General features: G+C 47.5%; 4 protein-coding genes across 7 annotated transcripts in view; 3 read left to right on the top strand and 1 right to left on the bottom strand.

Annotated features, from left to right (window-relative positions):
• The first annotated feature begins 12299 nt into the window (after positions 1–12299).
• On the top strand, positions 12300–20017 carry FAM210B (family with sequence similarity 210 member B). The gene is made up of 3 exons (XM_049650600.1): positions 12300–12544; positions 18864–19039; positions 19498–20017. Exons 1-3 carry the CDS (start codon positions 12359–12361, stop codon positions 19712–19714), a joined length of 579 nt encoding a protein of 192 aa, XP_049506557.1. The 5' UTR covers positions 12300–12358; the 3' UTR covers positions 19715–20017.
• Positions 20018–23889: 3872 nt separating this feature from the next.
• AURKA (aurora kinase A) lies at positions 23890–44521 on the bottom strand. 3 transcript variants are annotated; one of them, XM_049650597.1, is made up of 9 exons: positions 44306–44521; positions 40215–40261; positions 36919–37198; positions 35323–35377; positions 33849–34040; positions 32565–32703; positions 28004–28152; positions 24660–24834; positions 23890–24527 (listed from the first exon to the last, which is right to left on the bottom strand). In XM_049650597.1, the coding sequence occupies exons 2-9, from the start codon at positions 40254–40256 to the stop codon at positions 24342–24344; spliced, it is 1218 nt and encodes a 405-aa protein (XP_049506554.1). In that variant the 5' UTR covers positions 40257–40261; positions 44306–44521; the 3' UTR covers positions 23890–24341. The 3 variants fall into 3 exon arrangements, with proteins under 3 accessions (XP_049506554.1, XP_049506555.1, XP_049506556.1); XM_049650598.1 differs by having other exon boundaries at positions 33849–34037; XM_049650599.1 differs by lacking the exon at positions 44306–44521 and adding an exon at positions 44215–44297.
• A 22-nt stretch (positions 44522–44543) lies between these two features.
• Positions 44544–56055, top strand: CSTF1 (cleavage stimulation factor subunit 1). 2 transcript variants are annotated; one of them, XM_049650596.1, is made up of 6 exons: positions 44544–44693; positions 48070–48270; positions 50230–50507; positions 50659–50856; positions 51667–52057; positions 55237–56055. In XM_049650596.1, the coding sequence occupies exons 2-6, from the start codon at positions 48102–48104 to the stop codon at positions 55494–55496; spliced, it is 1296 nt and encodes a 431-aa protein (XP_049506553.1). In that variant the 5' UTR covers positions 44544–44693; positions 48070–48101; the 3' UTR covers positions 55497–56055. The 2 variants fall into 2 exon arrangements, with proteins under 2 accessions (XP_049506553.1, XP_049506552.1); XM_049650595.1 differs by lacking the exon at positions 44544–44693 and adding an exon at positions 44772–44868.
• A 6144-nt stretch (positions 56056–62199) lies between these two features.
• CASS4 (Cas scaffold protein family member 4) overlaps positions 62200–69880 on the top strand; it is a 38768-nt gene continuing 31087 nt past the window's right edge. The window contains 1 exon segment of the mRNA XM_049650585.1: positions 62200–63575. Coding sequence (XP_049506542.1) covers positions 63540–63575 — 36 coding nt within the window. The 5' untranslated portion in view covers positions 62200–63539.

Raw genomic sequence — 69880 nt, 5'->3', positions numbered from 1 at the left:
AGCAACTGACTTCAGCTCAGGTCATGATCTCAAGGTTCATGAGTTCAAGCCCCGTGTCGGGCTCTGTGCTGATGGCTCAGAGCCTGAAGCCTGCTTTGGATTCTGTGTCTGTCTCTCTCTCTCTCTCTCTCTCTCTCTCTCTCTCCCTCATTCCCTTCCTTGCTCTCACTCTCTGTCTCTCTCTCTCAAAAATAAGCACTTAAAAAAAATTTTTTTTAAAAGAACTTAGACAACACTTTAAAAAGTTGCTGACAAGCTAAATCTTCACCACTCTCAACACACACACACACACACACACACTGATAAATATGTAACATGATCAAGGTGTTACCTACCACCACTATAGTCATCATACTGCAGTACATGAGCCCATCAAACCAACGCATCACAGACTTATACAATGTTGTATGTCAATTACATCACAATTGTTTTTTAAGCCATCTCCTTACCCCCACTCAGGTGATCCTGATGCGGACAGTCCCTCTCCACACTCAGAGAAAAGATGCTCTATGGAACGGTGTCTCTCCCCCCCCCCTCCCCCATCCATTAGCTGACCTGAACGCGGCTCGTGAAATGGGAGTAAATCAAAAGTATTTGAGCACAAATGAGCCAGGCCTTCTCCAAGTCTGAAGGCAGAGGACAGCAAGCTGAGCTCCATTATGTAAACTACGTACAATCACAATCCTTTCTCAGCCTCATAAAAGATCCACCAGTGAATATAACTCGGAGATAAATTCCCCTGAAAGAATCAGAGGCTACTCCTACCCCTTGGGTTTTTTTTTTTTCTTTCCCAGTTCTGCAAATCGGAGGGAATTACATCTGTCTCATTATATCAGTTGTTTAGGACCAAGACTGTTTTTAATGGCTCTTGAATGTCTCCCAGACAATGCGGGGACAACAACTTGGAAACCTTGGAAATCTTAAGTGTGAAACAAGAGTCTGGTTTCTTCCCGCTTCCTCGCCTGGTTCTGCTCAGGGACGCTGATTCAAAATACTCATTTCCTCAGCCAAGTCAATACCCTTGATTATTTACCACAGAAGTTATTAAAGCAGATTGATGTGCAGAAGCTTAAACTCTGCTGGTGTCCAGGCTCACTGCAGTAGGTAACGAGATCAGGACTTTGTACCTCACTGAAGCATAAAGATTCTATTTTTAAACGAGACCAAGAGATCACCTCAAACAAAGAAACCCATAGATACAAAAGTTGAAACTCCATATCCCAAGAGGAGAGCCCACCCTGATGAGTGCCCTTTTGAGGGGCAGCACAATAAATCATTTTCCACACTAACATTCGGTTAGTATTTATAAATTCACTACAATTTACATGTGCAAGATTGCTGGAAGCAGGAAACCAAGATCTGTTTCTATTCCATAGGCTTTATGGCAGTGTTTGCCAACTGGTGATTCCTGGGGCCCCATCCAGAACTCAGAAATATTTGGTTCAACCTCTAAAGACTTGGGAGGACTGGTCTCCTTGTTTGTTTCTAAGTCATTGCCGACATTTAAAAATCAGATTTTTACATCCTTTTTTTTTTTTTTTCCAAATGTTTATTTATTTTGGGAGAGAGAGCAAGCATGAGCAGGGGAGAGGCAGAGAGAGAGAGAGAGAGAGAGAGAGAGAGGAGAGAGAATCCCAAGAGAATCTGGGCTCCACACAGTCAGCACAGAGCCCGATTCAAGGCTCGATCCCATGAAACATGAGATCACAACGAGAGCCAAAACCAAGATTCGGACACTTAACCAACTGAGGCCACCCAGGCACCCCATGAGATTTTACATTCTTTAAATGCAGACAGCAGGCTTGGGTCAGTCAGCATTTTCTGTGCAGCATTCTGTGCAGGGTCTTGTGACCCTGGGGTTCAGGAATTCGGACCGGGCTCGGCCAGATGGCTCTGCTGGTCTGGGCTGGCTTGGCTGTCTTGCTGGGCTTGTTCAGGTGTTTGCAGTCCTCTGGAGCTCAGATGGGGGCGGGATGGTCTACGACAGCTTCAGCTGGGATGACTCACTCTGTTCTCCCTGGTCTCCTCTTCCAGAAAGGCTAGCCGGGTTTGTTCCCACGGTGACCATTTTTAGGAGCAACAGCAGAGTGTGCAAGACCCTTTGAGCCTCCGGCTCAAAGTGCACACACACACCACCACCCCTGCTGCATTGCACTGGCCAAAGCAAGTCACGGGCCAGCCAGAATCAAGGGGTGGAAAACAGACCTCACCACGGAACGAGATGGGGAGAATCTGCAACCACCTTTGCAATTTGCCACGCAGCTTATCTTAAGGATTCAGGAGACAGGACCACCTGGGGCACACGACGTGCCGGAACCAGAGGCAGCTGCCCCTTTAGATGGGTATGGTGGTTTACACAGGGTCTGTCCCTGTGGGGGAGGTAGGGTTTGCTATTCCTGATCCCAGGATGACCTCCCACCCCATATACCCCAAAGACCCGTCCCCAGCCACGAACACAGCTGCTGTGCAGTACCCCAGAGTCACTTTTCGCTCCTCAGAAAACATCCCCTTTCTCTTTATCCTGTTTCTTCCAACACCCCCTCATTGCTGCCAATAAAGATCCCATTTTCTGCTGGGAGACTCAGTAGGGGGAGGGGGGGACATGGAAAGTGGGAAGGAGGATAATTACCCAATAGCTGGGAGACTTAGGGAAAAAACGACCTTGGAGCCAGACCACTCGGGGTCCCCTCCTGGCTCTACCTCTCCGTTCACTTTGTCTGTCTGAGACTCAGGTCCTCTTCTGGAAAATCATACCTGCTGCGTTCACATACTTCTCCCTGAAGACATTATGTCAATTGATCTATTCATCTTGCCTAAGTGTGGACCCATGCTGGTGTAACAAAAAATTTAAACACAAAAGGACAACGACCCAAAAAAGCACTCAGAGGAATGAGTGGTAAGGTTATTTCCACGTTCAGCCCTGAATTTAAGACGGGCTTCCTACAAAAGGGAATTCGCGACTCGTCTGCGTTAGGGAATGCTGAACGGGCCAGAGATTCCATTGCCCAGGGAACTGAATTCAGCAGCCGCATCTGCAAAAGGTAAGAAACTCGCCCCAAACCGAAGTCCTGGCAGGGGCCTCGCCTCTCCGCGCTCGGAGCCTCGGGAGGGCCTGCAGCGCCACCTGCTGGGCAAGGACGCTCAGAACAGGGTTAGGCGTGCGCCGGGCCACACTATAGAGGGTGAAAAAACTCGAGGGTCCCTCACTGGGAACCATCTGCACGTACCCCTTGGCTGCAAAACAGCGGGACTCAGGTGCCCTGACGCCCGTCCCGAGGCCGAGCCACCTTCGGGTGCAGACCGCCCTCGTGCACGAGCACGCAGTCAGCCCCGGAGCGTGCCCCAGATGCTGCGGGTTAAGGCTTCAATGAACTCGCATAGCGTGGGAAGAAAGGAAGCCCCCCCCCCCCGACCCCCAACGTCAGGGAGGGCCCTGCAGCCCCAGATATCCTTCCCCTAACCTCCCTAAGCCTTAACTGCCTCGTCTGCAAAATGGAAATGATGAGAATACCCACCCCAGGGGTTGCATTGAGACGTAAACGTGACGATCCATAAAAAGCACCCAGAGCCTGGCAGCTATCAACGTCAGGCCGGAATCTCCTCTACGGAATAGTAATATAATAACAAGAATGAGGAGTAGTGGTCCTCCCATCCTCCGTCCTCCCGGAGTACAAGAGCAAATACCACGGATTTACTATGTGCTAGGCTCTCTTCCAAGAACCTTACCTCCACCGAACCTCAAGCATTCCCATAAAGTCGATAATATTATTATCTCCATTTCACAGAGAAGGAAATAAACTCGGAGAGGTTAAGTAACTTGGCCAAGGCCAGCTAACAAGGCACTAGCAGTACTAAAAGTCAAACGCCAGCAGCCCGCATCTGGAAGCGATAAAAACCGTCATTCCTGGAGACGTATTGGCAGGTCAAATGCCTCCCCACCTGTCACCCTTCTTCTTGGAAATCTATTAACAAAGGGGAAACTAAGCAAATCAAATGGCTTTGCCCCCCACCCACCCAAGACCCCTCCAGGATGCTTTCCGTGCCTGCTGAGTTCCTCGTTGGCGTGGTGGTCCTGGGTACTTGTCACCATCTTACAAAGAGAACATGGTGAGGATGTACCAGGCTAAAGGACTTCAAATCACTTGCTTGTCACTCCCACAAACCAGTCGGTGGCGGTGCCAGGCTAGAGCCCAGTGTTCTAGGACACACTGACCCAGGTCAAAACCGGACGGCGGAACGGTGCCCAAAGCTCGAGGCCAACCGCGGAAGGCTAACGAGCAACACTTCCAAATTGCTAGGAGACAAATGAGCGATTGGTGCGCGCGCGCGCACGCATTTCCGGGTCATCCAAGTACCAACATCACTTTAAAATGTCCCTGCGTGTGGAAGCCTGAGAACTGGCCCAGCGTAGCTGGCTTCCCGGACGAATGGGACTCAGTTCCCACTGATGTCTCTCGCAAACCCTGGAATATAACCTTTCCAAAGGGAGAATCTTGACTTACCCCACCAGGCGGCTCTTCTTTCGTCTTCCCCACTCAGTTGATGGCCCGCCGCCCCTCCGGAGCTGGGGGTGAAGTCCTCAGCCCTGCAGGTGCCAACGCCCGGGTCCCCCTGGCATCCGAAACTGGCCAGCGCACGGAGCGCACGCAGCACAGAGAGACACGGGAGACGGAGGCAGGCCACCCCAGGGGCAGTTTTAAGCAGCCAGGGAACCTGGGGAGGGGCACCTCTCCGCCCCCACCGCCAGAAGCTTGCAGTTTATACAGAGGCCTCAACCGAGCTCAGTCAGCGTCCGGACGGGCTCAACACCACCTGCCGCCCTCCAGGCCGCAACGGTGAAAATGGCTCCCTCCCCAGATCGGTGGGCGGGGCCAACTCCAGGGTCAGGGGCAGGGCCAGGGCTCTCCAATTGCCGGGTCGATCCGGGGTCACGTGCTATCGGCGACCTCGCGACCTCGCCCGACAATCCCGGAGTCCTCTCTGTCCTCGCCCCAGCCCAAGTCTTCCCTCGTGCATCTGGTGTCCTCCCACGTGGCCCCCACGTCACCACCAGAGCCCAAGGTACGTTCTCTCTCCCTCTCCCTCTCTCTCTCTCTCCCCCTTAGGCCTGCAAATCCCCCCCCCGGGGGTTCTCTGCTTCAGTCTCTCCTCCCCCAGCCCATCTGCATACCAGAAACACAGAGGGACCTGATTAACACGCTCGTAGGATTGTGGCGCTCGTGGGCTGAAAGCACTGCATCAAGAATGAAATCGACTGCTCTGGCCCCTGGCAACTTTTTCTGGCCCGGTCATGCCCCTCACTCCTTGTTCCGGCCACTCAGGCTCCTCTGAGTTCCCTGCTCCTCCCCCCCCCACCCCCTTCCCAGCACGCCAAGCTCACCTCTTTGGACAGGCCACCCTGCCACCTCCTGTGCTTGGCAGCCTCTTCCCACTGATCGCGCCCTGTCTGCTTCTTTGCACCCTTCAGATGGCCAATGCCTCTTCCTCAGGGAGGCCTTTCCGACCACCCAATGCCCACAATTCATGACGCTATCCTCGCTTGGCTATTGGTTCACCGTCCATCAACCCCACCCAAAATGGGAGCTCCGGACGAGCAAGGACCGCGCCGAGCCCTCCATCCGGTAACAGGCGCAATACGGGGCAGATCACAGATGCTCAAGAAATATTTGAGGGAGGAGAGAAGGGAGGAGGGGAAGGAGGGAATGAGAAAACAGTTATAACCCAACAAGAGAACAACCATTAGTTATTGATATAATTTATAATAGCTAACAGCCACTCTTCTGAGCTAGACAGTATTCTGAGCACTTTCCATGTGTTAATATGAATCCTCACAATTCTCCCATCATGTACCTGCTATCACTGTCCGCGTCACCTAGATGCAGAAACAGAGGCACAGGGTAAGGACCTGCCTCCTGCTTTACAGGAAGAAGGTGACCGTAGCTTCAGCTTGAACCTCGGCTTCGCTCCAGAACTTGACTCTCACCGCCCCTGGGAAGATCCTAAATGTCCATCAAATAGGAAAAGGGGTAAACCCCCTTCTGGCACAGCCACCACAGAGAATGCAATGCAGCCATTTAAAGAAAGATCAAGTCAGAGCACCTGGGTGGCTCAGTCGGTTAAGCATCTCACTTCAGCTCAGGTCGTGACCTCATGGTTTGTGGGTTCGAGCCCCACGTCGGGCTCTGTGTCAGCCTGGAGCCTGCTTCGGATTCTGTGTCTCCCTCTGTCTGCCCCTCCACCGCTCATGCTGTCTCTGTCTCTCAAAAATGAATAAATGTTAAAAAAAAAAAAAAAAAAAGAACGATTAGGCTGCTCTGTATTTACCCACACGGACAGATGTCCTTGATAGGATAGTGGGTAAAAAAGCAAAGGAAGGACACATTATAATCCCATTTTTGGAAGAAAAAAAAAGACAAAACTAGATGGGACTATTCACGTGTAGAAAGCTTCCTGGAAGGACACAAAGGCCCTAACCCTGTTGGCTCCTGGGAGGACCCTCCCTGGTTCTCTTGCTGCAGGCTCAGGGCACAAGAAACTTTTCCATGACATCTACCAGACCAGCCGATCTAAAATCACCCCGCCCACTACTCCCCAATCCCTTACCTCTCTTCCACTTGGCACTTACTGCTGCCTGACATCAGAGTATACTTACTTAATGCCTGTCTAGATAAGGGTGAGATCAAGTTGGAAAAAAAGGATTTGGAATAACTGGGTGGCTCAGTTAAGCGACTGGCTTCAGCCCAGGTCATTTCACAGTTCATGAGTTCAATCCCAGCATCAGGCTCTCTGCTGTCAGCACAGAGTCCACTTCAGATCCTCTACCCACCACCACCACCCCTTCTGCTCCTTCCCTGCTCACTTTCTCAAAACTAATTCTTAAAAAATGTTAATGAATTTTCCATGGTGCAAAAAGAGACCCCTCCTTTTCTTAGAGCATTTCCTTTAGAAAAGTTGAAAACTCCTTTTCTGCCCCTGCGAGATGCATGCAAAGCTTTTTAAAGGTGAGATCATCTCTTGCCAGTTTTACAACCCAGAAATGTGTTTCTTCAGAGTCTGAGAGCCATCTCTTTGACATGTGGGCCTACTGAAAGATAGCAGTGGAGGGGAGGGGCTCACTTAGCTGACTAGCTCCCTGTTAGAATCTCAGGCTTGTCATAGAGACACGAGAAGTTTTTCTATCGCTTTGGAGAGAGAGAATTAGCAATCACAGTGGCCGTCCCAATTACCGGTGGATTTGAGATGAACTGTGTGTGACACACAGTGCTTTCAAACCCTCTTCCTTGAGAGCGAGTTATCGTTTATCCTGAGAAGACAGGCGTAATGGGCTGCAAATGCTCAGTGGCACAAAAGGGTGAGATTTCTTTCAGTCTTGGGTGAATTGCCTGTGATACGTATCCCATCCTGGCTTAATGTTTATTCAATAATAAAACTGTTTTATTTCTCTTTCCCTTCTGTGAAAAGGTTTTCTGGATTGTCAGGAGCTTTTGTTTTAAATTATAGGTCCCCAACATCTCTTCCCCAGTAGAGCACAAGCTCCGCGGGACATTGTGTCTTCCTAGGTCATGAGTGTGCCCCCAGCACCTGGAATGGTGCCCCGCACTGAGTTCAGGTGTTCAAAACGTGTTTGTTGAAGGAATAAACAAAGTTACCCGCCATCTCACTTGAATTTTATTTCTTACGGTGAGCAAGTATTATTTATTAGGGGCAAAACAAAAAAATCAATCGAGCTTTTAACATCACCACAATTGCCAACAGAACAGGTAGGCGCTGGTTTGCTTTATGGATATTGATTTTGTGTCCTGTTAGACCCCATGCTTTTCAGATGTGAGTCAGTAGTCACAGTGGTCAGTAAAGCCAGTAGTCAGTAAATCGTTACTAGGAACTACTTCAGACGTTCTCATTAGCAACCATTTCAGACATCACACACGAAAAAGAAAGAAATCTTCAGAGATCAGAGTCCCGATTAATCCAGATCCTTCCTAAGCACTAAACAGCGATCTGTTTCTGTCTCCAAAACAAGCGAGGGGAGAGTCTCAGGTGCATCTCAGCACCTCCAGCCTCCAACAAGCTACCCTTTTTCTCAGGGGTGGTTTTATGAGTAGTGTCTCTCCCTGAGTGGCTTCACTGAACTGGACAGCTCAGGTCCCACGCCCCGAGCCCCCCACCTCGAAGCCTTTATTTGTGTCTCCCCCACATCATTCACCCTCTCCTCAGAATGAATGGATGGATGGATGGATGGATGGATGGATGGATGGATGGATGAAGTACACACCATGTGCACTATGACTAGCTTTCTGGAGGGCACTGTATGCTCCAGACCCCATTCCAAGTACCCTGTGTGCATAGTTCCTCGTAATGTTCACAGCAACCCTGTCAGGTGGGTATAGTCATCGTTCCCATTTCACAAAGAACTGAGGTTCAGAGACGTTGAGTGACTTCTTTAGTCACATAGTGCACAGTAAAGCAGGGGCACGCCCCCAGGAAATCTGACCCCAGAGCCCCAAGATCTTGGCCCCAAACGCCGAAGTGTCATCAGTCCCCAGTCTTCTACTTACTAGTGGAAAAAAGAAGAGAGAACCCAACAAGGCAGGAAGTGGGGCGGGAGGGTTCAGAATCTCCTCACCACGCACGTTTTCTGAGCTCCCGCCACAGGCCAGGCAGTAGGCGACGCACTTGAACGCTGGTGTCCAACTCAAGCCTCACACCAGCACTGAGGTGCTTACCGTCATTGTCCACATTTCAGAGACAAGGACCCCAAGGCATCGAGATGGGAATGATTTGCCAGGGTGCCACAGGTAGTAAGTGGCAGACTCAGAATCACACCCAGGTGCGTCTGCCCCCACGGCCCACGTTCTCAGCCCGGATTCTTCCCTAGAGAGATGGAGAAAAGCAGAGAACACGACCCAAAGTGAGTCCAAGTTCAAACAGGGGCAGGGCTCCCACGGGGTGAGCCAGAAGGAGAAAGGGGTCACTCTGAAGTGAGACGCTGCCGCTACCGCTGGTGACCCTTGTCAACACCGGCCTAAGGGGTGCGGGGGGGGAGCCCCACATCCTAGGAATGAAGGAGTCGAGGGCTCTTTCCGTGTGTGTCGCCTCAATGACTAGAACCGGACCTGTACTTCTCCGTCTCCTTCATGCCTGGCACAACACTTAGCAGCACATGGATGCTGAATGCGTAGATGCTGAACAAATGAGCGAATGCACATCTCCCTCCGCACAGGGACAAGAATCAGTAGGTGCTGCCTGACGGAAGCAAAGCCCACACACATCATCAGTACCCCGTAAGGACACGCCAAACACGCCAGTACATGAAGGGATGAGATTATTCCACGGAGAGGGTTACTAATACCATCTGTTGCTGCAAGACATCACACATAATTGGTATTGAAAAAAGGGCTGGGAGACTTGGTCATTAAGTCCACGTTATAAGAGCAAAAAGAAAAAAAAAAGGAAATCGCCTATATATATCCATTATAATCTGTATGAGTCCCCTTGGGCTCCCTTAACAAAATACCACAGACTGGGGACTTGAACACCTGAAGCTTCTGCCTCACAGTGCTGCAGGCTGGAAGTCTGAGATCAGGGTGCCACAGCCTGGTCCGGGGCCGGTGACAGCCATCTTCCTGGCTTGCTGGCCGCCTTCTCGCTGTGGCCTTACATGGCAGCCAGAGAGAGGGTGCAGGGTCTCTTCCACGCCTTATAAGGGCACTGATCCCATCACAAGAGCCCACGCTATGACCTAACCTCACCGTATTTACCTCCTAAATTCCTCATCTCCCAATACTATCGTACCAAAAGTTAGTGCTTCGACATAGGAACTTGTGGGATGAGGGGACACAAACATTCAGTCCATAACATCCATTACTAGGAGACTGGATTAAGTAAATCATGGTGCACCAACACCATAGAATGCTCTGCAGCTTTTAACATGTTCTCATGTACACTTTTCACAGCACCCTTTGAGATGGATGCTATGACTCCCACCTCCTACAAGGAAAGAAGCAAAGACTTATTTGGAGCCCCGGCTCAGGGCTGAGCCAGGTTCTAAGCCAGGCCTGTACCACACCACAGCCATGAGGCTAACCACCAGATCTTGAAACAACAAGGCCTTCCTTTCACACAGCACGGTACCTGGCCCACAGCAAGTGTTCAGAATAATAAATGCTGATTGGAAAGGAACAGACGGGATGCAAGAAGTGATGGATGGGTGGGGGCACTTGGGTTTGCCTTGGGAAAAGGGGCAGAAACAGAAGGAGGTGGGGAATGGCCTGGAGGGATACAGGGAGGTGGCCGGGGCAATGAGTCAAGACTCAAGCTTCCCCTCTGGGCAGAAAACATTTGCGACAGTCACTGAATAACCTAACAAAGAAAGAGAAGGAGAAGAAAAATGCTCTTGTCCACAGGAAGACTCAGGTATGGCCAGAGAATATGCACTGGGAAAAAAACGCAGCAGTTGGTCCCAAACACTGCCCACTTTCCATCCTAACACAGTCCCTCTGCCTGTGTGGGGGCATATGGAGCCCCCACATTCCTATAGACACAAGTCACGGTGAGTAATCACAGGCCCTGGACCCCAGAGCGGATTAATAACGTGTTCCCTTGGAAACTGGGAAAAGGGGCTTCTCTGCTGGAAGGGAGGAATCTTTGTCCTTCAGCACCTCACCCCCTTCCATCTCAACCCTTCACACGCGTGCGCGCGCGCACACACACACACACACACACACACACACAGAGTCAACGTGTACCGCTTCCCACTTGCACACATTCTCACGTTACCCACTCCCTCCCACACGTGCACACAGTCCTGTGGCATCATCTGTGAGTTACCCCCCACCCCCCACCCTCCACCACCTCTTTGCCAACAGAACCTCAACTGTATTCGGGGAGACAACGTGCCTGCAACAAAGCCAGCTCCGCTTGTGGTTGCCAGATCCTCAGGTTCCAGACTCCCTTGCAGCTAAGAGCGATCATGTGACACAGTTCTAGCCAATGGGACAGAAGGGGCTTTTCATGGTGGGTGGAAGCGTGAGGGTTCCGGAAAGAGTTTTCATTCGCTGCCCAACTGAATCTAGGCACATCCATTCCCAGCTCCTTCCAGAACCTTCCGGGCAGAAAGGCTAAGGTTTCCAAGAGTCCTTTGCAGTTGAGTTTCTGGATGTGAATTTGTCTCTGCCAGTTGGTTGCACTCACACGATATTCTGAAGGCGGACACGGGGCAAAGGCGTCGTCCTGCGGCTTGGGCTCTTTGGTGCTGGGAAACAAGTTTGCGGAGACGCGGAGGCCTTCTGCCGCAGAATTCAGGTGTCCGGTCGCCAGGCCGTGGGTATGGGCGGGTATTTGTGGCAGAGACACAACTCCCCCTTTCCAGAGTCCAGTAACCTGTTTTGTGGGAGCTGGAAAGCAGGTGCGGTGGCAGCAGTTTCCTGACCCCCCGGATCACAGCTCTGGCAGTGCGTTCTAGAATTCATTCATTCCACCGGCCAACTCCTGACGCCCACCTTCCCAGTTGTGGCTGAGGGGGCTGCTTCTCTGGCCGGCCGCTCAATAGTGTGTCCAGAGAGTCTCCTGGGGGCTCAGCCTGCTGCCCACTTCTCTAGTTTTTCTGATGAGTTTCCAAGCACTAATTCCCCGTGCTAAACTCTTTTTTGCCGAAATTAGCAAATATTTAGAAACATTTAGAATCCTCTAATTTCAACCAAAAAATTCTAAAGATGTCAAGCCTGAGAAGTGTACGAAGTAAGAGGCCTCAGGGAAGGCTCTATTTCTTTGAGCCTCAGTTTCTTCTTCTGTAGAATGGAGATCAAAGATGATTATTATCACTGTCATCAATTAATAGTTATTAAAAACTGTGGCCGACTGTATTTCTCAAAGATGGTCACAACAATATTTCCCATCCCATAAGCCTTCCTCACGTGACCTCGCCACTTTCCATCACGTCGGAGGAGTCTAACCCCCTTACTCTCGAATCTGGGCTGCCCCCCTGACTCTTGTAACCTACAGAACACGGCAGAAATCCACGCCGCATAAACTCCAAAAGTGGGGAACACGCGCGAATCTCCCGCCCCGCGAACTCAGCCGGGGCCTCCGGGGCCGGCCCCGCCCACTCCGCGTTCGGCTCCCGCCCCTCCCACCCCGCGTGCCGCTCGAGTTCCGGAGGGGCGGGTCTGGTGGGCGGGGCCTGGAGGGATCGGGCGGCTCGGGAGCCGGAGGGGCCGGGTGGGTGGGCGGGGCCTGGAAGGGTTCGCGCGGCTCCGGTCCCGCCCACGTCGCTCTGGGCTCTGGCCCCGGCGGGCCCCGCCCACCGGCGCTCGTTCCCACTCGGGTCCGCTGCGCCCGCCGCAGCGCTTCGCCGCGCGCCATGGCCGGGCTGCTGGCGCTGCTGGGCCCAGCGGGCCGGGTGGGCGCCCGGGTCCGGCCTCGCGCTACCTGGTTCCTGGGTGCCGCTGCCCCCTGCGCGCCGCCGCCCCTGTTGCTGCCGCTGCTCCGGCCCGGGCCCGAAGCCCCGCTGCTGCGTGCGGCCCGTGGGCACAGCCAAGGCCACCAGGTAAGCCTCCCCACCCCCACCCCGCTCCTGGGGCGCCCGGATCCCGGCCGACCTCCGCGCAAGGACAGCTTGGCTCGCCCAGCTGTGCGAGGCCGAGCCCCTCCAGGGTTCCCAAGGCCCCAATCCCTACGAGCCGAGGGAGCGAGGCTCCCAATTGACAGGCGGAGAAACTGAGGCTCAGGGAGGTCTGGTGATCTGCCCAAGGTCACACGGTCTCTGGCAGAGCCCCAGGTTCCCAGAGCGTCGACCCGCACAGTGGTGGTAGCCCAGAGTATTATAGCTGGGGCTTGAACTTGGTATTAAGGCCTTCACTTGGCTGTCAGAGTTGTTCCCTCTGCAAGTGGCTCTGGAACGTCCTCCGCACTGGGCGGGGGAGAACGGCTCCGGGAGGGCTGCCGGGGTGCTGCCGCCCTGAACACCTCCCAGCACTTGCAGCTGCTCCTTTTTATCTAACCAAAAGACCAGGCCTCCCTGCCAGACTTCGGGCAAGACTCGGGCAAGAAACACACTGTTTTTCATCCTGTTTCATTTCAGTTGCCTTCTATGGGTGCTAAGTGAAAACTCTTTCCCTTCGGAGTGGTAATACGGGACTTTCCTTTAAAAAAAAAAAAAGTTACAGTTTTTTTGTTTTTTTTTTTAAGTTCATCTTCTTAAAGAAAAACAGTAGTAAAGTAGTGCGGTCTGGAGACACAGGACCTAACAAGCTGGGACTTGAAGAACCCAGCCTCCTGCAGAGGAGTGCCTCAGGCCTTGCCTGCTTCCGTCCCTTAACCGGGGGATGGGATTCAGCCCCTCCACTCCCCAGCTGTGTGAGCGACCTCACCCCAAGGAAGCTGAAGGCTCTGAGCCTGCTTGCTGACCTTTCAAAGGGCTAAAAGTCGGACCTTCCCCAGAAGAGCTGGGAAGCAGGCCTGAGCACAGTGCCAGTGGAGCTTCCTGAATGATGGTTCCCTGGGGACTCACACCCTGACTCTGCCTCCTGTTCCACCGTCTGGTAGCCAGTAGATCCTGTCTCTAAGTCTTGAGCCCTCTACACATATCTGGCTGCCTCCTAGTGATTCTTTGTGGATCAGCCCACCTGTCCCTTCCTCCAGGAAGCCTTCCCTGACCACCAGTGATACCTTGGGTACCTCCACTGCCCTCCCCCCGCCCCCATCGGTCCTGCACTTACCACCTGGAATGGTCTCCTGACTTGCTTGTGTGTCCCGTCAGCCAGCATTAGCTTTGTCCCCAGCCCAGGCCCAGGCACTGGCAGGTTTGTGTATGTGAGCACGTGCGAACGTGTGTATGTATGTGCATGATGTGTATATACAGTGGTGACGAGTGTGGTCGCAGAGTCCCTGCATTCCTGTCTCTACTCACTAGTTCTGTGGCCTTGATCAGATTCCTTCACTTCTCTATTTCTCAGTTTCTTCGCCCGTGAAACGGGATGTTAATAATTCACATTTCATGGAGCTTGAGTGTGAAACAAGGTAATGTGCGTACCTGGCATCGGGTACGTTCTAAATTAACGTTAGCTATTGTTGTCATTGTCACCGTAAATGTGTAAATCACAGGGCCCCATGAGCTACTGGTAGATGGGCAGGATCCAAGTGGGATCGAACCTAACAGGATGCTAGGACAGAACATACTCATCACTCAAAGTGTCACCTCCCTGAGAAGACACTTCCCCGGGGGGGCCTGAGAGCAGGTGGAGGGGTGCCCCTGTCAACTGCCCCTGGTTACTCACAGGCACCTTGGCTTTGGCCGCTGGGAGTAGGGAGTGCGGCTGGGGTCTCCAAATGTGCCAGGAATTTAAGTACCTGAGAGTCGCACCCGCGTCTGCCTTCAGCAGGGAGTCTCCACTGTAACTGGGAGAATCCTGCCCTTTTCACTTAACCCAATTCCGTGGCCTGCGTGTCACCTAACAGCTGCCTAGCCTGCCTGCACTCACACTACAGGAGGGAAATCTTGGGCAGATGACTGGCTCGCTTTGAGCCCCAGTGTCTTCATTTCTGTCGGTTCTGCTCACGTGCCATCTTTTCAGGGAGCCCCTTCCTGATGACCTTATTTAAACCGGCAGCGTCCCTGCCCACAGTCCGACCCATCTGCCTCCCCTCCTTGGTGTTTCTCCACAGCACTTGGCACATCTGGCTGCCCTGATGCTTTGCTTCTGTTTATTGCCCCTACCCTCCCACTAGACCCTAGGCCCCCTGAGGGTAGAGTTTTGTCTATCTCATTCATTGCTGTCCCCTACATTTGCAGCAGTGCCTCGCGTAGAGCTGTTATCCAGGCGTAAGTGAGGCGCAGAGCCTAGTTATTAAGAGCGGAAGCCTCGGAACCAGACTGGGCAGGTTCAGATTCCAGCTCTGACAGATAATTCCTGCGTGACCTTCTGGAAGTTAACTCAACCTCTCTGGGCTTCCCGGATCCTCTTCCGTTAGGTGAGGATGACAGTAGGGCCTGTGTCACGGGGTCGTTGTGAGCATGATCTGCATCGATATTTCCAGGGTACTTGGAGCCATGCTTGGTACAAAGTAAATACAACGTAGTGGTTGGTATTATCGTTACCTAGCGACCCGGTGAAAACAGGTGTCACTCCAAACAATGTGAGCAACTCTTGAACAAAATCTTTGGCTCATTCCTCAAACCCTCCTGCCCCTTCTCAAATAGCCTTTTGTATTTTAATAACTATTAGGATTGAGGGGAGGAGGGAGTCTCTCTCTCTCTCTCTCTCTCTCTCTCTCTCTCACACACACACACACACTCACACACACACGCAAGGATGTAAAAGCACTTTGGCTAAGCACAGATGCTAGGGGATGTATACTGTTGTATGCACCCTGGGCAGTGCCTAACGCATCATATCACAGGTACCTGAAGCGTTATTTCACAAAGAAATGAATGCCTGAGAAACTCCCACTCTTACAAGTCACCCCCTCCCAAATTCCTTTATTTTATGCTCTTAGTCTCCCTCAGGGTTAGGAAGAAAACCGAATGGCTCACAGTGCTTAAAGATACTTCCCTTTACCACGATGAAAGGAAGAAAACCGTCCAAGATTCAAACTCTAGAAAGTTAGCACTGAACCTTGCTGCTGCCTAACAGGAGATTGTCCATCGTGTCTGAATAGTTTATCCCTCCCGTTGTTTTGCAGTAGATGTTGCTTATTCTGTAGCTGGAAGTTTGGCTGCCTCTGTATTTTTCTTTTTTGGCCAAAAGGCATTTTGCCAAAATAGAGGTTGCAAAGAAAAGAGCCCTCAACAGAGACAGCTCCGCTCAGTTCTGGTGAATGGACTGACAGGGCATGATTAAGTTCGGTCGGGCCAAGTGTCAAGGGTGGAAAATGAAAGGGGCTTTCTCCCTCCTCAGCCTCAGAACGTTGTCTGGCACTTGGTCGGTAGATTGTAGATTACTGTCCTATCAGCGCCTGCCATCTGGCAGCTCCCGTCCCAGGGCTTCCTCAGCAGCTACAAGGCGGGTGGGGCCTTGTTTATCGGAAAGAACTTGAGCTCTGAGCAGCTTTCCTGGCCGGTGGGTGGCAGAGCCAGACAGAAGCTCGGAGGGAAGGGACAATCACACGTGCTGGCCAGCCCGAAGGCACTGACTGGTTTCCCTTCTCCCCACCAAAGCCTTGAAGTCCTGGAAAAGTGTTCCAGAACTTTAGCAATGTTCAGCCTTTAAAGGACAAGAAGGCGAGTCTGACTGCAGAAGTCATGTGGCCTCATGGTGGCCCGTGCAGTGGCCCAGCCAGGCACCCACAGCCAGTTTGCCGCTTCCCCAGAACCTCAGTCTCCCCATCTGTCTAAGTGGGAGCCACAGAGGTGCCTACTCATGGGTTTACTATGAGGGGTTTTATGAAATGACACCTTTAAAGTGCTAAGCCTGGGGCCTGGCTCAGTAGAAGGGGCCTATCCTGAGGACACAGATGGTTTTCCTAAAACCTCTCATAAGTGACGCATTACTGCCCATCAGAATGCACTCTCGGGGTCGGGGGGGGTGGGGGGTGCTGCGGTGCCTGGCTGGCTCGGTCGGCAGAGTGCCACTCTTGATCTCAGGGTTGCCAGTTCGAGCCCCACGTTGGGTGTAGAGGTTACTTAATTAATTAAAAAAAAAAAAAAAATGCACCCTCTGAGACCCATGACCCAGTACTGGATCTCAACCGCCCCTCCCCTTTGGTTAAGTCTTTGTTTTCGTAACTCTGCAAGTGGCCTGCACATTTGATTCCCAGGAATGCGAACATTTAATGAAATTGAGATTAATTCCAAGAGCGAGGCTTATGGGTAGGAGCCCCCAGTGAGCTGCACAGCAGGTGCATCTGAGGACAAGGGAAGACCCTCCTGGAGAACATGCTGAGGGCAGGAAAGAGCAGAGAGAGGTGAAGCAGGATTGGGAAGCAGGGGCTTTACCTGGCAACCCCGGGCAACTGATAACTAATCCCAATGCCCAGGCCTCACCCCAAAGCACAGAATCAGACGCTGCACCCCTGGACAGAGGTACAAACGGACCAGCAGCATCTGGGTCACCTGGGAACTCATACGAAGGCTCCCACCCTGCTTGCTGAGTCAGAGCTTAAGCCCGCAGGGCTGGGACTCCTGCAGCAGGGTAGGAGCGGGCTGGGAGGTCCCCTGCGGCCCAGAGGAACCTTGCAGGGTTTGGAGGTGCTGCTCTGGGTCCCTGTGTTGTTTTATTTTCCCTCAGGGAGTCCTGTTCCTACCTCCTGGGGACTCGGGGTTGTCACCCTCCTCCCTCTGGCCTTTGAAGTGTGGCTCATATGCTGCACACTCTAAAAATACGAGGCAAAAGCCATCCTGCTACAAGCCAAGAACTGGAGCTAACTGACCCAGATACTTTCTCCCAGGAAGAGCTGTGAGACAGGTCATTAGGATTCAAGAAATCCTTTCATAAACAAGGCACTCTCCATGTTGAGAAGGAGCTTTTTACATTTTTTTTTTTTAATGTTTATTTACTTAGAGCATAAGCTGGGGAGGGGCAGAGAGAGAGGGAGACACAGAATCCGAAGCAGGGTCCAGGCTCTGAGCTGTCAGCACAGAGCCTGACGCGGGGCTCGAACCCGTAAACCGTAAGATCATGACCTGAGCAGAAGTCAGACGCTTAACTGACTGAGCCACCGGGAGCCCTGGAGGTTTCTTTTTTTAAAGAAATCCAGTGTTCCTGGGTTGTTTCTCCGAAACAATCCAGGCCCTGTAGGTGCTCAATAAATGTTAATAGACGCGTCCTTTCTATGCAAACCCCAGGCAGGGCATTTATGGCCCAGGAATCATCCCTCCCTCTGTCCAGAGCTCAGGGGTAAACCTCGATTCTGGTGGTAAATACACCATAGCTTCCACTCTATGTGAGCGGTGTGTGCCGCTCAAAGGCACACACCGCCCTTGTTTTGTGGAGTCGAGGATGGGTGTCATGTGCTCCGGCTGTGGACCCAGATTACCTGGCTTCTAGTTTTGGTGACTTGGGGCCAATTCTTTGGCCTCTGGAAACCTGTGTTGCTCCTCTGTGATTTAGGAAGAAAGTCAGGATCTACCTAGAAGGCGGTTGTGAGGACGAAAGTCTACAGCAGGTGGAGAGAAGCATCTGAGCCTTGCCTGGCTCAGAGAAGGTGCTTAATAAAGCATCATCCCCGTCCCCAAGTGTGTGAACCCAAGGTTTTAGTTACTGTTGATGCTCTAACAGCTCACCAGAAATCCAGGGACTTAAAACGACACACATTTATTACCTCACAGGTGTGGAGGCCAGAAGTCCAAAATGGGTCTCAGCTGGGCTAAAGTCAAGGCGTTAGCAGAGCTGGTTCCTTCTGGAGGCTCTGAGGGGGAATCCACTTCCTGACCTCTCCAGTTTCTACAGGCCACATGCACTCACTGGCCTGGGGCCCCTTCCTGCGGCTTCCAAAGCCGCAGGGCCGCCCCTGCGCTTATGACTCTGCTTCTGTCTTCACACCTTCCCTGACCCTCCTGCCTCCCTCTCTTCACTTATAAGGACCCTTGTGATTCCATTGGTCCCACTCGGGAAATCAGTGATGATCTACCCATCTCAAGACCCTTAACGTCGTCACATCTGCAAAATCTTACCTTTTACCACGTAAGGTAACATTCACAGGTTCCGGAGACCAGGACCTGGACATCTTGGGGGCCCATCATTCTGTTGATCATACCCGATACCCAGCCTTTCGGCACTCTTAGTGTTGACATGGGCAGGAGCCTTGGCTGACTGAGGAAGGACAGCAGCTGGTCTCTCACTGGGTAGGAAGGAGAGCGGAACCCTGTGCGACACGAAAGCCGCCGATTCCTGCCCCAGCACATCTCCCCTTCTGTGGTCTGTGCACAGGACCCCGGCAAAATCACTGCGACGACAGGCAGGGACGGCGGCAGCACGGAGGAGAAAAAGCCAAGCAAGTCACAGCAGCTGAGAAAGATTTTTCAAGAGTATGGTGCTGTTGGAGTGTCGCTGCACATTGGAATCTCCTTGATCTCCTTGGGCGTATTTTACACGGTCATTTCAAGGTAAGGTCTCTGACAGTAACAGACTATCATGTAGGATTCTTGGTGAATGAGAACACATTTCCTATGAATTTTTTATACATCTGCAACTTTCAGCACATTTAAATTTTTAATTTTTTTTTAACGTTTGTTTATTTTTGAGAGAGAGAGAGAGAGAGCGACAGAGGTGTGAGCAGGGGAGGGGCAGAGAGAGAGAGAGAGAGAGCGAGACACAGAATCCGAAGCAGGCTCCAGGCTCTTAGCTGTCAGCACAGAGCTTGACGCGGGACTCGAACTCACGGACTGCGAGATCATGACCTGAGCCGAAGTCGGCCGCTTAACCGACTGAGCCACGCAGGCGCCCCAAATTTTTTAAATGCCATAAATCTTAGAGGCAAATTGATTGTCTAATCCCTTGCAGTAATAATCAATCTCTCTCTCTCTCTCTCTCTCTCTGTCTCGTTTTTTGCCTCTTCCCCCAGCGGTGTGGACATGTCTGCAGTCCTGCTTAAACTCGGATTTAAGGAGTCACTGGTGCAGTCAAAAATGGCGGCGGGCACAAGTACCTTCGTGGTGGCCTACGCCATCCACAAGCTGTTTGCACCCGTGAGAATCAGCATTACCTTGGTTTCCGTGCCCTTCATCGTCAGATATTTTCGCAAAGTGGGATTTTTTAAGCCTCCAGCCGCAAAGCCTTGATGAACTCTTCAGTTGTGGGCCTGCAAACCTAGTTCTTTTAGATAGAAATTTGGGGTTAGTCTTAGGATATAGCTTTTTGGGGGTAGGGTGGGGACAGGAAGCTAATTGCTATGTTCTCACGAATAAGTTTTACCTTTCCCAGCAAAACCCAGGGTTTCTGTTAATAACTGTAATCATTTTGCTCCACACATGTTGTAAATGCTGTTTATCACAGGGCTTGTATACCTAATCTAAAATGTCAGCAAAACATCACAAATCGAGCTGTCACCTCCACAAAACATTCCTTCTGGAAGATCGGTGGTGAGGTTCGCTCCACTTCGCAAAGGGCAGTGATTCATTAAGCTGGTTTCAAAAATTCCCCTTTCTCCAATATCTGCTGTCAGGCTGCCTGCGGTTTAATAAGCAATATTCTGCAAAACAGCTGCCGGGGCCACAATTAATGAAGCAGGATTTAAGATTTCCCAGTAGGTCATCAGGATCTAAATTAGCATCAACACTTTGACACTGGTTATACTTGTTTCGGGGGGAAGAAAATCCACAACTATTTCTGGTGTGTTTCCTTGATCCTCAACAACCTTCACATCTGGACAGGGTGGACGCCTACCCCAGGCAGGTTTTCTCTCATTTCATGAAACTAGGCCATTTGTCCCTGTTTAGGTAAAATACAGAAACTTTGTCCAATCCTAATGGCATCACTCGGCTTCGGCCGGGGCTGGTCCACGGGTGAATTCGGACACTGCGCATGCAGAAAGCTCAGACAATCTTCGCTCAATCTAGATCTCCAGCTTCAGACATTCCAGAACTACGGTCACAATGTTTACATTGTGTTGCTATTCCCATTTTTAATTGAGTTGAAATTATGTTCTATAGGAAAAGATTTTGTATCACTGTCTAGAAAGGAAACTTAGTAGCACTTGCTGTAAATGGGAGGCAACTGCGGAAATAATGCAAAATAATACAACCCGGGTGGGGGAGGGGATGTGTAATTACTTTCCGTTGAGCCAGTTTTACCCGATAAAGGGTGTTTGACCTGACCTGAGGTCTTCCCTTTTGCTGTTAAGGACATTAGTTAAGAACAGAAACTCAGGCACACAGGTCCAAATGGAGATTTTTGTCCTTGAAGCAGATAGGAGCAGGCAAACCAGAGAGAATTGCTTTCTGTGGGATCCATGTAATGTACCCTCCAGGCCCTACCCACACAAAGCACTGTCCACACTAGGAACCCAATTCAACAAATTCTGCCCTGCCACCATGGTCGAGGGAGTTCCAGGTTTTGTTTGTTTGCCTGATTACGTGTGTGACAGAGAACTCAAGATACCATAAACTGACCATCCTTTTACCACCTGGCTGCTGACAGTTCCCTGGTTAAGCCTTAGCAACCTATGTCCGTAATTTCAGTTCTCTTCCAAGAAGCTCTGTGGGACAAATCTCCACTTGCGACATCTTTAAAGTGGTTTTTTTTTTCTCCCCTTTTAAAGCAATGAGCCCCTTGCCAAAAGGTTTTACCCATTTAACGTTGGAACTGCCTTTCTGGGATCTAATTCCAAGGACATCTACACGGCTCAGTGAGAGGCCTCATGGAATGTGGGCAATTCCTCCTGTGGCCTGGTCCGTCTACACAGTTGGCTTCGTGCTCCCAACCACCTTCTCTACCGGTCTGCATACCTTTCAGATCCCCAGCAATGCCTATGCAAGAAAAGCTGACAGTCCCTCAGGTTTAAGAGCTGAAATCTGAAACTCTGATTCCATGGAGGAAGTGGAAAGACAGGGCAAGCAATAAAACCAATCATCAAACCAAATAGCCATGGCCTTCTCTCCTAAGTGAGCCCCACCTCCACTCCACTCCACTCCGGCCGGTGGTCCCAACAGAACAGAGACACTGGAGACGATGAAGTCAGAGGGTCAGGGACTATGTGAATTCACCAGCAAGATGTACAGATTGCTCGTACTTAACACTGTTTTTATGGAACTAGGGGAATGAAACATGATCTATTTTAAAAATGTAAGCCATTGCTCAGCCCTAATTTTTTATCTGACAAAAGGAGCCGCTTAAGTTCCGTGAAAACGAATAAACATCTTTGTAGCCTACAGAGAACTTTGCATTCCTCTTCCGGGGGAGCCGGAACCGTTGCCGGTTATGAAGCGGCGCGGCGTGTGACTCGTGTGTTAATGTTGTGCTAACACAATGAGCTATTTTCTTTGCTCGTGTGGGTTTGGGGAAATGGCAGTTTAGCCGGTGTCACTGGTGAAGTTAGTCATGTCGTATGAACGACGCTTGGGTGGATGGTGTGTGAAATATCCCGGGGACGGAGAGGTTGGTTTAGGTCAAGACTGAGGAGCAAAGCCTCCTTTGTCCCTCGGGGATTAACTGGATGGACCACTGAAGCTCTACTATGTTTTGAATTTTTTTTCAATATTTGTTTTTGAGACAGGACGAGTGGGGGAGGGGCAGAGAGAGAGGGAGACACAGAATCAGGCTCCAGGCTCAGCTGTCAGCACCCGACTGAGCCACCCAGGCGCCCCTGCTCAGTTGTGCTTTGAAGCTTCTGTGACTGCATCAGCACAGCGGACAAGTTTCTCTGTGCTGGCCTCTTCCTTACAATTAGACGTCTCTGGCATCTAGTTCCTTATGTCAAAAGTTGGCCATGAAAGCACAGGTCAGGAACTTCAGCCCTTCCACTGTCAAGTTCACCATCTTTGGTTGAGGAGAGGATGTTGGCAGCTAGAAACAAACACGTAGCTTGATGCACTAGGAGCACACAGTACAAGAAATCAAAGGGATACACCTGCATGGCACCTGCTCACGTCTAGGCCAATAGCAAACAAGTGGTGGAAAGAATTACCCACGTAGCCTCGCTGTATTCGTGCACTCACGTTTAACGTTTACATACATGGCAAAACTCCAAAGTAATAAAAATATTAAAAATAACCTGCCAAGTATCCCTTGGGATACTGGCTCCCTTGGGAGACGGATAACAAGGAGAGCAAAGGAAGCTTCCACCAGCTGTGCTGAAGGGGCAGGAGGCTTGAACACAGGTTGTGCTCAAATCCCCACGCGGCTGGGAAGGAGGGATTCCAGCCAAGCAAACATTCCTTCAGAGAATTAAGGGCCACACTTGGAAAACCAGTTTGCAAAGAACTAGTTCACCCCACATGTAGAATTCTTTGCATCTTCTCGAAAACGTGGTCAGAGCCCAGAGGTGGGCAGGTGTGGGCGTAGATGACCAACTCCTTCAGCCCTTGGTCCATCCTGACCTCCTGTAGCTCTAGAGAACCCCCAGAGGTGACCAGGCCATGCCAGGCACACCCACTTCTGTACTACTGACTCATCAGGTGGTCCCCCAGGATGAGGACCCACCAAGGGTTCCGGCTCCCCGAGCTGGGCTGTTGCACGGAATGTTCCTACTGCAGGAACTACCACTTACTGGGCACAGCGGAAAGAGTGGAGGCTGGAGAGAGGGCGCTGGCAGCCCCCACAGCCCAACTCCTGGTGCCCCTGCCCTGCCACCCAGTCACACAGCCATATGCTTGTCCCCGTGGTGCCAGGTTTCCTGCCGCCCCCTCCCGGGGCCACAGGGCTGTCTCACCATTCCTGCCCCCAGCCTTTAAGTCCTCCCCGCCCTTCAAGCCTAGTTCAGATGTCACTTTCCCTGGACGCCTCTCCTACCTAATTACCCATCACAGTTCGCCAGCTCCCTGACTTGCCCCCGCTACTGTCAGGGGCACCCCTACTGCTTTGTCCCCAGTCATCGCAGGGCAGGTGCGTTCACAGGCCAGCCCGGCTCCAGAGCCCTGACAGCACCACTGGGGGGCCCTCCCGCCTTCCCAGCGGGCCCACGCTTAGCCCAGCATTTCCCAAAGGGTAGAATGAACTGGGAAATGCATTATAATTTCAAGGTTAGACACGTGACAACTTTAATCATTTTATATGTGACATACTGTGCTTCACCAAAACTGTATAAATAAAGCATCAAAACCCCGGAAAGATCAGCCCTTTGACATTTAGAAACAGCAGAGACAGGTCTCATCCAGCCAGCCCCAAGACACAGGTGGAGTACACGTTCGAGTTTACAGTCACCGAGGGCTTAAGACTGATCTGGTCCTTAACCACGTCCACTTGGCGCAAGTGTGGGACAGACACCGAACGGTCCTGAAGGGATGCCAGGGAAATGACATAGCAGTCTATACAGAAATCTTTATTTTGACATTTAAAAGAAAGAATCACATGTTCATCCTGACAGCCTTCCCAGAGTCGGCCACCGAGGAAGGCAGATGCACACGTAGGGACCGGATGGTCATTGCACACCTCTTTCACCGATCGAGTCGGGGCGGAGTGGCCACTCTCCCCGCAGTCGGGCCCCGAGCTGCCTTCCACAAGGACACCCTACTTGAGACAGGCCGTGGGGAGGCTGCAGGTGAACTTCGCCTCCGGACTGTGAAGTGGCCACAAGTCCTGTGGCTACTTTCACTCCAGAGTGCACTGTTCGCGGAAGCGGACTGACCGGGGAGGGTGAGGCACCGCCTGCTCGGTGGGCCCTTGTCTGCAGTGCCCTCGGTCATGGGTCACGGCCAGGCCGTCAACAGTGTCGCCAGCTGGGCCTCGTGGATTCCTCCCCCTGCAGGATTCTTAAGATTGTTTGCTGGTTGATTCTTTGCTTTTTTGGCTACCTGATGGTTTTGATGAATTTGCCGTGACCCAAGGGTGTTCAAGTACTTCTTTGAGAGTCGGTCTTTGGCTGGGATTATGTTTCAACAGTCTTGAGATGAGGTCCCTGGCTCCCTCCGGTACAAAGTCAGGGAACGTGAATTCAACCTGGAGTACGACAAGTGACAGTCACAAAACGCGGCTTAAGACAGAACACTATGAATATTCAGCTCAGGGCCAAGGTGAAGGCTGATAAGAATTCGACAAGAAGCAACGGATCAGTTCTCGTTAAGGTCTTACCCGCGATATTCTTTTGTAGGTCTCTTGGTATGTGCTCGCCTCAAATGGAGGCTTCCCAACTAGAAATTCATAGCAGAGCACCCCAAGGCTCCAGAGATCCACCTTCTCGTCGTGCATTCGGCCTTCAATCATCTCTGGAGGCAAGTAGTCCAAGGTGCCACAGAGGGTGGTTCTCCTAAAAATGGAGGCAGGCTCGGGTCGATGCACCTGTTTTTATTACCCTAATTGCTGCTAAACATCATTAACGATTACACTAACATTGACGGAGTGCCCTTCCTAGGCCAGATCCTAGGCTATGAAGCAGAAACTATTTAAATCCCCAGTTTCAGACAAGAAACAGATTGAGGGAGATGTGCAAGATCACGCAGCTAGCAACCAAGCCACGCCCCAAGTTTGTCCCCCTCCAGAACCTCCGTAAATGATGAAAAGTATCACTACTATATCAAAGTAGCTGGAAAAGGAAAGCTCTCTCTAAATACAATTTGGAGTTCCATAGTTGTTTTTATATTATAGAGATGCTAAAAAGCTTAACAGCCCTGTGACATTAGTGACAAAAACACTAAAAAACTGTCCCAGTGTGAAAACACTAGCTTTGGCGTGACAGATCCATGCTGCCTTCTGACACATCAGTGGTACAAGAGAGACACTGACACGTGAGGGTGGCCTAGGAAGTATTCTTGCCAAAAGTACTGGTCAGGTCCTTAGACCTACTTCCAGTTCTCAGCAACCACAGAAGATAAAGGACCAAGGTAAGGGACACCACAATCAAAAAAACCCATTTTAGAGGCGCATGGGTGGGTAAGCGTCTGACTCTTGCCATCAGCTCATGTCATGATCTCACCTTCGTGGGATCCGAGTCCCGTGTCAGACTCCACACTAAGTGTGGAGCCTGCCTGGGGTTCTCTCTCTTCCTCTCTGCCCCTCCCCCCCTTCTCAAAATAAACAAACGTTAAAAAAAAAAAAAAAGAGGGGCATCTGGGTGGCTCAGGTCATGATCTCGCGGTTCCTGAGTTCAAGCCCCACATCAGGCTCTGTGCTGACAGCTCAGAGCCTGGAGTCTGCTTTGGATTCTGTGTCTCCCTCCCTCCCTCCCTCTCTGCCCCTCCCCTGCTCATGTTCTGTCTGTCTCTCTCTCAAAAATAACAAACATTAGGGGTGCCTGGGTGGCTCAGTCGGTTAAGCGTCCGACTTCAGCTCAGGTCACGATCTCACGGACCGTGAGTTCGAGCCCCACGTCGGGCTCTGGGCTGATGGCTCAGAGTCTGGAGCCTGCTTCCGGTTCTGTGTCTCCCTCTCTCTCTGCCCCTCCCCCGTTCATGCTCCATCTCTGTCTCAAAAATAAACGTTAAAAAAAATTTTTTTTTTTAAATAATAATAAACATTAAAAAATTTTTTTAAATAAAAAAATATGGGCACCTGGGTGGCTGGCTCAGTAGGCTAAATATCTGACTTTGACTCAGGTCATGATCTCACGGTTCATGAGTTCAAGCCCCACATCGGGCTCTGTGCTGACAGCTAAGAGCCTGGAGCCTGCTTCAGATTCTGTGTCTCCCTTTCTCTCTGCCCTCTCCCCACTCATACTCTGTCTCTCTCAAAAATAAACATTTAAAAAAATTTAAATTAAAAAGGAAAAAAGGGATAAAAAAGAAAAATCCATTTTAAATTGTGAGGCAACTGCTTTAAATTTAGACAAAAGAAACACAATCAAATATAATGCATGGACAGACCTTAGTTGGATTGTGACTTAAAGAGCAGCTCTAAATTTTGTGGACAACTGCAGAAATGTGAACATGGACTAAATAGCTATTGACAAGGCTGTTAATTTTCTGAGGAGTGATAACGGTCGTGATTATAGGGACAATGTCCTTATTTTTAGGAGATTCATCCCAAAGTGGCCAGAGAACGAAGCATAACGTCTGCAATACAATTTTGAAAATTTACTTATTTTGGTCTATTCACCAAAAAATCGACACGGCCAATATGGCAAAATGTTCGCACTTGTTGTATGTAGGCCCTAGATGGGAGCAATGAAGCCGCCGATTCGGCCCTTCTGTGCGTGTTTCTACCAAAGGCCAGAAATACGCTGGGGGTGGCAAACATCGACTAGGCGCGAACACGCGTAGGTCTTCGTTGCTTCCTATCAGTTATTCTTTGCCAGTGGCTCTCCTAGGGGGTCACGCGGGCCCTATGCTCAGCACGCCCGGCACCCAGAGAGCACACGTGAAACCCTCATCACCACGGAGATGCTGAAAAGGGACCGAGTCAGCAGGTTCCTCCAACGACAGCACTCCCGGGAGCTCTTATGGTTACTCGTGTTGGGGAGGCGGGGCGACATGGCTGGCGTATCCTTTCTGAAAAGGACGTTTATCTTTCCTATCACATGACACCACTGGACAGGTTAAGGTCCAGTTTAGCCCTGCGATTTTATAAAACCTACAATTCTTCATCATCATTTGCCTCACTAGGTGCCAACAGCTCCCACTAGTGACAGACAACCAGCTTTAAAGAAAAAAAAAAAAAAGAGACACTGCAACAGCAGATTCAATGCATTGCTGCGAACAATCACAAGTGATCTGGCAAAAATAAAGCTCCCCACCTCCACCACGTCATCTATTTTAGGTTAAAAGATATAGGTGGTTTAAAAAAATGTATAAAGTATTATGGCTCTGATTTTGTAAGTCCTTTGCCAAAGTTGACAAACTTACCAGTAGATGAGGGTTTTTAATGCCCTACCACCTCACGAGGCTTCAAAATCTCAATTAGACCCAAATTAAATTAAAACAGTACAGAAGATTTTAGTTCTTGTTTGCATAATTAAGATCTCTCTATTAAGAGGGGACAAGAAAGGACTATGCTACTGACAAAAGCACACCACAGAGAATCCAACCACCACCTGGAAAATCCAAACCAATTTGGATAAAATCTGTTTTTTTTTAATTCCCCAAAGCTCTGTGCCCTCAGCTCTAGATCTCTGTGTGCGGCCCTCTGAAACCGGTCTCCTGTCCAGGGAGCAGCGGAGTTTCCACTTCACCACTGCCCCAGGCATCACCACCCAACACATCCTGCGCTTCCTCTGTCCTTCACTTGTCCCGTATGTCCCCTCCATTAGCCTCTGAGGACATGAAGCATCTTTAACCCAGGCCTACGACACAATAACCCCACAACAGTAGGAGAATCAAATATTCTCAAAGACACTTAACGGGCCTAGGTTTCTCCCAAGTATGTGTAACTGTGACCAGCCCCAATTCCACATTTCTATCCTTAAGTATTTGACTATTTCATTCCTGAAAGCCCCGAAGGCTTTTGCTAAACACTAAGTAAGTTCCACCTCTAAGATTACATACCTGGAGGATGGGGCGTGTACCGACCATCCAAAATCTGCAATCTTAAGCTCTCCAGCTGAACCGAGGAGCAGGTTCTCTGGCTTAATGTCTCTATGAATGACTCTCTTTGAGTGACAGTAAGACAGGGCATCTGCCAACTCCGTGATATACTACGGAAACAAAAAGTATGGAGAGTCTGCGTCATACATTTTAAAAATAAAATGTGTTATATAAAGTTTTTATTTATTTTTGACAGGGAGAGAAAGAAAGAGAGAATACCAGCAGGGGAGGGGGAGAAAGAGAGGAAGACACAGAATCGGAAGCAGGCTCCAGGCTCAGAGCTGTCAACACAGAGCCCGACTCAGGGCTCCAACTCGTGAACTGCAAGATCATGACCTGAGCCAAAGTCAGATGCTTAACCGACGAAGGCACCTAGGCGCCCCTATATAACACAATTTTAGACATCTCTTCTGAAAGGAAAGCCAACATCGATTTTAATATGTTTTATAGGTTTTAAGGCTAGAAACAACAGAGGACTCTAAAAAGAAATTTTTTTTCGAACCAAATTCATGTTTAGCATAAAATACGAGTATTCCATACTAAGTTATTTATTTGCTAATATAGCAGATAGGACATTGAAGGACAGGGGGGAAAACTGATGAGCTAGAAATACTAGTAGCAATGAATGATGATAACAACTGAAAAACTGGCACAAATTAGCGAGTCAGACATGTAAACAATTAAAATTTTTTTTTAATTTTCAATGCCATTCCCATTTTTTTTAATTCCCATTTTTAAAACTAAGATCAATTTATAACACAAGCATTTGTTTGAAACTCAAAATTTAAGGGGAAAAAACAATCTTGAAAAAAATTAAAAGCAGGTACATTTGCGTGTTACGTAGTGTTAAACTTGGGGGTATACGTATTCATTAGTCAGCTTAAAAAGCACACACAGCATGTCAGTCCTTTTGTTAGTTTTCTTTTCATCTCAGCCAAAGAGAGCTCTAGCAAGTCCAGAATCTGTTTTAGCATAAAGATAAGAATTGTTATCAGCGTATTGAAAGAATATGTTTAGTTCTGGCTGAAGGTTTTTTTTTCTTTTTAATGTTTATTTATTTTTGAGAAAGAGAGAAAGAGAGAAAGAGAGAGAGAGAGAGAGCGAGAGAGAGCGAGAGCGAGAGCGTGAGCCAGGGAGGGGCAGAGAGAGGGAGACACAGAATCTGAAGCAGGCTCCAAGATGTTAGCAGAGCCTGGTGTGGGGCTCGAACCCATGAACTGTGAGATTATGATCTGAGCCGAAATCGGACGTTTAAACCGACTGAGCCACCCACTCTGGCTGAAGAAAGGTTTTCCAAAGCAACCACTAGACAGAACTGAACACATTATTTTACACCAAAAAGTTCTACTCGACAAATTGCTGTAAAAAGCAAATATCATGGTCAGAAGAAACGTTTTCATTTTTTTCGGGCAAAAGCCAGAGACCAAAATCTAGACAATAATAAACAAAGTGGAGGCAAAGAGAGCTCTTCTACACCAAACTGAGCTACTGACATAAAGATCATATACTAGATTCTTGAGGGCAAGGCATTTTCTCCGCTCAAATCAAGGCCAAGGAGCTAGTTCAACCAGGGCTCTCCAGCAGCCGCCTCCTTCAAACCTCCCACATCACACTGTGAATATGTATAAAGGGCCCCAACATTTCTCTACAATTACTTTTATTTGAATTAATCAGAAAAGGGAAACTGTGCATACATATTCATTCTAACTACTATGGAATCTAGAAAGAACCAAGTTTTTCTTTCAAATAACTACTGCTTACACCAACATAAACTCCATCTGGATTGAACAAAACGTAGTAGTAGAAATATTAACTGCCAATTAAATAAGACAACTAATTTGGTTAGCTAATATTTTGAAAGTAATAAGATGAATCTATTTTTTTTTAATTTTTTTTTAACATTTATTTTTGAGACAGAGAGAGACAGAGCATGAACAGGGGAGGAGCAGAGAGAGAGGGAGACACAGAATCTGAAACAGGCTCCAGGCTCTGAGCTGTCAGCACAGAGCCCGACGCGGGGCTCGAACTCACAAACTGTGAGATCATGACCTGAGCCGAAGTCGGACGCTTAACCGACCAAGCCACCCAGGCGCCCCAAGATGAATCTATTTCTACTTATCCACAAAGCAAACATTTAACATTAAGTTTAAAATAGTATGTCCATTTTCCTGAGACCACACCAAAGGGTCATTCACCACTCGTGCTGTGAATTCACAAGTACAACCACCTGAAAGTAACACCATTTCCATCAATGCCAAAAAGAATGAGTGTAATCAAAGTAACCACCCATCATCTGCTGATTCAACAAAAAAAAAAACTGCCCAAAGACTCTCTACTTCTTCAAACAAGTGATTTCATCCAAAATAAAGAAGCAGCACAATCCATAGGGTAAAAAACCAAAACACCCAAACCAAAAACCCAATTATGTTGGATGTTAAGATTAGATGCAAGTAAGAAAATGAAAAGACAAGCCACCAGCTGGGAGAAAACGTTTGTAAAACACGTGGGATAAAGGACCTGTATCCAAAATATACAAGAACTCTTCCAACTCAAGATGACCAAAAGCCTGATTAAAAATGGGCAAAAAATCTGAACAGGCACTGGAAAGATGACAATACACATGGCAAATAAACACATGAAAAGATACCTGTCATAGATCACTAGAGAACTACAAATTAAAACAATGAGTTACCACATATACCGAGAAGAAGGGCTAACCTCCAAAACACAGTACCAATCGCTGGTGAGGAGGAGGAACTTTGCACACTCACTGGTGGAAATGCAAAGATGGTGCAGCTACTCTGGAAGACGGCTTAACACTTTCTTATAAAGTTACACATAACTCACCACACAAGCTAGTTTTCAAATCTGTTAAAAACGTATGACCCACAAAAACATGCATGCAGATGTTTATAGCAGCTTTATTCATAATCACCAGTAACTAGAAGCAACCAAGATACCCTTCAATCGATGAAGCGAGAAACTGTACTGTAGCCATGCTGCAAAATATCATTCAGCAATAAAAAATGAGCTACCGCACCCTGAAAAGACACAGGTGAATCTTAAATGCATCTAGTTGTTTCCCCACTGGGGTAACTGGTTAATCATTCGGATACCACTGCACATGGACACTGGAACTGAATAATCAAACTGTTGGTGGACAGAATTCAGGTTTTTCAAGGCTGCAATGGGAGGTTACAGATAAACAAGGGGAGGAGGGTAGAATGAATCCTGTGGTAATGGACTCATGTTTTGCTTAATATAGATGCAAATGGATAAAAATACAGATACACGTGTATACATAGATTAGTCCCTGTTCTGTCAGCTGAGATCACCCAGAAGACACGACACCCCACTAGCAATGAGCACATCTTGCACCCAGGTCTTGGTTTCTAATACCATTTTCCCATAAAAGGAACCAGGGCTCCTTGGACAAATGGCTGATTCTAGGACTGAGATAGGAAATCTACAAAATGAGGTGCAGCATCCTACAGGGCCAGATGCAGGGAAGTGCTCAAACATCACACCCACAATGATGGGAGTAGGTCAAAAAAACCAACCAAACAAAAAAACAAACAAACAACAACAACAACAAAACACCTAAAACAGGAGCCATGTGAAAGGGATCCCAAGGGCCAAAGTAGTATTGGACTATACTCAAAGTATAAAATATCCATGAGTCCACATTAGTAAATGACTGAATAAATAAGGGAGAACACACAAATCTCTGATGCAGAAGAATTCGAAACATTTATGTAGATTAGGGTGGGGGTGGCACATAATCCCTGCTCCTTAAGTGTGGGCTGTGCATAGTGACACGCTTTAGAAGAACCCAGTATACAAAGAGAAAAAGAGTAACTTCACAGCAAAGACACCTAATGAACGTGACCTCAGCCAGGGGACCAAGGCCAACACCCGCAGTGATAAGCCAGGTGAATAGTAGGTACCCCACACTAATGTAAGATAAACAGGAGAAAATAAGTCTGCACGATCTTCACATTCCGTAAATCTAAAACTATTGTAAACTTTTTAAAAAGAGGATAACTATAAAGGGGCACCTGGGTGGCTCAGTCGGCTGGCCGTTCAACTTTGGTCATGATCTAATAGTTTGTGGGTTCCAGCCCCGCATCGGGCTTTGTGCTGACAGCTGGGAACCTGGAGCCTGCTTCAGATTGTGTCTCCCTCTCTCTCTGCCCCTCCCCTGCTCAAATTCCGTTTCTCTCTCTCTCTCAAAAATAAACATTAAAAAATAAAAATACAATAAAAAAAAGAGGCAACTATTCACATATACATTTCTCTAGGAAACCGCTGTGGAAACACACCATCCACAATATTCCACCTGGTACTTGATTTTATGTGCATGGATGGTACAACTAAGGCATTCTGATTCTTTCATTCAAACACTTGATCCTATTAAGCAATCTTTCTTTAGATGAAACCCACTGGACTGTAATGAAAGGGCGCATTGCTATGTGGGGTGGAACAGAGGGAACAAGAGTTAGGACAGTAAATGAAAACTCACAGTAGCAGTTCTCTGCTCATCAAACTTGGACAGTTTCTGAAGTTCTCGGTAGACAGCTCCAAGAGGTGCATATTCTAGAATTAGGTAAACTCTGGTGGCGTCGTGGAAATAACCATACAGTCTGAGAATATTCGGATGCCTGCAACAAAGGATGAATACTCTTTAACACCTGCTTTCTGGAGAGGATACAAGAATATGTACTAAGTTCCAATCAAACCCCTCATGTAAAACCAGTGAAAATTAGTTCTGGTCACAGACCCCCTACCGCACCCCTCACCAAACTTGAGAATCTGAAACTACAGACCTGCTCTGAAGAAAAATACACACATCTGCCTATCAGTTTACAAGCAATGCAAGGTATTAATGGACCTCAGGTTTGGTTAAGACTATTTCCTTCCTTCAGGTCATCTTTATTATTAGGGGGGGAAATTCAGCTAAATATTAATTTTCTGCCTATTAGAGAGAAGGAGGGAGAGGCACGGCACTCCCACAGCAGTTTGATTCCCAAGCACTAGGAGACACAACTTAAAAGCAGGGTTCAACAGCAGCAGATGTTTGCTGCTGAGGACTTCGGGCAGCTGAGAACACGGCCCAGGACAGTGGCCCTTCAGCTCCAGCTAGTTGTTGCCAGGGAGGGTTACAGGCCTGATTGGACAGGTTTTTAAGTATTAACAAGTGATTCAAGTCTGAAAAAAATACTAAGAGGAAAAAAAGAAAGGAAAAAGACCCATTGGCCAAAGTCAACCTGCAGGCTGCCAGTTTGCAACCTCTGCTTAGAACTCAGAAATATCGAGGCCCTGGGTTGAGCATCCGACTTCAGCTCAGGTCATGATCTCACGGCTCGTGAGTTCAAGACCCTTGTCGGGTTCTGTGCTAACAGCTCAGAGCCTGGAGCCTGCTTCGAATTCTGCGTCTCCCTCTTTCTCTCTGACCTTCCTTGTGCTCGCTCTCTCTCTCTCTCAAAAATAAACATTTAAAAAAAAAGAAAAAAAAGAACTCAGAAGTATCATTTCCCTTAATATCTCTCTCTCTCTCTCTCTCTCACACACACACACACACACACACACACACACACACACAAATTTGACTCATATAAATTACTTCATTAACACAGCATAAACCTCCAAGTGATTTTTCAGGACCACAGAACTTCTCTAGACAAATCCTTGAAAAATGATGAATTAAACCACTCTTTGCAGTACTGTGGAGCAGGCCTTCCATGGTTTAACTCTTAGTAACTAGGTTCTGTACCACATTCTCTCGAACATCAATCTGGAAACTTACCTAAGGTGGGACTGTATTTCTACTTCTCTTCTCAGCTGATGCTCGACTCCTGCTTTCTCCAGCTGAGCTTTAAATAATACTTTAAGAGCCAGGATAAACTTGCTTTGTTTTTCTCTCGCCAAATAAACATTACCAAACTTTCCTTTACCCAGCGGGCGACCGATTTCAAAATCTTCCAAAGCCCACTGCCTTCTAGGAAAAATTTTGAATATTTTAAAATATGAAGAAAACAAATCTTTTCTAACAATTTATTAACGGGTAGTAGATAGACCTCTAAATAATTTTATATTTAATGTTGTATTCGGTAGGTAACTCGGCAAGAACCAAGCCAATAACTACGCTACGTGAGTCTCCACAGGCATTAAATCCCCCGCTCCCTTATCTGCCAATGACTGTATGAGTCAGACAAAGAACAATCTGGGCTTTTAGAGCTGAAGCATTAACGCAAAGTGTCCCAAGACGGTACTACACTCTGAAGTGCACACTTGTTGCCACCACCGTTAAAGAGCACAGGAAAGGTTAGGTAAGTAAGTGGAGGGAGGAAGCCTTCAGAACGGTCTGTGGGCCTCTAGCAGGCTAACCACAGCCTCCTCCTCCAACCTAGAGATGCCGACTCTCTGGGGTGGACAATCAGTCTGCCAAAGCAGGCGGGATGGATCCTACAAGGCAGTTGGGGCGAGAACTGCTGGGTTTCGATTCTCAGAAAGCCACTATTAGGCAGTCAGGCAAAAAAGCCTGTGGGTTCATTCCTGGCTCCGCCTCCTCCATTATAGACATTACGTTCTACGTTGTAGAGTCTACACAGTTCAGAAGTTGGGAACAAGCTTTTGGAAAATATCCGGGGGAGACGGTATAAAGAACAATTCAATGAATACTGTTGAAATATTCATATAGTCATATACACGTGTGTATACAGTTTTGCAACAGGAGAATAGAAATAGTATAGAAACATACCTAAGCTATATGTAGTGGTTACTTCTGAGGGTAGAGAGGAACTTATTTTACACATTTCTGTAACTGATTCATACAAGTTTGTTCTAAATTTGGAAGGCAGTAAGAAAAGCTTGAGTCACGAGTAAATATCATTAAAATTCCCTTTTTCCAAAGGTTAGAATTTGGAAACATTTATATATCCTAAGTGAAAATATAAAGACCTTTTCTATTTTTAACAAGTTCCCATAATTAAACTTGCAATCAGGGGCACCTGGGTGGCTCAGTCGGCTAAGTGTCTGACTCAGGCTCAGGTCATGATCTCATGGTCTGAGTTCGAGCCCCACGTCAGGCTCTGTGCTGACAGCTCGGAGCCTGGAGCCTATTTCAGATGGCAAGAGTCTCCCTCTCTCTCTGCCCCTCTCCTTCTCACACTGTCTCTCTCTCTCTCAAAAATAAATAAACATAAATAAGTAAATAAATAAATAAAAGTATATTCTAACAGCACAATAGCACAGGACTTTGTAAGTAAAATAAAACTTACTTTTTTGATTCTTCATTTTTCTGTTTTGTTGTCAGTTCCTTTTCAGAATTATTTCCTATATAGAATAAGTCAAAAACCTGCTTTTAGAATAATTATAATTACTTTAGAATAACTCTACAGAATAAATTAAAAACCTATGAGCAGAAACGAATCAAAGAATGGTCACCAAAATATTAATGGTGTGTCCAGAATGGAAGATCTTCTTAGTTTTCTTTATAGAAAAAAGATTACCACACCCTAACCTGACTCCCACCTGGTGAAGCCTTTTCTAGATTTCTAAAGATGAACAGATATACACCTATATAGAGAGAGATACATATACATACAGCTAGGCCCTCCAATAATTTAAAGCTCAAGACTATGCAGATTCTCCCAGAAGCCTCAGTTTCCAAATGAAGACCTTCTAAGGCAGAACTGCCAATCTCTCGACCCATGATAAGCACCCACTCATCACCTTCGCCCCCCCGCCCAAGTGGGCCAGCCGACTCTCCATCAACTACATACAAATTAACAGCGTGCAACAAAACATAAATCAGCCACCTTCCTTCATTAGTTGCCAAGGGGAAATATAAAAATAGAAGACCCCGATTCAGCAAAATGTACCATAAACCAATTGCACAACACGGTGCTAAAGTCATCGTTTCATCAGCCAGAGGCTGGACATTTCCACTTCAAACTCCAAAACGGCAGGGTGTGCTCTGCTCAGACACGTGACGGGAGCCCAGACCGGTTTTCTCCCTTCGCGCTTCACGATCTCAGTTAATGCCGGCAAGATAACCACCATCCCCACATCCAGCTTACTGCCCGGCTCCACCCAGTCTGCATCCGAGGTCAGCCCTTGGATCTGCCTGCACTCCTCCATCCTGCTGTGTCTGTGGGCAAGTTAATGCTTCAGAGGCTCCACTCCCTCGTCTGTGAAACAGAGTTGGTCACCGACCACCTTCACAGAGTGGTTGCGAGAATTGAAGGAGACATCGTGGATGAAGGAAGCACTTCTCCTGAGTGTGGGCACGCCAGGCTGGTAAATAAGGACTATTAACATCCACCTGTCCCTGCCCACTTCAGGTCCCTGCCATCTCTGACCTAACCCCCGGCAGCCTGCCTCCTGTCTGCTGCCCCTGAGTGCAGTTCTGCTTCTCTCCGCTTCATTCCACATAGCCAATCTAGTAAGATTTCTGGAAGGCCAGTCCCTCCTCCGCTGGAAAACCTTTCGGCAATTTCCCCACGCCCAGGGGATGAAGCCCCACTCCTCAACAAGCCAACAGCTTCCACCGTGACCTCACCCAACCGGCCTCAGTCCATCCGAGTTCATCTGCTTCCCCAACTGCCCTCCACACTCCAGACTTTGGAAGTTTTCAGTTCCTCAATCACACCACGAGGGTGGGAATCAGGTTCTCCAACCTGAGCGCAGGGCTGGCCCACAGGAGACCCTACTACCTCAACCTGACATCAGATTTTTCTCCGTATCCTCAATAAAAATGACATCAAAGCTAGGGCTCCAAACAATAAACGCCAAGTCTATCCTCCACCCCCACCCCCCCTTTTTTAAGCAACTGGAAGGAATAACAATCTAATAGTCTCAAAAAGTTGATTTACCAGTGGCCGATGGCAAGGGCTGCTCACTCTTTTGGGCGTTATTCAGCGGCCTAGAGACAGAACGAGGGACACTGGTTGCCTGCAGTTGCTTTTGCTTCAGATTCTGGACCGGTTTATGGCCGGAGACGAGCTTTTGTGTTTGTGAAGGAATTCGCTGGGAGGAATTTGAAGGACACAAGACCCGCTGAGCCTGGCCACTATTTGCACATAACAGATTCTGAGAAGGAAATTGCTGAGTCACTGGAACACGTTTTGGACCATCGCCAAGGGGAATCGTGGTCTAGATGGAGAGGGAAAAAATAAACGTCATGGTCTTCATGAACAAAAGCGGGGTATTTTGAGAATTCCACAGAGTCTCTTTTCTAATATAACAATAACAAAGGTCACTGATAGTACATGGAAGGGGAAAGCAATGTTCATCAGCGCTTCCAAAGGATGTGGTTAGTAGATGGCTGAAAGGAATACCAGAATGATCCTCTTACCCACCCAACGCCCCACTCCCAAAAATCATGCTCCCATAAACAAATGTTCATTAACTAAATTCCCATCTAAAGAGGGAGACATTAAACACTTCCTAAGAATTCTCAATGGCTTGAGAATTATTACCCAGCAAAAAGCTACAATGCAGAAACTTTATACCAAAATCCCAATTCCACTGAAATTTCTTTGGTAATATCATACATATTTTTAGCAAAAAAGACGAAGAATTATGTCAAAATATTCAACAGTGGTTATCTTCTGGTATTTTTTTTTTTTTTTTTGAGAAAGAAAGAGAAATAGAGAGCAAGTGGGGGAGGGACAGAGACAGAGAAGGGGGACAGAGTATCTAAATAACTGAAGTAGGCTCCATGGGGACAGCAGAGAGCCCAATGTGGGACTAGAAATCAAATTGCGAGATGATGATCCGAGCCGACGTTGGACACTTAATCAACTGAGCCACCCAGGCGCCCCTCAGTGAAGATGTTTTAGAAGATCATCTGGGGGTGCCCGGGTGACTCAGTCAGTTAAGTGTTCAACTCCCGGTTTCAGCTCAGGTCACAACGTCCAGCTTAGCAACGCCCACAACACAGTAGGCATTCAGGCAGTGACATTTTAAACAACAGTTTCCTAAAATGATCTTTATCGTAGGACTTGAGAATCAAATACAATGACTCAAGTTAGCCTTTTTCTAATTGATCATTTTAGACTTTCAGTCAGTAAATAAAGGAGAAGTGTCCATTTATTTGAAAATGAAAACTTCTCAAATCTGTCAGAATGGCTAAAATCAAAAAGACCACAGCAAGTGTTGGTGAGCATGTAGAGAAAAAGAAACCCCTGTGCGATGCTGGTGGGAATGCAAACAGGTACAGACACTGTGGAAAAGAGGATGGGAGTTCCTCCAAATGTTAAAAATAGAACCACCCTCCGACCCAGTAATCACACTACTGGGTATTTACCCCAAAAATACAAAAACACTAATTCAAACGGATATATGCACCCCTATATTTATAGCAGCGTTATTTACAAGAGCCAAATTAAAGGGCGCCTGGGTGGCTCAGTTGGTTAAGCATCCGACTTCAGTCATGATCTCGCCGTTCCCAAGTTCAAGTCCTGCACTGGGCTCTGTGCTGACAGCTCAGAGCCTGGAGTCTATTTCAGATATTGGGCTCTGTGCTGACAGCTCAGAGCCTGGAGTCTATTTCAGATTCATTCTCTCTCTCTCTCTCTCTCTCTCTCTCTGTTCCCCTTGCCTGCTCACACTCTCCCTCCCTCTCTCTCAAAAATAAACATTAAAAAACTAAAAACAAAAACAAACCAAGAGCCAAATTATGGAAGCAGCCTAAGTGTCCACTGATAGGGGAATGGGTAAAGAAGATACGGTATAGATATATAAGGGATCATTACTCAGCCATAAAAAATGAAATCTTGCCATCTGCAATGACATGGATGGAGCTAGAGAGTACAATGCTAAGCAAAATTAGTAAGAGAAAGACAAAATACCATATGATTTCACTCATATGTGGAATTTAAGAAACAAACCAGCAAAGGGGAAAAGAGAAAAGAAAAAAGAAAAGAGAAGAAAAAAGAAAAAAGAAAGAAAGAAAGAAAAGAGACAAACTCTTAACTACAGAAAACAAACTGGTGGTTACCAGAGGTGAGGTGGGGGGGGGGGGGCGGTGGTGAAACAGGATGGGGACAAAGGGGACCCTTATCCTTATGAGCACGGGGTAATGTACAGAAGAGCTGAATCCCTGTAACGTACCCCTCAAACTAATAAACCATACTGTGTTAATTACACTGGTATTAAAAGACTTGGGGTGCCTGGGTGGCTCAGTTGGTTGAGCATCCGACTCTTGACTTTAGCTCAGGTCATGACCTCAGGGTCATGGGATTGAGCCCCGAGTTGGACTCTGTGCTGAGCGTGGAGCCTGCTTAGGATTCTCTCTCCCCCTCACTGGTACTCTCTCTATAATACATTTTTAAAAACATTAAATTTAAAACTTAGTAAAAAAAGAAAATTAAAATTTCTAAAAATAAGACACCCCCCCCCACACACACACACACAAATCTTGCTTGATGTGTGTATGTATTTTTACACTGATTTCCTAGAAGGAAAAAACTCTGGGGCTTGCTTATATTAAAAGATCTTTGTATAAAAATTCATTCCCCCAGCCGCTCCACAAATACTATAGGCTGAGGGTCCTCCCTGGGGAAGCCCTTCCTGGATTCCAGCCCATCCCAACCTGAGTGGAGCACCCACCCTCCACGGAATTACTCGGGTCATCTTACGCACACATATTTTGTGAAGGCGCAGTACTGGCTCCCATAACTCCCCAAAAGGGCTAAATTCTTTAGTCAAAGGCCATGTGCTTTGCATCATTGTAATCCCTGCATCTGACACAGAACCTGGCTCAAAGTGGATTCCTAGGAAATATTCACGAAAACACAGCCCGACATTCCTAGGAGCTTACCATGTCCTGCAGCGTGACCAGAACAAGCTGTGGCGAAGCAATTTAATTTCTGGCAAGCAAGCAAATACAGGCAAGTATCGAGCACCTATTGTATACATTATTGTCCTGCACACAATGGAGGAACAGATACTTACAGAGCTAGCTAGAAGACAAAGCAGAACAAAATATCAGGTGCCCATCAACAACATGGTATGAAATGCCGAGAAAGGGGACTAACTCCTCCAGGAATGTAGCAGACGCCTCTAAAGTTACAATCCAAAGTGACGGTGGAAAGAACTCCAGATCTAAAACCAACCTCCACTTGGGTTTTCTAAATGTGACAGAGATTACGATTATTCGATTTACCTTAACAGGCCCTGCAACGCAGTTTTCTTTAGATTTGTCCATGATGCCTGGAAAGAAAAAGAACGACTTTTAATTTACACAAATCCTCATGCTTCAAAGTGTTGTTATGCAAGGTCAGGGATATGGCTCCTGATGAAAAAGCCTCCACAACACAAAAATTTTACATTTTTTTTCTTTGTCCCAATGAAGCTGACAAGGGTGTCTTATTTTCTCAAGTGACAAGAGGGACAGATGTGGGGCCTCCACCCAACTTCACTCCCAGAGTCCTCCTGCTCCATCAATGCAGGAGCCTGCTTCAATACCTGCTGCCTTTTATTATTATTTTTCAACGTTTATTTATTTTTGAGAGAGAGAGAGAGAGAGAGAGAGCGCGCGCGCGTGTGCGCACACACGCGTGGGGGAGGGGCAGAGAGAGAGGGAGACACAGAATTGGAAGCAGGCTCCAGGTTCTGAGCCATCAGCCCAGAGCCCCACGCGGGGCTTGAACCCACGAACCGCGAGATCCTGACCTGAGCCAAAGTCGGATGCTCTACCGACGGAGCCACCCAGACGCCCCTCCCCCGCCACTGCCTTTTACAAACAGGTCCCCCCTTCCCCATAACTGACTCCAGCTACGACAGCATCTCGCCCTCCACACTCACCGCACCCACGTGTCTCTCACCCTCTGGCCCTCCCCCATCAGGATTTCATCCCACAGACTGGCCTGCTCGGGTGGCCAGCTCATGACTGACCTCTACTGTTAGCAAATTCAAAAGTCCATTCCGCGCCCTCAGCTCACTTGCGACCCCAGCGGCATCTGACAAGGTCACTTTTACTCCACTCCCAGCCTCCACTAGCTTGTAGGCTTGTCTCTCCCCCCCCCCCCCCCCCCCCCCCACCAGCTGTCCTGCCACAACATCCTTTGCTCGATCAGCCTCACTTTTGCCAACCTGAGAGTCTGGGCGGACTGGACCCAGAATGAGTCCTTGGACCCCACTTCTCCATCCATACCCGTCCTAGGGCCCCTCATCCAGCACCAGAGCTCTAAACATCTTTAAGATGATCTGAATTTACATCTTCTACCCTAACCTCTCCTCTGACTGCCAGACTCCTACCTACCTACCTGCTCAGTATCCCCCCCACGAAGGTCTGCCAAGCATCTCCACCCCAACACATCCAGACACACCCTCTTCTCTCCTCCCGGCTACTCCTCCCCTCTGCTCTCAGGAGAAGCCTGAGCTCAGGCCCAGAAACACCTTTCCTTTTGCAGCTGTGCTCACTCCCTCATCCAGTCTCCTGGCTCCCACCACCATTCACGGGCTGAGACCTGCAAACCTCCATCTCCAGACCTCTCCCCTGACCCTTGCCACCTGCGAAACATCTCGACCCGGAATCTGTCATCGGAGAGGCATCTCAATTTAAAAAAGTTCCAAACTGAATTCCTGCTCCCTCCCTGTCCCCATCTCCCCAGCCCTATTCTCATAGATGACCCCACCTCAGTTGCTGGCAAACCCATCCTGCCCGTCGCTCGGGTCCCCTCATCTTTTACAGGGTTCTCCCTCAAAGCCCGTGTCTAATCCATCAGCACACCTTGGAGGCTCTACCTTCAAAACCACTGCCCACAACCTTTAATACCACCACCTGGTCAAACCAAGGCTCTCTCCCCCCAATTATTTGCCACGGGCTCCCAATGGTCACCCTGCTTTCACCTTTGCCCCGTGATGGCCCATTCGCAACACTGCGCCCTGTGGTCCCATTAACAAGTCAGCCATGTTGGCCCTTGGTTCAGAAGCCCCTCGCGGTCCCTCAAAATCCTCCTTGCCTACATTCTCCTAGAGTGTGGACCCTGACCACCTTCTTGGCCTTATTTCCTCTTCTCACCTATTGCATGCTGGTCATACGGAACTTCTTTCTTTCCTCAAGGCAGTGCCCGGCCACAGGGCCTTTGTACTTCCTGTTCTCTCTTCACCATTTGGCTCTTCGCTCAAATGGAAGTGTGGCTTGCTCCTTCGTTACAGTCAGGTCTCTGCTCAGACGTCTCCTTTCTGACCATCTCTATTTTTCTGCTTAGCCCTTAACATCTTACAGAACCTCACTGTGCTTGTTTATTTCTGCCTCCCCAGGCGATATCCCACCCCCTGCCAGTATCTCCAAGGAAGACCAAGGCCTTAGTCCCACTGTGTTCACTGCGGCCTCCCCGGAACATGCCTGGCACACAGTCGGTACACCCACCAGTGTCTGCGGAATGACTTAATCCACTAAGGAAGTGAAATCAGCAATGAAAACGGTTCTTCACACTAGGCCCATGCTGTGAGGCAGGTACAACACCCCATCAAGTAAGTAGAACATAAACCCCAAGAAAACGGAAACCTTTCTGTGCTTTTCTTACCCAGATACTCTCTGAATTCCAGAACCCAGCCAGAAAGCACCCCCCCACCCCCACACTTCCACGTCCATTCCACAAGTAGGCAAGTAACTCCACGCTGAAGACGGAACCACGGCCAGGAGTCCTTATATCAAACGGCGGTTAGTAGAAACGACAGAAAGGGAAAAGGAGTTCCGGGGCGCCTGGGTGGCTCAGTCGGTTGAGCGTCCGACTTTGGTTCAGGTCATGATCTCACAGTCCGTGAGTTCGAGCCCCGCGTCGGGCTCTGTGCTGACAGCTCAGAGCCTGGAGCCTGTTTCAGATTCTGTGCCTCCCTCTCTCTGCCCCTGCCCCGCTCATGCTCTGTCTCTCTCTGTCTCAAAAATAAATAAACGTTAAAAAAAAAAAAAAATTAAAAAAAAAAAAAAAAAGAGGAGTTCCAAGCTCGTGCTGTACACACACTCTAACGCTCTCTTCGCTTTCCCTAACAATTACGAGCAGCGGATTGATGAGATCACGCAGGCCTAAGGACATCCATTCGACAGAAGCCAGAGCTTTGCTCCAACGGAACATACTTTGCCTTCCCAGGCAGAGGAATAATCATCAACACAATGGAACAGGAGGGTTCTGCTCCAGGAACGCCGGAGAGAGCCCCCAAGAAGACTGCGTCCCCAGTGGTTCCAGTCTACAGCCAGGTCCCGGAGCCACATAACCCGATGACCTTCACAAGACCCTGCAGTTCAAACCACACATCCTACTATTCCAAACAGGAAACCTGTTGACATTTCACGTCACCGTGCATTTAGAAGACTTCGCCTTCTTCAAACCTGCTAGTGTCTGCACACACTTACTTGGGGGAGTGGAAGTGAACGTGCAGCTGAAAAGTGTTTCGTTCAAAGAACAAGGAAGGTTAATTAAGGAGGAGGAGGAGGACCCGTTAAAAGTCCGCGACAGTATCTCCATCTGGACGGCACTGGTGAGACGTGGAGACCGTCAGGCCGAACCACAGACCTAACAAATCACATCCAGCATTCTGCCATCCCCACATGACTATGTGCGCTCGCTGGTCTACACCACCGGTTCTCCGTGAAACATCAAGAATCAGCTGGGAAGCCTGACCAACTACAGACACCTGAATCCTATGCCGAGCACTTCTGATTCACGAGGTGGGTCTACATTTTCAACAAAGGCTCTCAGAAATCCCGACAAAGGTGGGCCAAGGTCTGTGGTTTCAGCAGCACGCACCAAGGAAGACATCTTCGAGGAAGTTTTCATTTACTTCTCCAGAGTAGCCCCAGGTCAACCAACTACTGTTTTCTATTGAAAGCTATCGCGCCAGTGCGTCGTCTGGCCCCCACCCCCCTCTAGAACGTGAACTTCCCGATGGCAAAAGCCCTATTTTTTCTTACCCAGGTGCTGGCCGATAGGAGAACCCCCTCAGAAGGCACCCCCACCCCAATGCCACTCAACAACCCCATGCACTCCAGGAGTGTAACAAACCCCCAAGCGGCATTTCACAGGGCGCCCCAGTACCCAGGCGCAGACGGGAGGGCGCTGCGAAAGCACCGGGCACAGAGGAGAGGAGCTGGGAGGATGCAGGGGGACAGGAAGAGGAGGACAAGGGAGGACGAAGGTGGAGACCCAGGGACGCCTGACCTCGACTCTTCCTCCGCCGCCCGCTCAAAGGCCACCCGGGCCCGCCGCCCTCGCCCGTCCGCCTCACGGAGCAGTCCCAGGGTCTACAAACCCGTTGGCTCCCGTCTCCGACCCAAAGGCCGCCGACTCCTGCCGAGAGCTCAGCCGTTACGATTCAAAGTCCTTATTTTAAATAGGAGTTAAACCCTCTAATCCGAAAGCTCATTGGCCCGGGCTAGAGAGGCACTGCCTTTTGATTGGTTCACAGCCCCTCACGGCTTGAGGCACGTCCAAGGCGGTGACAGCACGCAGGCGCACTTGCCCCGTAAGGCCCCGGAAGTGGTGGAGCCAACGGCCCGCCAGACTGTGGCCGTTCTAGCGCCTGCGGTGCCCTCCGGGACCCGACATTTGTCAGCGAGACAGCATTTCCTTGGCGTCAGTCAGCGTTGTCGCGCAAGAGATAAAGTCGGAGGAGGTTAACGAACCCCTCGAACGCGCCAGTAAGTAAGATGGCGAGAAGGGCAGGCGAGAGTGGGGCCGATCGATAGCGCAGCGCTCGGCGCCTCGCCCTGTGCGCGTGCGCAGTGAACGTGCGCTCGGAGCGATCGATCGGACAGATTGCGTGCCTCCATTTTTCCGGGAGAGAGCGGGAGACCGAGAGAGCCGGACTAGCGGGTACTGGGGGGCTGGGATGCATGGAGAGCGGCTGGTGCGGTCCGCTGGGGTCTTCACGGGACCCCCGGAAAGACGAGCGCGGCGGGAAGGCCCGATAGTGAGCGGGGTGGCATGCCCCCTGAGTTGCCAGGCTCGGCCTGCACACCCCTTCCTCTTCCTCCAAGGCCTCGCTCCCGCCCCCACTCCATCCTTGGTGCGCTTCTGTGGCGGGACGGTGGCGGAGCCTAGTGAGGGGGCGTCTGTGTTCTCGCCCTGGTCCCCTCTTCCAGTTCCCGGGTGTAAACAGTTTCTAGGTCCTGTTCTTCCTGACCTCGGGCCTCGCCTGCAAACTGGGGATGGTAATTAGGCACCTACTAGCGTAGGGAGCGAACGTTCTGTGAGAGTTGAGAAGCGGGTATCGGCCTTTTCTTTTTGAATCTTTGTACACGCCGTGATGCTCCTGGCATGAGTGCAGAGACGGGATAGAATAGTGGTTAAGTTCTGGGCTCTGGTCTGGGCAGTCCTGGCGGCCACTTGACGAGTTACTCGGCTACCTTTTATTTTCAGTTTCCTAACTTCTTTGTGCCGATTTCATCATCTCTATCGTGCCCTAGTGCTGTCTGCACAAGCATAGATTTATATACATTTGCTTCTACATGTGCTTGAATACTTTGAATGATTTCATTCAATGACCTAATGCTTGTAAAGTGCTTAGCACAGTGTCTCGCAAGTGCTTACAAACGTTAGCTGTTGTTAGTAACACCCATCAGTGCAGCACGGAGAGGACTCAAGCTCTGGGGTCAAATACCCCGAGTAAAGATCCAGACTTTGCTATTTACAAGCTCTTTGATCCCATGTAAGTTAACCTCTCGGGCCCTCATGTTACCTATCTCTAAAATAGGATTAGATGAGTATTCAGTGAGGTAATGCGTATTAGTTGCTTATGTGATGGGTGTCATACACTACCCTGAATGTCTAATTTTAGCTACTTTGTCATTAAGCTTTTAAGGAGCACTAAAGGTCGTCTTGAGGAACCACACAGTCTCTAGAGTCAAACCACCTGCGTTCTAGTCCAGGTTTCTGCAAGCACTAGTCGTGGGACCTTGAACAAGTTATTTTCCCTCCTCAACAATCACAGGGCTTCTCTTACAGGATGGTGTTGAGGATTAAGTGAGATAAAGCATAATGAACGCTCAGTAAATGTTAGCTATTCTCATTATCAGTAGCTCCAGTTATTCTCCGGAGGGAGTTAGAAAACATGGTTTCCCACTTCTTTCCTATAACACACCCCTCCTTCCAGAATCAGTCCTTGTACAGCAGTACCAGGCAGTGCTGGTGTTACTGCTTACTCCTCTCCTTTCTTGTATTCATCCCCCCACCCTCTCTCTCTCTCTCTCTCTGCCTTATACTCTGACTTCCAATTTCTTGTCTGCCTTCGACTTCTGTTCTTTATTGCTGTTCCCAGGCTCCCGTGCCCTTCTGATAGCTGTCCAGACACACATACACATACGAATATTGATTTTTGAAAGTCAAAGTTATCTACTGTCCACCAGTTGCAGGTTTTTGTTTTTTGTTTTTTGTTTTTTTTGCATAAACCAGAAACCATCATCTACAGTTTTCATTTTACTTTATAAGAGAGAGCTTAAAAACTTGGAAACCAATCCAAGTGCACAGTCCTTTAGGTTTTTGCCCTTTTTTTCCTTTTTTTTTTTTTTAAGTTTATTTATTTTGAGAGAGAGTGAGCAGGGAGAGGCAGAGAGAGGGAGGAGAGAGAATCCCAAGCAGGCTCTGCAGTGTCAGCGCAGAGCCTGATGCAGGACTGAAACTCACAAACCCTGAAACCATGCCCTGAGCTGAAATCGAGAGTCAGATGCTTAACTGACTGAGCTACCCAGGCACCCCTTTCCGTTTTTTATACTCGTTTTGGCCATACCCTATTTGCCAATATTTTATTAAACAATTTGTTTTTGAATCTTTCCAAGCATTCAACTTGATTTAGTTTTCATAGCGTGGTGGCTTGTTTGCCCTCATGTTTTTATTTACTATATAATTAAGTTATATAATTTAACAAAGTCGGTTACCTTAAAACATGTTTTAAGAATGAACATAACTCAGGGCATCTGTGTGGCTCAGTCAGTTGAGCGGCCGGCTTCACTCAGGTCGTGATCTCATAGTTCATGGGTTGAAGCCCTGCGTTAGGCTCTGTGCTGACCTTTCTGAGCCTGAAGCCTGCTTTGGATTCTGTGTCTCCCTCTCTCTCTCTGCCCTTCCCCCATTCACTCTCTGTCTCTCTCAAAAATAAATAAACATTAAAAAAAGAAAACTTTAAATTTTTTTTTTAACATTTATTTATTTTTGAGACAGAGAGAGAGCATGAACAGGGGAGGGTCAGAGAAAGAGGGAGACACAGAATCTGAAACAGGCTCCAGGCTCTGAGCCATCAGCACAGAGCCCGATGCGGGGCTTGAACCCACGGACTGCAAGATCATGACCCAAGCCAAAGTCGGCCGCTTAACCGACTGAGCCACCCAGGCGCCCCAAAAAAAGAAAACTTTAAAAAACAAAAAAAGAATGAACATAACTCAGAGTGCCTGGATAGCTCAGTCTTTTAATTGTCCGACTCTTGATCTCAGCTCGAGTCATGATCTCACTGTTGCAAGATTGAGCACTGCATCTTGGGTCCTACTTGGGATTCTCTCTCCCTGCCCCTCCCCTGCTTCTGCTCTCTCAAATAAATAAACTTAAAAAAAAAAAAAAAAAAACATAGCTGACATTAGTAAACATACAGCTTACCTGGTGGAAACAGTAATGTCTAGGCATTCAACAATAGTAGCCATCTTCCCTACTGCAAAAACCAGTCGGTGTTTTCTTAACAGAAGAAACAGAAGATTCTGGGATAGCAGAATAGAATAAAAGTGGCAGGTGGGTAGTATGACAGAGAATAGTTGATGAAAAGAAGTTCTGTAAATAGTTGCTGGTGCGATTTGAGTAATTTCTGTGTGCTACTGTGCTCAATGCTCCGCATGTGCCATCTGTTTTTACCTTTGCTAACGTGCTTGACAGCTGAGGAACCTGACCTCAGAGGAACGAGGTCACTGACTGAAGATGATGTAACCAGCAGGGCCGGGACGGAAGCCCCGCCAGCCTGCCCGGACTGCTGCGTGGCTTCCGTGATTTACCAGTGCCTCTGCCCTTCACCATCCCTGTTTTCTCCCCTTGCAGCTGCCGGGGAGATTGTCTTCGTCTTCTCCGAGATGTACAGAACCAAAGTGGGCTTGAAGGACCGCCAGCAGCTGTACAAGCTGATCATCAGCCAGCTGCTCTACGATGGCTATATTAGCATTGCTAATGGCCTCATCAACGAAATCAAGCCGCAGTCCGTCTGTGCGCCCTCGGAGCAGCTCCTACATCTCATCAAACTAGGTAGCTTGGGGACGCGTGGACTCCTTGACAAGGTTCCAGAGGTCTTCGCGATCAGAATTTTTCCCGATGGTTTTTGTTCAGTCTTAGTGCCTAGTATGTGTCAGGTACAGTGGTAGGTACTGAAAGGGGTCTCTCAAAACCCATAATCATAATCTCTCAAACCCCAGATTATGAAGATTTCAAACCGGCTGTAGCCCCAGGATCTCTATGAGAATTATCTGCAACATTCTGTCATTGTTTTATTGACTGCAGATTTCAACTCACATGTCATCTCAGAGTCCTTTTCACTTTTTTGAAAATAACCCGCTATCTTCCCCAGACCTCCCCAGTTATTCTACAACAACAACCCCATTTCCTTCGTGACAGAATCACTCTCCGAAATGTACTTCATTGTTTCAGGTTGTTTCCCACACGTCTGCACCTTCCCCAAGAAAGGACAGCACGTGCAATAAACATCAGGATCTCTGTCTCGTTCAACAGTACATCCTGGTGCTTGCCTGGGCTGTAGAAAGCACTCTATAAAATATAGAAATCCCAATATGTTTATACCCTTTGACTTAGCGATGCCAGTTTTTATGGGTTTTTTTTTTTTAATTTTTTTTAATGTTTATTTTTGAGAGAAAGAGACAGTGTTTTGAGAGAAAGAGACAGAGTTGGGGGGTGGGGGGCACAGAGAGCAAGGGACACACAGAATCTGAAATAGGTTCCAGGCTCTGAGCTGTCAGCACAGAGCTTGAGGCGGGGCTCGAACTTGTGAACGTTGAGATCATGACCTAGGCCAAAGTCAGACACAACCGACTGAGCCACCCAGGCGCCCCATGGTGTTTTGTTTTGTTTTCTTTTGTTTTGTTTTGTTTTAATTAAAAAAACAATGTTTTCTCATGTTTGTTTTTGAGAGACACAGAGCACAAGCGGGGAAGGGGCAGAGAGAGAGGCTCCAAAGAGTGGAAGAATCCAAAGCAGGCTCCAGGCCCTGAGCTGTCAGCACAGAGCCCGATGTGGGACTCAAACTCACGAGCTGTGAGATCATGACCTGAGCCAAAGTCAGACGCTTAACCAACTGAGCCACCCAGGTGCCCCTAGCAATGCCAGTTTTGAGAATTTGTTCCGAGGAAATAAAACAAAAACAACTGAAATATCCAACAATAAGAAATTCGTTGTGAATGTTCTTGTATCCTCAAATTGGGTCCAACCACACGATGTAGATAAAAATTACACTGGCCAGATTTTTATTCTGTTTGAGTAAATGAACAAGTAAGTTACAACATGTCATATGGTTTGGTTCTATTTTTGTTGCAAGAATTGTAACAACTGTGCATGGAGAAAGGTCCAGAAGAATTCATCCCACCATTTTAACAGTAATTATCTCTGAGTAATCTAATACAAGGTCATTTTTGTGTTCATCTCTATTCCTAATTTTTCTTATAAACATACTCATACTGTTTATACGGTACATGAAGTTATTTTTCAATTTAAAATGCATTTTCTTGAAAAACTTGTTTATTTAAATATCAACAGTCTTTCAACTACATTTCACTAATGTTAGTGCTAACAGCGTATCTGTCTTAATGAGCCCCAGAGCTGCTACTAACAGATCTCAGCACTAAAAATATTAAAATTCAGAACGAGAAAAAATGGGCAGCTTAACTATAGAACTGCTTTTTTTGAGTTTCTGTAGTCGTAGTTACAGTAGAAAATTTTGGAAGCAAAAAAACAGGGGGAGGTGACGTGACCTATTGAGCCTGACCTTCCGCAGTCAATGTTCTATTGCCTACAGTGTTGTCACTGAACATACACCCGGCTTGACATATACATAATTTTGTGAAGGGTTAAGTGTCAGGCCACTCCAAGACAGAGTAAGTTGATCTTGGCCAACATCTTTCCCAGTTTGGATCCAGAATTTTGTCTTGGCTTTTTAAAATGACATTTTTGCACGCACTTAATTTTGGTTCATTTCAGGAATGGAAAACGACGATACTGCAGTTCAGTATGCAATTGGTCGTTCAGATACAGTGGCCCCTGGCACGGGGATTGACCTGGAATTTGATGCCGACGTCCAAACTATGTCCCCAGAGGCTTCAGAGTACGAAACGTGCTATGTCACATCCCACAAAGGCCCCTGCCGCGTAGCCACCTACAGCAGAGACGGGCAGTTAATAGCCACCGGATCTGCCGATGCTTCCATCAAGATACTTGACACGGAAAGAATGTTGGCCAAGAGTGCCATGCCAATAGAGGTAAAAATCCCAGCAACGTACGTACTGTCTGTCTTTCGCTCGCTGCTCGTCGGGAGAGTGAGAGACTAGTTTAGACCAGCTTTAACTTAGCATAATCGGGGGCTTTGAGTCCGATTTTGCCCTTTGAGCATCTCTTTTCTCGTTGGTCTAGGTCATGATGAATGAGACTGCACAACAGAACATGGAAAACCACCCAGTGATCCGAACGCTTTATGACCACGTGGATGAAGTCACATGTCTCGCTTTCCACCCAACAGAACAGATCCTTGCCTCTGGTTCCAGGGATTATACTCTGAAGTTATTTGATTATTCCAAACCATCTGCAAAAAGAGCCTTCAAGTACATTCAGGTTAGGAATGTTTAGAAAGGAGCTATCCAGTTTCTTCTTAAAAGCAAAGAGCACTTATTGTATGACTGTTCCTGTTCTTAAAGTAGCCTCAGGGATCATCTTACAAAATGAAGCAGCTGCAAGGACGCGTGCTGCAGGTGGCACGGGAATCAGTGCGTTGGCCCGTGGTTCCCACGCTGTCACGCACCCACTTTCTCTGGTCACAGTTTATGCAGCAGGGGCTCAGAACCTGTCACTCTTTCAAAGTCGCAGATCCCTGTTTAAAGGTGAAACAGTCACTTCACCGAAGTGTAACTCAACGGGAATCAAAAAATTATTCAGTTGAAACTCTCAGACGTTTACTGGAAAAGCGATACTGCAAAAGTGATATTTTGAGTGTGCAGTAAAGAAATACTAATGTTTTAGTAGTGGCTTCCACCTTTTAGTAATTGAACTGAGTTTTTTACTCAGTATTTGGAGCCGTAGGACAGATTAAAGAAGCTGTCCACACGTACAAGTTGTGTTTATCCTCATTCGTTAACGTGTGAAACTATCCTAGCTTGATGATGCTCCATTCTGAGTTCTCCCGGTGCTCGTTTGCAAATGACGAAGCTCACTTCCACGGTTCTGGGAATATAATCCCACCAGTAGCTGGTTTTTAAAATCTCTGTTCAAATGATACCTTCACGTATTTTACAAAGTTCGTCGTTCCTTCTTCTGCCTTGTAACATCTGATCGTTGTTTTATGTATTCTCTCCGTCAACCAGATATTTTCCACATTTTCTCTGCATTTAATTATTCACCAGCCGCTTAATGTGTCTGTCCTAACAGGAAGCTGAAATGCTACGCTCGATCTCTTTTCATCCTTCCGGAGACTTTATACTCGTTGGGACTCAGCATCCTACTCTTCGGCTTTATGATATCAACACGTTTCAGTGTTTTGTCTCTTGCAATCCTCAAGATCAACACACCGATGCTATATGCTCCGTTAATTACAATCCCAGCGCCAACATGTATGTAACCGGTAGCAAGGACGGCTGCATCAAGCTGTGGGATGGTGTCTCGAATCGATGCATCACAACCTTTGAGAAGGCGCACGATGGTGCTGAAGTTTGTTCTGCCATTTTCTCCAAAAATTCCAAGTACATTCTCTCCAGTGGAAAAGACTCCGTAGCTAAACTTTGGGAGATATCAACAGGACGAACACTGGTCAGATACACAGGTACGTGAAAAGTTGCTATTACCTTTTCTGTAGCATTTTCTGGCTTCCAGAAGAGAGCCACACGATAAATGTATGCGTTGAGCAAGGCAGATGTTACACCTCTTTTAGATAAGAAAGCAAAGCTTAGAGGTTAAGTAGTTTAGCCAAGGCTACAGTTGGTAAGAGCTGGAAATAGAACCTTAGTTTCTGAACTGTGTTCTTCTCAGTACGTCACAGCTTCAACTAGATGTGAGTCTATGCCAGTAAGATTGAGACTCTGGTGGTCCGTTTGTAGACCAGTGGTCTGCCCTTTTCCCTCAGAAACATAAAAGCAGTCCAGAGAAAAGGCGGAGTCAGTGGATCTCAGTGAGTGTACACATTAGGGAAGGAAGGCGGAGAGGGACCATCTAGGCCTGTTCGTAAGAGAGCACAGCTACCCTGACAGTTACTTGGTAATGAATGTTGTCAAAATATTGTCTAATTCTTCTGTTCCTCGGAGCAGCAAAGGCTGTTGTTTGGTAGCAAACCTCCAGGAAAGTTCAACTAGTTTCCTCTGTTGTGAGATGTTTGTGTCCCACACTAAAATCACCATAACCAGAACTTTAAAACTCTACAAGAAAACACCACCAGGACCGCCTGGGTGGCTCAGTCGGTTAAGCATCTGACTTCACCTCGGGTCATGATCTCACGGTTCGTGGATTTGAGATTCGAGCCCCGCGTCGGGCTCTGTGCTGACAGCTCAGAGCCTGGAGCCTGCTTCATATTCTGTGTCTCCCTCTCTCTCTGTCTCTGTCTCTCAAAAATAAACATCAAAAAAATTTTTAAAGAAAGAAAGCCACGCCGTCGTAAGGGCTCAGCTGTTACGGCAGTCGCTTCTCCTTTTAGAGAAGATTGAAGAGGCGGGGACGTCGGAGCCACCAGGGTGCAGCATCATCCACCTCACATCCGTCTCCTGGGGACACTTTGCTTCCTGCCGTCCCTCTCTGGCTCTGACACAGACCGTACGGCTAGCAGGTCTTAGGAAGCGTCAGTTTCGTCCTCGTTCTTGGTCCTTTGTAGAAACGCTTCTGTAGGCAGCTATTTTGGAAACCTTCCGCTAATTATTACTGTTAAAGGGCTGCGTGCTTGTTGCAAAAAGAAGATGCAAAAGTGGTCAAAGTAAAAGTGGGCGGGCCGTCTCCATCTTCAGCAGTAACAGCCGCCGTCCGGGTGTGATGTGTGTGCAGGGCACGCGCCAGATTCTCACAGCATTTCTTACATTTGCTTTGTCCTGTGAACGGCAGAATGTTTTATGCTTCTGTGCGGCTGCCTGGTTTGCTTTGGCAGAGAATTGGGGTTTGATTTTAAAGTGAGATTATACTGAATCGATACGCAAATTCCCTCGTTTTCTAACTCACAGGCTAAGAGCCCATCATGCCAGCATGTTTAGGTCTGTGTTTCCAGTTTTAATGTTTAGTTAGAATTCAGTGGGTTTTTGAAATACTGAAGGAAAAAGAAAAGCTATCGAGCATTAGAAATTTCAGTGTGAGAAATTAATTCAGAAGACTAAATAAAATGCTGAGCTAGGGACACCGTGTAGCACGTGTAACAGACACCTGCCAGACACTGGGCAGTGAGCTCAAGGAGAGAGAGATGACCATCAGTTCTACAGACCTAAGAAATGCACGTCAGAGTATCTTTTTGTACTCCCCAGATGGTAGGAATTTAAAAGGTTGATACTCTCTCGTATTGAACAACATTTGGGGAAGTTACATACTTCGTTGTTAAGGAGTGCTGATTGGAAACCTTCTAAAGGGGGGTTGGTGTCATGAATCATATTTTTCAGCATACGTATATATTTTGGACTCTTAGCAATTCAGCCTAAAAAGATTGCTGGCAGGTATGCCCACGCACACGTAGAAAGATGTCCGTCCCAACATAGTCTCGAAGAGGGCAGTGTTAGAGACAGCAGAAATGTCCACCAGAAAGCGCCGAGGGCACTCTTGTCACGCGTCCTTTTCACAGCGTGCGGCCCTTAAAAACAAACACAGGAACATTTGTGAGCACGTATGCCACTGGATGTGCCCTCACGCCAGTCCTCGCGACATCGTGTGGGTTGGTGCTGTAACTGTCCCCCAGAGAACGGAAGAGAAAGGTAAGGCTTAAAGGTGCTACGTAATGTGTCCGTGTTCACGTCACTAGTAAGTGTTGAGCCCAGATGTGATGCCAGCGCCTCTCTCCTTATCCATTAAGCCGTATTCCATCTTTATAGATCTCTGCTGCATGGCTGTATCAAAATAGCATGTGATGTGAGCTCCGATTACAGAATACAGAGGTATTTACAGAGATATTTAGAAAGGATTCATCGAAATACTGACTCTGGGTGTAGAACTATCAGGCAGTTGTTCTTTTTAGACTTTATATGATATTTTAAACATAAAGTCTGTATTTTCACGGTCATAAAAAAGCCTAGAGCTTCTTTTTGGAGAGCGGGCGTTCAGACATCCCAGCAATTCTGTTCTAGGAATTTAATCCTGAGGAAATAGTATGTTCGGCATAAAGAATTTGTCAGCATAACTTGCAACCAGATGCCTCTAGCAGGAAAAGAATTACTAAATAGTAAGGGTGCTTCCAGATGGTGGTGTATTTTGCGGCCAGTAAAAAACACAGAAAAATGTACCCAATGAAAAGTTGGTTTAAACTATGACAGAAATGACCTATATGACACGGCACCAATTTTCTATTTTTTATTATTTTTTTAACGTTTTATTTCTTTTTGAGAGAGAGCGAACACAAGCGGGGGAGGGACTGAGGGGGAGGAGACACAGGATCCAAAGCGGGCTCTGTGCTGAGAACAGCGAGCCCAGTGTGGTGCTCGAACTCCCGAACCACGAGCGAAGTTGGCCGCTCGACCAACTGAGCCCCCCCCCCCCCCCCGGGCGCCCCTGTATTTTTTTTTCTTAAGACGTCCCTGTGCCTGGAAGTACGTCGGGACGTTGACGGAGTCGGCTGCCTCAGGTGGTAGGTCGGTGGCAATTTATTTCTGCATGCTTCCTTGGAGGCTCCAAAATTATACGATAAATGCGTATTACTTCTGTTTTAAGATGCCGTTTTTACATCGACAGGGTAACGAACAGAAGGACGGCAGTGTGAGGGTCTAAAGTGTAGCCCTGGGGAGCTAGCCCTGCCACTCTGACCCTTAACCTCTCGTGTCCGCGCAGGGGCCGGCCTGAGCGGACGGCAGGTGCACCGGACGCAGGCCGTGTTCAACCACACCGAGGACTACGTGCTGCTGCCGGACGAGCGGACCATCAGTCTGTGCTGCTGGGACTCCCGTACCGCCGAGCGTCGGAACCTGCTCTCCCTGGGCCACAACAACATCGTGCGCTGCATAGTGCACTCGCCCACCAACCCCGGCTTCATGACGTGCAGCGACGACTTCCGAGCCCGGTTCTGGTACCGGCGATCCACCACGGACTAGCCCGCCTTCCTTGCCCCGGGTTCTTTTCTCGAGGACTGTGCCCCTGCCCCCACCGGGTCCCGTCACCAGCTTCGGTAGTAAGTCACCGCGCCATCTGGCGGTTGTGCCGCCACCCCTCCGTCCTTGGATTTGTACGAAAGAATCTTTTTTTACCTTGATGCGGAATCATGGTGGGAAAAGTGGGAAACGCAGATCCGTGCGGTTGCTCTGCATTCACTGATTATCACAGTGTGATTTTCATCGGTTTTGTAAATACAGGACTTGCCACTTCTCTTGAATCTCTTGATCATTTGAGGAAAGGTAGAGTTTTCAAGTGCTTTCTCGATCTCCAGTGGATCTGTCGTGAGGGATTTTCATCCGGTGGTTCTGTCGACTTCTGTGCCTCTTCTACACACACCCTCTTTGTGTCTTTCTTTTCAGGACACATTTTGGCAGGTAGGTAGGCCTGCAGCTCTGAGAATCCAGAGCGTCGTGCCGTGTTAAAACCAGTTGAGAGAATCCATCAGTCCTCTCCTGAAATGATACCATTCTGATAATAAAGCTCAGATCTGCAGCTTTAGTGTTCTACCTTTTTCACGTCAATAAAATTAATGGCCAGTTTTTCCCGAAGATTTCTAGGAAACGTATCTTTCGTCGTACCTCCCGCATTCTCCTTTCATTGCCCGCAATGCTTCTCTTCAGCAAATATTTCTGGTAAGGTTATTACCAGCGGATGGAAAACGTAATTGAAGATAAAGCCAATCTAATCAAAATTCGGTGAGCCCGCTGCTGCTCTCCGACCGTAGCTTATTTCACAGATGATTACCATTGATTGACTTTGTTCTTACATAATTTCAAATCTTATTTTTCAGTTCTCTTCAGCATGAATCATTCACTACTCGTCGCGGATGCACGTGGCAGCTATGTGCTTGGAAGATTTTTGCAATTAAATCTTGATCGAGGTTTTTCTTGAAACTTTCTAATTTAGAAAGTGACGGTATTTGTCTGGATTCAGCTCAAGCTAGGTGAGGGGACCCTAACCTCCCCTCTGCCAGATAGACTTTGGTTTATATTTATCCCCAAGTGCAAATACCTCATGCTCTGGGTAGGAATACCTAGAAATATAATCTAGGGTCAGTTGATAAAAATACTAAATAGATTGATTGTTTCATTTTACAGGAACTTTCAAATCTTCTGAAGTTTATTGCCTAAAAATTCTGTGTTAGTCATCCTCCTTAAGGATCATTTCACCTCTTTGGCCTGTGAAACCTTTTTAAGCATTCTTAATGTGTTAAATCCGTTTTCATTCAGGTTTCCAAAGCTGTATTTTTTGGTCTGTAGTGAGTTTAGATTTATTTCTGTTTTGTGTCCTGATTCTCCAGTATTTGCACGTGACTGTGGGTGCTCCTTTATAGGATGAGAAGAAACCTGCTGAGTAGGAACAGGAATAACCAGTTCCATAAGGAAATTACAGACCAAAAGTCCTCACTTCTTTTTCTGGCTTTTCTTTTGCTTTCAACGTACGAAATTACAGCAGAGGCTGAACATGTTCCGCATTCCTCTGCTCTAGCACACGTGCTAGAATGACCACATGGCATTCCTGATTGAAGCTCCACTGGGTCTTTTTAACTGTTCGTGAATTTAAATAATGATGCCTACTTTTTCCAGTTTCTGGAATAGTCTCAGCCATGGATCTGAAGTTTCAGGACTTCTGTCTACAAGATCAAGATACTTTTCTGTGCTTCCAAAATAGACACATTTTTTCTTCTAAAAATCACATCAATATTTTGAACCGGTAAGAATGCCGGGAATATTACATGGACTCGGCCTCAGCATGTCATTAACTGTCCCACATGACACCTGGTTTTCAAAAACGGTGAATGATAGGAACTTAGAACTTTTATGTTATTTTTTAAAGATATGTGATTTCTAAAATAAACTTTTTGTATATAATGATAATTTAAAGCTAGTCCTTTTTTTTTTTTTGGACCTTGCTTTGGATGTTTACATATTTGAACATGTGTTCTCCAACAGCAATCATGACTTTGGACTGGAAACCTTCATGCTCTTCTTTTAGTGTTTCATTCTAGAAGTACGATTTTTATAGCAGATCTCCTTTAGCTGTGTATCTCTTTTACTCTACAAATTTAAAATCTAAAAACTTTATAATTCCATTTCTTATGATGATTCAAAGAAACCAATCTTTTACCTTAAACTTTGGTTTCCCTTCGGAAGGGCAATGATGGGAATAGCCTCAGCTGTATTAGCGACATGTTAGGTAGTAAGGCAAGTCATTTCAATGTCACAGCTTCCTTTTCTGTGATTAAAGTGCTTAATCAAAATCATCCCCAACATGCACTCAATCAGTGAAGTGATTTTTTTTTTTTTTTTTTTTTTTTTTTTTTTTTTTAAACACAGCAAGATATAAACAGATTTGGGGGAAGACTTCTGTTTCTGAAAATACAGTGGACCAGATACTCTAGAGAGCCCTTTCAATACATACCTGTTTAGAATTTATTTTTAATCTCTAAATAGATGGCTGAGCTAGCAAGAATTTCTCAGGCAGTTCCTGAGAGGCAGAAACAACCAAAACCCACAAATCTAGACCATCAGGACCGATGGGGCATCCAGCTGAACCAAGGGCATTTGTCACTCCCCTAGAGCCTAATGATTCCTGAGCTCTGACCACAAGGTGGGAGCTTTGATCAAGACCTAGAAAGAAAGGTACCCAGAACCCAGAACCCAAAAGGTACCCCCTACTCTCCAAAGGGTGAACTTGCCAAAAGCCCTGCCTCCAGGAAAGAGGACACCTGCCTGCCTGGATGCTGGCTCAGGTTTGTGGGGCAGATCTTAACGAGAATCCCATCTATAGACTATTTGTCCAAGTAAGGTGGGAACGACTCACACTACCTATGTGGCTTGGAGAAAAGCAAGCTGAGAATTTAAAGCAACTCCCATTGACGGTGGCCAAAGACACCTGACAGAAAGAAGCCAGCACAATTTAAGGAAGAACACTTCTTTCCCCCAGGCCTCCGTTCTCTCAGATACAGATCTAAGAATTAGGGGTTCATAATCCAGTATGTGAGGAAACAGCCGCCATGATGAGAAGCAGTAGAAACTAGAGTCGCACTTGGAGACTGGAATTCTCAGACGCACGATACGTGAGTGTGTCCGATATGAAGATCTCAAACGGGACCGAGGACAGAGACTAGGAAGTGACCCGGTGGATTGAAACAACAACAAAACCTTTGGGAAAATGGTCATTTCTATAGCATTCATTCTTCATGCCCTTGGCCTTTTTTGGGCGCTTTTCTCCGCCTTCCAACTCACTTGGCGGGCATTCTAATCTGTGAAGCCTCTTTCCCACTCACCCTTTGGTGAATTTACTCTTCGCATTCTGGCTGCTCACCCCACCATGAGGCCTTATCCTGGGGCACCATTTTCTGCCCTGGGTTTTCCGGTGCTCCCTGTTAGCACCCGGCCTTCCCCCCCAGCGGCATCTCGACACCTGCAACGTTTCCTTTGCGTCCTGTTTCTCAAGGCTTCCTCTGGTTCCTTTTCCCTCTCAACCTAGGGGTCAAAATTTAGGTTTTTGGGGTTTTTTTAATTTTTTTTAATGTTTGTTTATTATTGAGAGAGAGAGAGCATGAACATGGGAGGTGCAGAGAGAGGAAGAGACACAGAATCCGAAGCAGGCTCCAGGCTCTGAGCTGTCAGCACAGAGCCCGACGTGGGGCTCGAACTCACGGACCGCGAGATCATGACCTGAGCCGAAGTCGGACGCCCAACAGACTGAGCCACCCAGGTGCCCCTCAAAATTTAGGTTATTAAACTGAGTCAGCACTGACAATTACTGGAGCTGTAGAATCCCAGCCTTCCCTGTTTTATCTGTACGTTAGGGAATTTAGTTGAATTTGGTGACAATTGATGAAATTCTACTTTGACGAAAAGAGCTGTATTAGAGGTATCTTCATGAGGTTACAACTTACTGGATTATCAGATGATTTTAAAGCCGTGCAGTCTGACATTTCCTGCCAAGCCTTTAATGATCTGGATATTCTTCACCTGGTGTCCAGGTGCGCTTTAAAAAGTAAGGTATTGGGGTGCCTGGGTGGCTCGGTTAAGCATCAGACTCTTGATTTGGGTTCAGGTCATGATCTCGCAGTTCATGGGATCAAGCTCCGTGTCGGGCTCCATGCTGACAGTGCAGAGCCTGCTTGGGATTCTCCCTCTCCGTCTCTCTCTGTCCCTCCCCCACCCTCAAAATAGATAAACATTAAAAAAAAAAAAAAAAAAAGTCAGGTACTGAGTGCCTAGCATTCAAAGACTACCGTCAAGGAGCTTGATAGCTAAAGGTTCATGTGAAAACAGTATAAGGCATACCAAACAACAGTCCATGTACAAAAGCAGTCTTCCTTCCTGCACATTTATTAGGAGCTCTAGGAGTGAAGTGATCAGACGCCCTACGTTTTGAGGAGAAAATTCATCCAAAATACTGTTCTCAGTAGCATTTTTTAAGGGGGAAAAATTACCTCATTAGAGTCTCTCATACTTGGTTCCCTTGAACTCTCTAGTTGTTTCAACCTGCAGTCAGTGGGATATTACGAAAGCCACCCAATTTCCCAGAATAGTGAAATCTTGCAACGTTTGTGCACAGAAGGATGCATTTGCCTTAAGTAAATACGAACGTCTAAGGGCTTTCATTCAGAAAAATGACAGGACAAAACACCAAACTGAGAAGCCAGGCCCTCATTCACAAAATACTACACTAGGTATCCAGGTAGGAGTGAGTCTGTTTCATTTCAGGATCAAATCTATGGCTTTTGTGTCTTCCTTCTTTTTGTTTGTTTGTTTGTTTGTTTGTTTTGTTAGAGCAGTGGGGAGGGAGAAAGAGAATCTTTTTTTTTTTTTTTTTAGCATTTATTTATTTTCGAGAGACAGAGAGCAAGCAGGGGAGGGGCAAAGAGGGAGGGAGACAGACTCCAAAGCAGGCTCCAGGCTCTGAGCTGTCAGCACAGAGACCCGTGCGGGGCTCAAACTCACGAACCCGGAGATCATGACCTGATCCAAAGGCGGATGCTTGACCGACTGAGCCATCCAGACGCCCCAGAGAGACAGAGAATTTTAAGCAAGCTCCACACCCAGTGTGGAGCCCAACACAGGCTCAGTCTTATGGCCGTGAGATCATGACCTGAGCCAAAACCAAGAGTGGGACGCTCAACCGACTGAGCCACCTGGGTGCCCCTACATTCTGTTTTTTTAATTTAGGTTTTTCCAAAAAGAAGAAGAGGAGGAGGAGGAGGAGGAGGAGGAGGAGGAGGAAATGCAAATCACAGCATTCCAATCTGCATTGGGAACTCCAGGTCAGCCCTTCAGTATTGAGAAGAACCACCGTCAGAAGTTTGCCAAGGTGGTGGGAACAGTTCAAACTGGACCAGGTGTGAAGTCTACCTTTTTTCTAAGAGACTTGAGTCTGGATTCTGCCTCAGTCACATCACTGCATGACCTTAAACAAGTTTGTCCATCCTTTCTTGCTTTCTTTCAAATATATGCAAGAATCAATCATCCAGTAAAACAATGGTTGCCAGGTCCCCAGGGTACAGGGGACTGAGGAGTGACCACCAATGGGTATGGGTTTTCTTTCTAGGGCAATGAAATATTCTCAGATTAGAGAATGGTGATGATTGCACAACCTGAATATACTAAAAGACGCTGAATTGTACTCTTTAGAAGGATGAATTTTGTGGTATGTGAATTATATCTTAATAAAGCTTTAATTTTTTAATTCAATGTCAGCAGCACAGTACAATGAATTTGCATGTAGCCATCACCCAGATTCCCCAATTTGCTACTCATAGCCAATCTTATTTTATCTATACCTCTATCCACTTTCCCCTCTCTTGAGTTATTTTGAAGCAAATCTTGGATTTTTATCCATAAATATCTCTGTATATATCTGTGAAGGATAAGGACTTAAAAAAATTTTTTTTTAACATTTATTTATTTTTGAGAGAGAGAGAGGGACAGAGCACGAGCGGGGGAGGGGCAGAGAGAGGGGGAGACACAGAATCAGAAGCAGGCTCCAGGCTCCGAGCTGTCGGCACAGAGCCCGACGCGGGGCTGGAACCCACAAACCGCGAGATCATGATCTGAGCCAAAGTCGGACGCTCAACCGACTGAGCCACCCAGGCGCCCCTGGGACTTTTTGAAACAGAATCATAACATAATAACATCTAAATATACATGGAAGCACCAAGTTTAGGTTAATAGATTCCCACCCTGGAGACACGAACCTCAGCCTTAGCTCAGTAGTGCCTCCATGTTCCTTACTCGAGATGCTGCCCGGCCCGTGCCCACCAGCACAGAGGCGCAGGTAGGGCCAGAAGAAAGCAGGGGCGAAGAGGCATACCCCAGAAAAATGCCCAGATTCACATTCAACCACATGGAAATCATCCGCCATTTTGTAGAGCCTTTGCCTGACAAATATGACTAGCTATATGCATTGCGAGAGTACTGCGTTAACGACTTCTTTGTCTTACCTACAAATAATGAGATAAAGCCCTTCTGCTAGTCCAGGCTGTCTGTCATTCATAACTTCAGCCCTTATGACTCATTACTCTTTCCTCCGAATCTGCTTGCTTTCCTTAAATGGAACTTGCTAATTCCATCTCTCTCTTTTTTTTTTTTTTTTTGCATATTCATGGTGTTACAGCTAGGAACACTCTACCCTGATCTGCCCCCGCCTCTCACATCTTGCCTTCCCCATGAAGACTTCCCTAAATTACTCCCCATCCTCCCGTCTCTGCCTTCCCCTCCTGGGATCTCCGCCTTGAACTTGTCGCTAAGTCAGTCCGTCCTCATTCTGCGGGGTCACTGTTCCCTCCCTGTGATCTGCTCCCATCTGCAACACGTCAGTTACTCGGCCCCGGAAGTTAACTTCCAACAACGATGCCAATTTAAAACATGGATTGTCTCAGCCAGAAATCAGTCGGCCGTGTCCACGAGTAAACCCTTCCTGGTGCTCAGACTCGTGAGGACTGACTGCTCAGCAGTGGGTGCCTCGCAGACCAGGCAGTGAGCGCAGCACTTGCAGGAAGGTAGCAATGGGAGACACCACCCGTCGGAGGTGCTACCTGAGGCAGGCTCGGAAGAACGGGTGCCAGTCTGTTTAAATGAAGTAACGACGTGAATGTGCCCCGCAAGGAGTCTGCCTCCCCGTATATGTCTTCCCTCAACGTTGAGGAATTCAGGGAACGTAGAAAGACCGAGCAAGCAGTGTTGAGCTGCACGAATTCGCGGTGTGGCTTCAAGTTCAGACGGTGGGTGGATGAGATTTCAGAGATAAGAGAATTGTACTGAGAGGTGCTCAGCACAGCCCTGGTACAGAGTCAGCACCCAGGAGATGTTCATGGTGAAGCTTTGTGAGCAAAGACCAGGAGGTGGGGTGGGTATGGGGTGAGAGCACGGAGGACTGTGCCTCCGAGGAGAGATGTGCTGGGACCAGGTCCTTTAAGGCATTCCCCTTGGCTTGTTTTCTCCCGGCTGTTCGCAGGACAAGTTTAGAAAGCAGGAAGAAAGAAACAGCCACCATGGTCACAAACTTGTCCTAGGGGCCTCTCGTCAGGAAAACGAGCTTGGTGTGTCGGTGGGAGTTGTTCACAGTGTTTGTAGGACGAGAATGCAGAGCGTTCCTACGCCGAGCTTTGAAAGTAGGAACTTCACCCTACAAAGCAGAAGAGTATTTTTTTTTCTTCGTTTGTGGTTTCACATAGCAAATGTGTGACACTCTCTACTTATAGACCAAATGAGATGCCAGGCATCGAAGAGTGAGTGTGGCCTGGATTTCTGTCCCCTCTCCGTCAGCCCTTTCGTTTTACTCTTATCGCGCTTTGCAGAAAGTTTGCCTGCTGGGAGAATCGTTGTGACAATTTCCCGTGTTGTCAGATAGCTCCATAGAATTCAGTTTCTGAGAACCAGCCCAAGGCATGCAGTGACATTGCATAATCCCTCCTCTGAAGCCAGAGATATCAGCCGGAGAGCTCACGGGAGCTGTTTCACACCAGCATGAAGGGAGCAGAGATCATGGATGGCACGCCCAGGGTGAGTGACGGGGGGCCGTTCGGATGGGCAGTTCACCAAACAACCAGTTATGGTTAAGGACAATGACCGACTTTAGTTCCAAGTTTCTGATGAAGTCGAAGGGTGAATACTAGTAACATGTAGGTTGGAGATGGAAAAGTTTACTAGAAGTCTAAGCGTGGAAAAGAGGGGTGCTCCAAAGCCCCTGACCAGTTGGATTCAGAGATGGATGAAGGTTACTTCTCGCAGAAACCGGTTCATGGGGTTGAGCACACAATCCAGCCCTTTGTGTCTGTTCAGCTTCCAAACAGCTTTCCCAGCAAGATGCGGGTCTTGGCCTCAGCTCACCCTGACCTCTCCTCTCTCTGAACCCTGCAAACACTTAGTGTCACTCCCAGGTTGATTCTGTGCTCCTTCCCAAGAGCAGAGTCCAGCTCTGGCTTCAGCCTCCCCTGCGGAGTCCACAGGGGGCATTCTGCGTGCCATTTCCCGGTAATTTTTGTACTGGGACGTGTAAGTGGGGCTCAGGTCTGTGGCATGAATCAAAAAAGATTTGCTGTCTAGAACATTGTAATGGCTGCTTAAAAAGAAAAATGTCTCAGACACAAAGAAAATAAAGCTCAGGGATTATCTTGCTAGACCTTTTTTAAACCTTCAGTCGTGCAGGAAAGAAAATGAAACAATTACTAAATGGGAAGATTGTTTATATGAATTAAATATATGCTATTGATTATTAAAGTAATACTAATGTATGTCACTAGTGGAATTTATGGCTGAGTAACCCATGACGCCTCTCTTGTATGGATCGTGTGTAAATATCGAAGCTACCCTAGAATTTTGTGCCCGCTTTTTTTCTTTGAAAAATGTTTAAACCATTGGAAAACTGGCGGGGGGGGGGGAAGTAATTCAGTAAACCCCTGTATATCCTTCACCAAGATTCACTGATTCCTGGCACTTTGTCACATCTGTCTGCATCTATTTGTGTATATTTACACACACACACACACACACACACACACACACACTTTGTTGTTGCTGTTGCTAAGCCATTTGAAAACAAATTGTAGGCATAATGACCCTTCACCCCCCCCTCCCAAAACATCAACATGTGTCTCCTAAAAACAAGGACGTTCTTCTACACGACTCCAATATGATCACACACAAGAAAATTTAATGTTGAATTAATAATGTCCTTCTAACAATCAGTCCACATAAAGGCAGTAAGTACTATGGCAAGAACTCACATCTTCAACTCCTAGTCCACAGGCAACCTCAGCAGAGGGTTTCTTGGGTACCCCTACAGAAGGGTCGACGCCCATGTGAGATAATACACTGTTTAAAAGGCTTTATACAAATGGGAGCAGCAACTGATCCATTGTCGAGCTTCTTGCCTTTCACAATTAACAATACGTATTGGAGTTCCATTTGTTTTAGCACAGTTGATCTCCTTGATTATTGTTCATTAATTCTCTTTGATCAAAGGGTCACGCAATGCTGTCAGGGGTCATATCACGTAACTGGTTCTCTGCTTTGGTGCATTTTGCTTTGAAGCACCTTCATGTTCAGCCAAGGGGACCCAGAGCACCTCTCGTACCTTGAAGGTGGCCTGGGGACAGTGGGTGGTGACCAGCGATTGCCCTGTCACACTGTCCCGTGGTGCTGCTGCTTTTTGTCACCCGATGGTTTCATGTCGGTAGAGCGTTCACCTTTGTGTAGTTGTCTGCTTTTCACGAGGTTTTCCTTAATGTCTTATAAAACCAAGAGAAAACTGAAAACTAAACACGCTGATACTAGTGATGAGAAACACTGGGCTCACACAGTATGGTTGCGACAGACGTAGAAGTTGTCATGTGTGGCAAAGTGGTCCGTCTAACACCTCATCTGTTGACTTACTGGACTGTAGCTGATTGATTCCCTGTTCAACTCCATTCAAGAAAGTCAAGTCAGACAAGTCAAGTCAAGACAGGGTGCATAAGTGATTTTATTACATGTAAATCTTTGGGATTCTGGGCAGTTTCAAAAAGTGCCTTATTTATGAAAATGGAGTCTGCATGTACTTTAGTGATGCAGTCCCATTTGTTACAAATTGTGTTGACTTCTGAATGTGCATGTGTGTGTGCACATGTGTGCAGATGAATACACACCATTAGAAGTGACGTTGAAATTAGCACCTTTGTCTCACTGGGGTACATGTCCAGGAACTGAAGGAGAATCACAGAGTCAGATAAGCATGGCATTTGTTTTCCTTCGCTTTCTGAGAATTTCTGAAATGGTATTCTATTTTATTATTTTTTAATGTTAATTTTGGAAAGAGAGAGAGAGTGAGCACAAGTGGGGGAGGGGCAGAGAGAGGGAGACAGAGGATCCCGGGTGGTCTCTGCACTGACCACAGAGAGCCTGATGCAGGGCTCAAACTCACCAACCTCAAGATCATGACCTGAGCTGAAGTCAGATGCTTAACCAACTGAGCCACCCTGAAATTCTATTTTAAACCTACTTTCTGAAAGTATTTTCTCTACAAGCTGCACTTTCTCTCTTTTGTAAACGTGACGGCGTGCTCACTTGCTTTTCTGAAGGGAGTTTTCAAACAAGTGTCTGTCCCCTCATTACTAAAGGGTGGATGTCCAGAGAATTGATCAAAATAATATTTATGTTTTAAGCACATTTAAATACTCTCAGATATTCTTAACAGTTCAGATTCAGCCGCGATTAAAGAGCAAACACCCTCTGGCTGTCTTACATCCCAATCCTGGGGGGAGTGGTCGTAGAGCCCCTCAAGGAGGGTCACGGTAAAGACTTAAAGGTAAAGGCACCAAAATTCTTAGACTCTGACAGACCCAACGGCAATGTGTCTCCCACGGGCGCAGACTACACTTACTTCAGGGCTTCTGGGCAAGAGCGCTCAGGACCTCGGGACCTTGTTTGTGGGTGGGGAGCAATCACAGGTTCTCCTTGTGCCTTTAGCACCTCTGAATGGGAAGTAAGACATTTTAACTCAGTCTTTGTGGAAGAAGGGCAAGTGGGAATGTATGTGGAGAACTTACCGTGGCCACGAGGCGTGCCTGACCCCCTCCCCACAGCCCCCCACCACGCTGCCCGCCCCTTCCCCTGCCTTGGAACATTCATGTAGGAGGGTTGGGTCCCGTGGGTCCTCCCCACCAGCATCGTCCACACTCACTCACTCACTTGCTCACTCACACGCTTGCTCAAGGCCTTTCTGGACCGCCCATCCAATCGCCTCCCACACCTTCCCTGGTCTTTCTCATTCTCCGCCTCGTCTTCATTTATCAACATCTGAAATCATCTTTCTCAATCGTTTGTCCCTTTGATCATCACGTGTCTTCCCCTCTGGAGAGTCAGCTCCACCAGGGACAGAGCTGGGCTTTCTTATTCAGGGCTGCGTCTCCAGTGCTACGGCAGTGCCTGCACTTAGTAGGTGCCCAATAAACACCTGGAGTGTGTGTGAATGAATGGGAGGTTACAGAGAGTGCAGATGGAGCTCTTGTGACATCGCCCTGCCCCGCCACAAGGTCAGACACGGCACTTCCTAGTTGTCACACCCCTGGGAACCGAGGCTGCCCGGCTCTAAGCTCCCTAACCCCTACCTGGCCCCGACCCGAGCCACTCAGCCTAGATTCTCGGGAACTGGCCCCCTTCCAGCTCCCATGGTCAGATGTTGCCTTAGATCTAAACCTTTGCAGCTGAGGTCAAGGTCACAAGGACCCGTGGCCTCCCTCTGACCTTGTGCATCAGTTCCATTGCTTCACCTGCCTCACAAAACAAAAGAGCCCAGACACCACAGCCAGCTTGAAAACACAATTCACTGCCCGTTGTTTAGCCATCCATCCGGCATGTAGTTATTGGGCCCTGGGGTTCAGATGATCAACACATTGCTGATATTTTAGTGGAGTCAGAAAGTTAGTAAATGAGGGCGCCTGGGTGGCTCAGTCGGTTGAGCGTCCGACTTCAGCTCAGGTCACGATCTCGCGGTCCGTGAGTTCGAGCCCCACATCGGGCTCTGGGCTGATGGCTCAGAGCCTGGATCCTGCTTCTGATTCTGTGTCTCCCTCTCTCTCTGCCCCTCCCCCGTTCATGCTCTGTCTCTCTCTGTCTCAAAAATAAATAAACGTTAAAAAAATTAAAAAAAAAAAAGTTAGTAAATGAGTAAATGGACACCATGATTTCAGATGGTGACAACTGCCATGAAGAAAAATAAAACAAGGTGATCTGATAGAGGTGATGGACAGAAAGGGCCTCTCTGGAGTCCTGAATGATGACAGAAGCATTCAGGGCAGAAGAAACAGCAAATGCAAAAGGCCCTGTGGCAGGAATGAATTCAGCATTGTGGAGTATCCACAGAAAGGCCAGTGTTGTTGGAGCAGAAGGACCAAGGGAAAGAGTGGGCAGAAATGAGATCAACGGGGTAAGCAAGATCCCGTTCACATAGGACCTTGTCAGTCCTGTAAGAAGTTCGAAGTGCATTCTAACTGCAAAGGAAGCCACTGGCCCATTTAAAGCAGGAGATGACATGGTCCGGTTTATGTTTTAAGAGATCACTCTGGCTGCTACACAACAAAGGGAATGTTGGCAAGGAAGAGCAGAAGGAGGGGGATAAATCAGGGGACCAGGGTGGTGGCCTCTCTTTCCATTTTATTTATTTATTAAAAAAAATTTTTTTAACATTTATTTATCTTTGAGAGACAGAGAGAGGCAGAGCATGAGCAGGGGAGGGGGAGAGAGAGATATAGAATCTGAAGCCGGCTCCAGGCTCTGAGCTGTCAGCATAGATCCCGACGTGGGGCTCGAACTCGCAAACCGTGAGATCATGACCTGAGCCAAAGTTGGACGCTCAACCAACTGAGTCACCCAGGCGCCCCCCCACTTTTATTTTTTAATTTATTTTTTAACACTTATTTAACTCTTAACATTTTAGATGCCACCATGGTGTTCTCAATGGACACAGACGAGAATCACTTGCCCTGCCTTTCAGAAAAAAAAAAAAAAAAACAGAGAGAAACTTTGGACATTTGAAACTGGCAGGAGATATAAACAGAAAGAATAGTAAATAAAGGTGTAAATGGTTTTATTGAACTACATGTGCTATCTATACACCTTTTTCTTTTTTTGGAAACTGATGTTTGTTTTCTATCAACCCTATTTCCATTTTCTGTTGAGACAATATACCTTTCATTCATCCAACAAATATCGAGTGCTCGCTTTGCGCCAGGCACCATTCTAAATGCCACAAAGAACACAAATGTCTAGGTCCCTTTCTCAATAAAATAAACTGTCATTTTAGTTAATAAAAATGTAATAGAAAATAGAATATATAACATGTAATATAAAAATAGAGTATAATATAATAACACTATATTATCACTCCTGTTTAAAAACTTTTATTCTCTTAATGTTTTATTTGCTATAGAGCTCACTACTAAAAAAAAAAAATAAGAACTAAACAGAATACCATCACGATCCCAGAATTTACCAGACTATTCAAAGGAAAGTGGCCTACATGGTAATCGAATGGGGAAGCAGCTGTAGAAACAGAACATGGTCATTTTGGAAATAGAATGACTAAGGGAGGAAATGACAAGTTCTTGGAGAGGAAATAACTTCAAAGGAGGAAGGTGGGAGGCTGGTAGAAAATATGCCGTACAAGTGATATTCGACTGCCCCAGCGTGAGCTGTGAAAAAGGGGAAATAAATAGTTTAGGAGCCATTTCCAAATGTATGCTCATAAGCCATCTGTGTATTCGATTGGAGGACCCTGTGTCCACACCATGAGGACAGAGCCAGTGGCAAGAAGGCAGTATGTCCCACACCTGCAACAGCAGCTCGGCTTATGAGTTACTGAACACACAGAATTGTTCTTTTTTTCCTTTAAAGTGTTGCTTCTCCTGAGAATCAAGAGCAGCTTGTGTGACGCACCTGTCACAGGCAGTCTGTCATTTGGGGAGAAGAGCAGACAAGGAATGAGACGAGAAAGCAGTAGGGGCCTTCCTCCCTTGGAGATGTTTGCCCTCTGGTTAAGGAAAAGTACAAAGGGCTTTGTGGGATGTTCCCTCCGCTTCAGAATTTCAACTCGCTCCGAGGTTGAAAGAACGCGAGAGTCAGTTACAGATGGCGAGTACTTGAAGTTGCTTTTTTCCTACGCGAATGTTGCCCAGAGTGAGGAGATCAACAAGCATTGTGAGATCAAGGGCCAGTTACACACACCTGTCTCTAACGTTCTGCGTAGTCTCCTGAGTAAGGCTTTTTTTTAATTAAAAAACTTTTTTTAATTTTTTAAATGTGTATTTATTTTCGAGACAGAGAGAGAGAGA

The sequence above is a fragment of the Panthera uncia genome, assembly GCF_023721935.1.
Source record: "Panthera uncia isolate 11264 chromosome A3 unlocalized genomic scaffold, Puncia_PCG_1.0 HiC_scaffold_11, whole genome shotgun sequence".
In the NCBI taxonomy this organism is placed as follows: Eukaryota; Metazoa; Chordata; class Mammalia; order Carnivora; family Felidae; genus Panthera; species Panthera uncia.
This window is presented reverse-complemented; position numbering and strand designations above follow the sequence as displayed.

Coding starts and splice junctions, on each gene's coding strand:
- FAM210B (XM_049650600.1), top strand. CDS start 12,359: ATGGCCGGGCTGCTGGCGCTGCTGGGCCCAGCGGGCCGGGTGGGCGCC. Junction 12,545..18,863: donor GGCACAGCCAAGGCCACCAG/GTAAGCCTCCCC, acceptor GTCTGTGCACAG/GACCCCGGCAAAATCACTGC. Junction 19,040..19,497: donor TTTTACACGGTCATTTCAAG/GTAAGGTCTCTG, acceptor CTCTTCCCCCAG/CGGTGTGGACATGTCTGCAG.
- AURKA (XM_049650597.1), bottom strand. CDS start 40,256: ATGGACAAATCTAAAGAAAACTGCGTTGCAGGGCCTGTTAAG. Junction 32,704..33,848: donor GAAATACAGTCCCACCTTAG/GTAAGTTTCCAG, acceptor CCTTTGTTGCAG/GCATCCGAATATTCTCAGAC. Junction 24,528..24,659: donor CCTACAAAAGAATATCGCGG/GTAAGACCTTAA, acceptor GTCGTACTCCAG/GTTGAATTCACGTTCCCTGA.
- CSTF1 (XM_049650596.1), top strand. CDS start 48,102: ATGTACAGAACCAAAGTGGGCTTGAAGGACCGCCAGCAGCTGTACAAG. Junction 50,508..50,658: donor AGAGTGCCATGCCAATAGAG/GTAAAAATCCCA, acceptor TCGTTGGTCTAG/GTCATGATGAATGAGACTGC. Junction 52,058..55,236: donor AACACTGGTCAGATACACAG/GTACGTGAAAAG, acceptor GTGTCCGCGCAG/GGGCCGGCCTGAGCGGACGG.